This window comes from Rutidosis leptorrhynchoides, unplaced genomic scaffold (genome assembly GCF_046630445.1).
Source record: "Rutidosis leptorrhynchoides isolate AG116_Rl617_1_P2 unplaced genomic scaffold, CSIRO_AGI_Rlap_v1 contig581, whole genome shotgun sequence".
Classification (NCBI taxonomy): domain Eukaryota; kingdom Viridiplantae; phylum Streptophyta; class Magnoliopsida; order Asterales; family Asteraceae; genus Rutidosis; species Rutidosis leptorrhynchoides.
In genome coordinates, this window is record NW_027266802.1 from 1 (window position 1) to 55,055 (window position 55,055).

Below are 55,055 nucleotides of genomic sequence, written 5' to 3' on the forward strand. Positions count from 1 at the left end.
TAATATAAAAAAGTATAAGTAGGTTGTGGATAATTGATGTGTGGTTAAATATATGTAAAAATATTATTAAAAATTATAATAATAGTTAATATTAAAAAATATAATTTATTTAAATATAATTAATTAATATGAGTTAAAGTATATTTTAAATCAAAATGAATCAAAATAAGCTGAATCGAGATAAAACGAAAAAAAGTGAGATCTAAATAGTTAGATATCTCCCACTTATACCTATATGTATATTAATAAATATCATAATTATATTTTAATATATTAAATTTATTCGTTTTTTTAGTAAGTACTAGTAGCTTTTTAGAGACTTTACTTTTTTTTTTTATTTATTTAAGAGATTTGTACATTAAAGCAATGGAAACTAACTTTAACTTTATGCTATACTCCGTATTATTGATATATTTAATCTTTTTTAATATATAAACTTAAAAAAATATATTAATATTTGAGTGACCTTCACATCATATTATTTCTATAAATAGCACAACGGATTTTAATTTTTTATTCTAATATAAATTTAGTCCTAAATTATATGATATATAATTCACTTTAAGCTTATATCGAAGCTACTCTTAAATGACTTATTTACGGATTTAATATAATGTCTTTTTCCTGCACTGCCAAAATTTGTGTCGGGGGCGGCTTGTCTTTTCCCTAAGCAGACTTTTTTTCTTTTCGTCAGCTGCCAAAATAACTCATTCCTTCCTTAATTCCTTAATTTATGTTGTTTAAGCTCTCTCCAGATTCTCCTACCCAAACACCAAAAACATACTATTAGCTCCTCTTTTGTCCTCTTCTCGATTCTCTTTATTCCATCTCTTCCCAGATAATATGTATCTACATATATACAGTATATTTATAATCATTTCAAATATATATTTATAAAGTAAAAAATTTATTTGTGCAACAACCGACGGTCATACAATAACTGACATGTATTAATTTTTAATCATTAAATTTTTATATTTAAAAACATATTTGATTTATTTATTTTTTTTATATTTTACATCAAATATTTATCAATTCATTTTAAAGTAGAAAATAATATAAAACAAAAATATATTATATTATATTTTTTATCTCACAATACTATATTAAAATTATTATTAAATATATTTTAGAATAAAATTTTACACAAAATACATCCTTAATCAAATAATTTAAAAAAAAAATTAAAAATTATCACATATCAAATTTTACATCAATGTTTATTGTTGCACAATCTGCTAACGCGGAAGGAAAATTTTTCCCACTTATAATACTTTAAGTAAAAGCGATCGTTAGTAAATTAAATATGAATTTTTACCTAACAACTTGTAGTTTAAATGACGTGATTGGTAATCCATTCCCAATTGCTTAAGGTAAATGGATATTCGTTCAAATCGACTACATTTCATTTTTAATTGAAATATATTTGGCTGCATCCATTAATAAAAAATTAACATGTATTTTCTGCAGAAAATTAATTTATAAAAATATAAGAGTTCGTTTGTTTGTAAATAATTTTTGATTTTGATATTTCCTTGATTCAATAATTCCATATAATTATAATTATATGACACATACAATTTATGTATAAAATAATATAATACATTCTCGAATAATAATACTATAAAAAAATACAAACAAAAATAAACTAAAGAGAAAGTTGCAGATTTTTTTTTTCCTTTGTATATTAATAGTCAACTTCTGATCGGTCGGTACAATAAATTGGTCCTAAGGAGCAGCAAAATATTATTCTTTTTTAATTTTATTTCCTGCATCCAGTTCTTTTCGGTATAGGCTTTACCAGCATACACACAAAATTCACACAAAATTAAGAGGAAAAAAAAACATATGTATTAAAAACGAAAAACTTTTATGTCATTTGTTTCTCTTTAGTCAAAATAAAATCTTGCTACCACTAATCTTTTTAGACATTAGAAATAACTTTTTGATTCGTTCTTACGGTATATTTTATTGTCAAATCAAAATCGAACATGTGAATTTTTATTGATGAATTGAAATTTGATACATGAAATTTTTTTTATTTATTATTTAAAAAATTATTTTTAATCAAATTATAATACATAATAATTTTTTTTTCTAACTTGTTAATTAAATCCTTATTCCTAATCAAAATCTTCTACATTCTATTTTTTATATTCTTATTCTTACTAATTAAAACGGAAATATATATATTTCATATCATATGTTATAATTCTATGGTTAAAGCTATTCAATTTTTATTAATGTGAATTATATTTTGTTTAATGTGATTTTTTAAAAAACAATTAATTATAATCTTCTTAAATATAAAATATAATAAGATAATTTATATAATATCTATTTTTTTAAAATCTATTTAAATAATTTATAGAAAATTATACATTTGTATTGGCCTCTGGCTAAATAAATAAATTTATGTTTCAAGTCCTTATAAATATTAATTGAGTTGTTTCCATTATAGATTTTACTATCAAATCGAAATTCGCTATATTGATTTTTATGGACAAATTAAAATTTTAAAAATTAATTCTTTTTTTATTTATTATTTAAATTTTAATCAAATTATAATGCACTATTTTTTCCAAACTTTCTAATTGAACACTTTATTCAAAAACACATCATACCATTAAACTAAGTTTTAGATTTTAAGTTGAATTACTCCCTCCACCACTTCAAGTGTCGCGTAATGAAATTTGTTTTAGTCAATTTCAAGTGTCGTTTTATGAAATTCATGCATATTTGAACTATTTTTTCCAGTCTTACCTTTGCATTTATTTCAATATATACTCCATTTTGAATAAATATTTATGACTTTTGAATAATAAATAATAGACTTACATGTAATTTTTCTTATGATTAATTATTTCTTAAAATTCTGAACTTTCATTACGCGATACTTCAAGTGGACCGGAGAGAGTATAAATCTACTATAAATTAAATAAAATGTAGCAGCCCTCTGTATTCATCACGTTCCAAAGGAACAGCTGTCAGATCGGTAGATGTATCGTACTCATCCTATATATAGTGAACCGCCATCTCTTTTCTAATAAAATTATGGAGTAAACAACATGCCAATATAATCCAATTAAAGACTTTTGGGCTGTACTATCATGCACTTCTTAGAAATGCCCATCTCATCTTCAATACCGAAACAATGCTCGATAACATTCCTAACTGATGCGTGACGAAGGTTGAATAACTCTTCCTTGTTATTAGGTATTAAGTCATTCTTCCATTCACTTAAATGGTAATGAGTACCTCTATACGGCGCTAGAAAACCAGGAGCGTTGCAATAGCCGACATCCACCAAATAGTACTTTTCTAAGATCAAATACAAGAATTGAAAAGAAACCTTTTCGCTAATCTGAAAACAAATATAAACTAATAGCAAACTAAAATTAAAAGATAGCTTTCAATTACCTAATGGCACACGCAATCCTCCCTCCCTTTGTACTGCATCACACAAAACCCTCGAATCAGACGTCGATCCTTCCCAACCAGAATAGAGTAGGATGACACTCAAATTCTACGCACACCCCCTAATACATTAGTAGCAATGTGATCTTTGCGTGTCCTATAACGAGATCTTTCTTCAGCTCTAACCCTTATCTCTAGGTAAGTACCATCTAAAGCCTCTAGACAACTTTTGAACCACTTTCATCTATTATCTAAGCAATTCTCCTCTACTGGATGAGACTTTTCAAGTAGGTTCATATGCAAACGGCATACAGCTTTTACAAACGGTGAAAGGATCTGCTCACCATTTTCGAAGACCTCATTAAATGAGTGCCAACAACCTGAACTTTGTAGTGGTGTGCTAATATAAAAATGAACATGGACACTTGTTCTCCTACGGGGAATATGTCCGTTCTCTTTTAAACCCACATCTTTTAGCATACGACAAAACTTCTCAAAAGTAGGCATATTCATCATAATATTTTTTACTAACAATGAATAACCTGTCAAGCATAGAATTCCTAGGTAATTTTTTAGCCTCCATCCTATCCTTAAGCAAACATGACTGATTTCTTGCTCTTGTAGTTTCAAGAATTACCTGAAAAGCACTTGAAGCTACACTCTAATTATACATGCATCATTTCATCACGAGATAATTCAAAAAGACAATAAAAAAAACCTTTTTAACTCCATGATTTGACCTGTTCAATCAACAATAAAGCATTCATCCTGAACATTTATCACTATTCAACGAAAGCAAGTAAGAACAAGACAAATTCAAAGAGATCAATTAAATAAACACTTGATTCGAAAAAATCATTCAATCGAAAAATTGAAATTGACAGGCTTCCTCACCGTTAAAGCATAATAAATAAATTTGGTCGATGAAAGGGTTGAAGCAGTTGAATTAATATGAAGAAAATGTAAAATACAGAAAAGTTAAGGTTTTGTATTAACATAATATAACAACAACAGCCAACCTCAATTCCACTGAATGAAGTCGACTATATGAATCATCATATTTAAATCCAAGAACATTACGTAGCTCACATGTCATGTCATGAATCATATTATATAATATCATGTATGTAGATAATATAAAATTCGATGCATAAAATGAATAAAATAAAATCATGCTATCTAATATAAAATTATATATATCTGTATAAAGAAATAATATGTCCTATAATAGTTTTTCTATCCCTAATAAAGAAATAATATATCATAAAAATAGTTTTTCTAATCCAATGATACTATCTATAGAAAGTCATCTACGTGTAGATACTACGTCATCACTCTCCTATCTCGACTATTAAATATTCTGAGATACCTAAAATTTTTATATCTTTTCTAACTACCCTCTACCACGTAAGTCTAGTCTCCTTCTTCCTGTCCTCTTTATTCTTATATCAATGTCCTCACATTTTCTAATAGGGGATTCTACAGGTTTACGCTTTATATGTCTAAACCACCTAAGTTTACCATGTCTTATCCTCTTATCTATAGGGGCAACTCTTAGATTGCTCCTTATAGTTTCATTTCTGACTTTATTTTTTAGAATGAGTCCACTCATCCACCTCAACATTCGCATCTCTACCACTTTAATTTTGTGTTCCTGTTGTTTATTTATCGGCCAACATTCGTTTCCACAGAAGAGTTGATCTCACTGCTATTTTATAGAAATTTTTTCTTAGCTGACTCGACATATGTTTATCACAAATGATATAAATTGCACTTCTCCTATTTGGAGTGGAATTTCGCAATTTCTCTTACTTTTCAAGTCTCTCTGGATATTTCACAACAGACAACCATTTAAATAATTTCTCGTTTCAACCGTCAGTACACGAAGCGTCACGAAGCGATAGAAAATTGGTGGGGGAAAATTTTCCATTCGCGTGGATTATTTTCTTCTTTGAAAAAGATATTTGTAACAAAGTTATATGAGATTATTATCCTTCATGTCCGAGCTACGTCAAGTAGCCCTAATAAAGCTTTTGGTTCCATAATCAATCAGTAAGTAGCTAGACTTTGCGTGCAAGCATTTAAAAGCAGCACTAGAATTTCTTCTTCTTCCTTTTTTATTTTATTTCTTTTATATATATATCATATCGATTTATACTGCTTTTTTTATTATCGATCGCTATTCGTCTAATGTAAATCCATGCAATAATTCTCTCTCAACTTTGAATCTTTAATTAGTGGTGTTTTTCTCCATCTAATGAAAATTCTTCCTTTATATGATTAAAGAGAATCGCCTTTACTTGGTGTTTAGTTTTGTAAAAACATTTAATTTTCCCTCTAATTTTACATAAATAAACTAATATTGTATTGAAATTTAGTCGTCGTGGAAAATAAAGCTTTCAACCTACTTAAATAATACTCATATTTTTCTTCTTCTTTGTCCGTACGTGTTATATATATACTTTTTTTGAAATATTATATATATACTTGATACGTTAAAATGTCTTTATTTTCTTCTTTGTATTATTGACTTCATTGACTTTACAAAATGAAAATTTGCCGAAAGATATGTACATAGTTAAATAATCTTCAAAAAATAGTTAATCAATCTTCCACCAACCTTAGACAATATGTGACAGTTGTAAATTTTTTTTTTTGATTCATACAGTTGTAATTTATTACAGAACCTTTTTAAAACCAAAATCAAAGTTGATCAAGACAAGGTCAATCATGTTGCCATTTAACAATAATATAGTTGCTTTAATCTAAGTCGCAATTCATAATGATTTCTTAAAGAGAAAATTAATCACATGGCTATGTGCCCGATTTAGAGGACTTTGTATAATTTGAAGACATGTCGACCCTAGTTTAGAGCATTTTGCTGACGTTTGCTCCACCACTACCCCCACGGACGGGTTTGTAGCTAGCTAGCCGATGGCGTCTCGATAGATATTTTTTTCATATCAAAATATATAATATTTTAAATTTTTAGATTTATCTATATAATATATATAGAAAGATGAAGGTAGGAAAATTATTTTGGGTGTTCATTTCAATATATAGTTGTGGAGAGTAATTAGTGAAAAAAATTTATTTATTAAGAATAATTATAGAATAATCTTTTTTTCCCTTGATAAATGAACACCCATCGTTATACATAGTTCGCCAATGCATCTATTTAATAAAGATTACTCATTTTGTCTCTCAATAGATATTTTTTAAGGTATTGGCACATTAGAGTAACAATATATATGATATTTGGGATCTAAATTAGACATAAAATTTTTTATTTTTGATATAAAATAAAAAGTCCAAAAAAATATATATTGAGAGATGGGGAGAATATTGATTAAATACATATTCATTAGAATAAATCTAAAAATACAAATCAATATATCTTTTCAAATCATGAAGACAGTCTTTTTACGATTACAGACGATTGAGTACTATGACATCATCTCTACCGTACCCCAAAAATAAGAAGTCTTAGGCCCATTTTTGTTTTATGATGAATACTTAATGTTGATTTTTAACAACTAAACTTACTTTCCCCAATATTTCAGTTAATTACGGAGGCATATGCATGACAAATCCATGGACTTTGCTCCATCTAGTAGTTGGCTCCTCGAACTTTCATTCTGTTAACACGGGCTTCAATCCGTTAATTAAATATTAAACGTCAGTACGCCGTTAATTGTGCTGACTATACAAAAAGGACGTCCTTTTGTACCCAACGTCCAAACCCTACAAAACCGGTCGAGCCAAAAAATCGCTTCGATCATTAAACGGCCTAGCATAACGACGCCGTTTGTCCCTTCTTCTTCTTCTTCTTCTCCAAAATCTTCTTCGTCGTGTACCTGAACGAATCCCTAGCTCAGCTCGGCTTAAGCTACGAAAAACCTCCCCAAAACCTTTGTGTGTTTTAGAAAATGGCCTTAATCAAAGCAAGAATACTGTTAACTAGATGTTTTTCAACAGTCTCGTCGCATCCTTTACGCGTCTGCGTCGTCGGAAGCGGACCAGCCGGATTCTACACTGCCGAGAAGGTCAGTAAGCAGCTCAAAAATATATTATCATAAACCGTTAAATTATACGTTTGGAATGATACTGATTATGGATTGAAAATGGGGAAATTTAAGATGCTTAAGGCGCACGAAGGTGCAGAAGTTGATATAATTGATCGATTACCAACGCCTTTTGGATTAGTACGCTCTGGCGTGGCGCCTGATCATCCTGAAACAAAGGTGGCATATGAGTTACTTATGCATCTAAGTTTGACAATGGGTTAGTTAATCAGTGGAGTGTCTCTGTTATAGTTTGTTTCCTCTTAATTGAGCTTAGTTTTATCAGAAATTTTGCAACAGATTGTCATCAATCAGTTTACTCGAGCTGCACAACGTGAACGCTGCTCATTCCTTGGAAATGTTGCTGTTGGATCATCCGTTCCACTTTCGGAACTTCGTGAGCTGTATCGCGTGGTAAATTGTGTACTCTACATTTGTTACTTTATAGGATATTCTGATCACATTTTTTTTTCTTGTGCCCTGTAATGTGCAAATAGAGCAGGTTGTTCTTGCATATGGTGCTGAAACTGACAGATCGTTTGGCATCCCAGGAAAGTATGTCTGCCAAAAATTGAGTGCATTTGGGTTTCCTTTTTCGATTAAATTTAGTTGGACTTGTCAATTCAAAACTTTTCAGGCTGCCATGGCAGACCATGCTTTGATGGACTTGTCATCTCTTTTACTGTGCTATAGGACTTGAAAGGGATATACTCAGCAAGAGAATTTGTTTGGTGGTATAATGGTCACCCTGATGGCAGAAACCTGAATCCTGATTTGAGGAGCACCGATACAGCTGTCATTCTTTGCCAGGTAGTTTCGTCATGACAAATTGATATGTGGCAAAGAGTTTCCTTTTTATGACATAGTTTGAAAATGATGAAACTTTAGGAGATTTTAAAATTAACCTGATTTTAATTTTTCAGGGAAATGTAGCTCTTGATGTTGCTCATATACTCTGCGGCCAACTGTGGAACTGGTAACGACTGATATTTCTAGCCATGCCTTAGCTGCACTGGAGGAGAGCTCCATAAGGTTTCTTTGTTGGCTTTCAACTAGCATGAGACAGACTGTTTATATAATTGTCAGAAATTAGTGCCTAACGGTATATATCTAATCACAGGAAAGTGTTTTTAGTTGGACGGCGCGGACCAGTCCAGGCAGCTTGCACGGCAAAAGAATTGCGCGAAGTTCTTGGTAATTTTTAATCTTCATCTGCACCTGCTTTCACTGCAGATTCCAGTACTTGGAATCTCTAACTGCATCTTTGAAAACCTTTTGCAAATGCTGATATGTGTTTCTGATAGTTTTTCTTTGTTTGGCTGTATATTGTTATAACTTGCTCCAGTTTGCGTTATTGCTTTGTAGTATGTCATTTAAACCTTCTTACTGAAATTAGAATCTGAATAAGTGTTCACATGTTATTGCAGGTATTAAAAACTTATGTATTCGCATACAGGAAGCTGACTTATGCACAACTCCAGCAGATGAGGTAAATTTAATGGATTATTTTGCTTGTTACCAATTTGCTACCTTCACAATGCAAAAGGCTCAAACTTGTGATGGTCGCTGATATTGTCTCTATCTCGATCCTCTCTTTTGGCAAAGGAAGAGATGAAAAGTAGTCGAATTCAGAAGCGGGTTTTCGAGTTGCTTTCGAAGGCTGCTACTAAAGCTGCTACACCTGCCAGTTCAGGCATGCGTGAACTCCATTTCGTTTTCTTTCGGAAACCTGATAGTTTTTTGGAGTCTGAAGGAAGAAGGGGACATGTTGATGGAATACACTTTGAGAAGACTGTCCTTGAAGGTAGTTTTCTTAAAAAGAAATTGTGGTTCATTAGTTTCCCAGGTTATTTATTTTGGAGCATTTGGTGTTTCCTGTCCTACAAAGGTTATCATGGAACTTAGCCGTTTAACTGCTTTATGCCCGTTATCCTAATTGATGATTTTAATGTCTAGGTAAGCCTGGGAAACAGAGAGCTGTTGGTGCTGGAGAGTTCGAAGACATTGACTGCAGGTAATGTTTATTTTACTGCGTTTGGCCATTTATAGTTCTTTATTGAAGGTTGTGAGAGAGATTAAAAAGACTGAACTTTTATAAGTGTTTTTTTTTTTTTCCTTTCTAGCATGGTGTTGAAGAGCATTGGTTACAGATTGGTGCCAATTGATGGGTTACCTTTCGATCATCAGAAAGGTATATTCAACTACTTGTATAATTATCTGTTTAGGCTCATATAATTCTCTGATGTATATGAAAGAATGTAAATCCTAGATGTTCTTGTCTCATTCCTTTTTTTTTTTTGTTTTTTTTGTAGGTGTTGTTCCGAATATTTATGGTCGAGTTCTTGGTAATACTTCAGAGGAACCTTCACAGTTGGAAAATGGCCTTTATGTATGTGGCTGGCTGAAGAGAGGTCCAACTGGGATAGTAGCCACAAACCTGTACTGTGCCGAAGAAACTGTAAGTATTTAGTCCTTTTTATTTAACAAATCATTTGAAATTGATACTTTTCTCTTAAAAGTCCTGAAATCGGATCATTGTCATACATGGCAGGTGGGAAGTATACTACAAGACCTTGAACAAGGAGCACTTACATCAAGCTCCAGTTTGCCAAAGCCTGGGAGGAAGGGACTTGTTCAGTTATTGGACTACCGGAATGTAAAAGTAATAACATTCAATGATTGGGAAAAGATAGACACGGAAGAGAAGAGGCTTGGTAGTCTGAGAAACAAACCCAGGGAAAAATTTACATCAAAGGAAGAGATGTTGAAAGTTGCGTCAACTCATTGATTGATGTAGTACTTGTTTTGCAGTCAGAAAGAAGCAAATAAAAAAGAGCAATGATAATTTCTCGCACTGCGCATTGTTTTTTTTTTTTCCTTCGTCATGTAAGGGAAAAAAACAAAAATAGTATCTTCATTATTGATTTATTCCCACACATTGAAAGAATAAAATCCTAGAATTAAACAGCTTGGTTAAGCGACGGTAGTAATCTCTAGCCGTTGAGGAATCCATCAACCTTGGCATTGGCGGAGCTAGAGAGGAACTTCATGCAGATGGGAGGATTGATGCCGACGATGGAGAGTATAGCAGAAGGGATTCCCCACAACGACTCGCCACAGATCAGTCCAGAAGCAACAGCCGGAGCATTCTCTTTGGCATACTGCTTGTTCTTCTTTTCCTAGATGAATCGGATCAAATTTCCCAAACGCATATCAATGGCAAAGTAAGCACCAAGGTAGAATGGAATCGCCATACTCATTGGGCTCGGAACGAATCTGTAGATCTTATGCTTTTTAGGTTTTACTCATATCTCTGCAACACTTCTCGAATTAGATTCATTGCTAAGGCAGCGACGAAAAACACGATAGCTAAGGTGAGACAATGTTTAAGAAGTGAAGGGATTCCCTCTGTGCCTAGAAGCGCAATTCCGCGATACATTAGTCCATAAGGTGCTGGGTAGCTACTTCCAGGTTCGCCGACCGGGTACGCCTTGTAGAAGAACCAGAATATTACAGGAGAGATCACGTCTCCCAATGCTGTCCCGAAAACTTGGCCGAAGAACATTGATCGTGGAGACGATAGCATAAGGTACCCTGTCTTGAAATCCTGCATGAGGTCGGATGCTGCATAGACGATGTTCATCATGATCCACACAAGCGGCAAGCCCTGTGATGACTCCACCATGCTCCATCCCGACCCACGAACTGAATATTAGGATTGCAAATTTGCCGTAATTCGAGGCGAGGGACCAGTCGGTCAATCCAGATCCGTAGGCGTTACAGAAGGCCAAGACGGGAGCAACCAGGTAGGCAACGAGGATATGGTACCGTTTAATCTGATGGAAGATAAAAGGAACCGCAATTATCGATATGGCAGCCAGTTGGATACATCCTAGGATAGCCACCCAGTCAGGAATCTGATCCTTGAGAAACACTCTAGCATGACCCTCGTCTTCTGGAGTCTCCGGTGAAGTGACTGAATCGTCCTCCGTTTGTTTTTTGAGACTATATAATGTTTTGACCAGCATGTAGAGGATGTGGAAGAGGCCGTCGCCGACCATCATGGCGATGGCGAGAAAGACTCTGTAACCTTGATTTGTGAAGGATACTTCCGGAGAGATTAGCATCATACGAAACGCCTTTCTTCTTCTCGATTAACGGCCACATGATTCCCCATGACAAGATTGCTCCAATGAGCATGGAAATGTTGACCACGTAAGAGGTGATCATACCGACGCCGACGTAAGTAGACGAGAAATTTAAGTAGAACCTCTGCTTGAATGCTTTTAAACCAAATGTGGGAAAGCTGCTAAAGCCACATCCATCGGCTGCTGAGAAGAACCATTGGAAGAATGCAAAGACAAAACTGAAACTGAAGCTTTTGAAAAGTGCAGAAACTTGTTTCCTTGCAAGTCTGGCTCCTTTAGGTGTGTGAAAGCTTTTGATGAGATATGCTGTCGCCGTTCCGCTCGGGTAAGTTAACTTGTACTTGAGGGTCATCATCTTTCTTAGGGGCATGATAGAGAAGAGACCAACAAAGCTAACGGAGAAGAGAAAAACAATCATCCAACCAATCGACAATTTCTTGACATTAAACGGTGTATTCCCTTCATCTGCTTGTGCTGCTATCTTCGCGCTCATTCCTAATATGTAACTCGCAGTTCCACCTGTAAGAAACTTTATGTAAATAATTGTTTGTTTGTAATAAGGATCAGGATGACATAATAAAGAGTAGTAATTAATTAGAGGAATTGAAGAAACTTACTGCTTAAGACAATTCCTGAGCAAGCAACAACACAAGTCTGGATGACAGTATTCTCTTGTTCGGTGAAAGCATACCTAGGTTTTGTAACAAAGCAGTGTAGGATTTCAAGATGGCGAAACCCAATAATCCGGCAGCCACGTTCAGGGAAGGGATTTCTCCGGTCGTCAAGTTTAATTTGCAGACGATAAAGCTAAACACAATGCTCATATAACACTCATCACCAATGCTCTCACCGTAATCTGCTCGTTCCACGAAGGCACTACCTCTTCTACCGAAATATCTTTTCTTTCATCTTGACCTTCTTCTTCGATTTCGCGCCTTTTCTCCATCGCTAATTCACACCCTTTAGTTGAGCAATCTGTCGACATTGATTGATTCTGTGTGATCGATCTTCTTAACTTTGGACTTTCAGAATGTATTTATAATGTAATGTAGTACTGTAATAAATAAAAACCTGTTAGGAAAAGGTAAAAAACATATATATAGTCATATTCCTATCAGAGTTTTGTTTTATCTTAACTTTCATAATTCCCAAACGAGTTAGGAATGACAACGCGGCAATTACGTCAAGCCCCTATAGAATAAAGTGTTTCAGAATGGGCCCAAGTCGGTTCAAGCCATTTTCAGGCTTGACCCAATCTAGATCCATGTTGGTTTATGGTCCAAACTCCAAATTGCTCAATGAACTGCAATAATTATGATGTATTGAATTGAACGTACGTATTTATTTTGTGATTAAAGATTTTTTTTTTTTTATTATTATTATAGGGAATCATTATAATTAATAATTTAATACGGCCGAGTTGAGTTATGTCATAACCGATGATTTTCGATAAAATCTTATTCCTATAAAATCGTAAATATTGGAGATTTATTTTTGGCTTATCAAATAAAAATACGTACTTGTGGAGTGATTTTAGGAAGAACGGGCAAGGTAACTTAAAATCCTCTTAGACTGGCATTTGATCAGCTCTCATTTAAAGGCTTGGTTGTCTTCTATAATTCGATTTATTGGGAAGCCCACATATTTTGGACTCGACATTTTAATCATTCTTAATCTACCCACGCCTCTCTAATGAGATAATGTCAACCTTAACCTTCTTTTTCTTCTTTCCATGAATCCTGTAGATGGTGTTTTATTGATATATATACAATTTTATCTTATGGCAAATGGTCGAAGTGGGATAATCGTGCTTTTAACTGGGTGGATTATTGATTTCCATGCTCGAAGATCATGTTTTTTCCTCATGTTCCCCTCCCTTGATGGCATTGACACAAATGACAACGGTTGTTCGACTTCGGAGCAAAGGAAAAAAGGTTCAATTAAGTTGGTATAGTGGAGATGTTCTCATAGTTTGTACGATAATTGCCTTTGGCATGTGTGTTGATAAACCAAATGCATGGTTTTTTTATTCATAATAACCGCTATATCATCTTTATAGTGAACAATCAATATGGGATATTCCCAATATACAAAAATCTATAAATACTATTTGAAATTTTACATACATCTGCACACCACAATGTGATCTAATTGGTGAACATCTCCTTCTCCATTCGAGAGATATGAGGTTCGATTCGTGCAATCTGCATAATTGTAATGTAATAAAAATAAATAAATTGCATACATCTAAAAAGTTTAAATTTAAGAGTTTTACCTTACGGTAAATTGTTAATATTATGGATATAAAGAGGCCATATTACAATAGCGACGGAAAAACGGGTCAGCGTCCATGGGTTGATCCGGATGATCCACAAAATTAATAGGTCCAGTTCTTTAAAATGTATTTAAATTTCTAAAATCCAATCCAATTTATTAAATTATAAGATTGAATTAAATCAAATTGACCATCCACTGGACTTGACCTTGACCCATTAGAACCAAAGAAAATTTTAAATGGAAAAAATCAAGAAAATTATTGAATATGAACATCAAAAGATTTATTGCGATACATTATTTTATATATTAAAATGGAATGTGAATATTAAATCAGTATAAATTTTTTATAACAAAAGATTTGCTCGACGTATGCTTAATGTGTAAAACCATTTCTAATACTAAATTTCACTTATATAAAATATCGTCTACTTAAAATAATTCTCATTAATCAACTCTCACCGTAATTTAAAAATAAAAAAAATATATATAAAAAATGTTGATAGAAATATATATAAGTAAAATATAAAATTTGACAATAAAAGTATATACACAAATATTGAAAGATTTTTAGAAAAAAATAAATATAATTAAAAATTCATCGAGTGGCCCATTAACCTATTAATTATTAAGATTGGATTTAGATTTTAATTTGACGACCCTTTAAAATTTGACCCAATCCAAACCAAAATCATTAATACACGGATCCATCACGATTGGGTAAGATTGACCCAAATCCATCTAATTGCCATCTCTACTCATTCGTCTGATGTGATTATAATCGTTTTAGATTCATTGATTTATTTGGCGATCCACGTAAAATGTTTTAAATAGTGTTGTCTCCGTTGTTTATCTAGTTGATCTACATCAAACATGATCTCCATCATTCATTGAGATTTTATCAAATCATGTCATATGTCTCAATAATGCATTGTTCTATATAAAGAAACAAGTGTATCGATAGAATATTCTTAGTAGTATTTCATTTTATACAAAGTATATCATATGTTTATACAATATCAAGAATAAATTATTCCATGATTCAATAAAATTTAACTCAAATATTTTACTAACCATTTTGAACTGATTCAATTGATTTAAATATCTATGAAACCAATATTTATTTTGAATTACCCTTTGAACCAACCATTCTTAATTTAATTAGTTAAATAAGTATAGTTCAACTATCATAATATTATATTTCATGTATCAATTACGATTTAAAGTAACCTATACTTCACTTTGATTTAGTCACCAACCTTTATTAATTATTGCTTTTGTTTTTAATGTTTTATTGAAGAGTGTCAATCACAATCTAAACTAGTGTGTCGAAAATTTTATCTATTTTGCATTAAGAGTGTGTCAACAGTAATATATATGTCCTCATAATCTCCCCTTTTGGTGCTTCTTTGATAAAACATTAAAAAAAAATCAAAGTAGATATTATTCAATAGCAAACAAAATCATGCAAAGACCAAACATAGAAAAATCTACAGAAAACAAATAAAAAGGAGAAAACGAAGTCTAAACTACAAAATTTCCCGTCTCCATGTCCTCGGATCACGATGGATGAACCATTAAGGCATAAAAACTCGCCAAACTGCCAATGAGAAGTCACACGAGAAGAAAAAGTGATTCATTGCATCATAACACCCCCCCCCCTCCAAAACAGCCACAAAATAAAGCGTTGGCGCGGGGGCGTGCCTTTCATAATCAGAGTTGATGGAATAACTTTTAGAGGGATATGCTTCCAAATAATCTAGTCATCAGCATCATAGAATGCAATCATATGCACCATCTTCCATGCCATGTCTACATCATTCGTGATAGTGTTAAGGAGGCACCACTTACCATATCTCCATATATCCCTGACTTTGACATCTATTGGTATCTCACCTTCAGAAAAATCAATATTAAGGAAAAACACTATCACTCTCTACACTCACCCAAGGGTCAAACCAGAATGAGTAGGGATGGACGTCGGTTCGATCGGTTTTTGGCCAGATTCTTAGCTGAACCGACCAACCTTCGTTTTCACAAAAATCTGACCGGACCGGAAAATCTTTTTCACTATTTGATAATAGTGAGCCAATAGCCAATTTTCGGTCCGTTCTCTGTTCGGTTGGTCAGTTTATTATTTTTTAAAAAAATTATTTTGTCTAAAGCAAAGAATGAAATACGACATCATTTCTATTACCATCTTTCAACTGCACCCTTCGATCCCTAAAAGGGGCATTTATTTGTACCGCTAACGAAAAAAGAAACTTTCTCAACAATCGACTCATAGCTCCAAACCAATAAATCACATAATTAAATGATGGAATTATGAGATCGATTATGACAAGATCTAGATGTGCAGAGATGGCGGCGAGATTAAGATAGTGGTTACGAAAGAGATGTTTTACGAAATATATGCCTTCGTGGTGGTGTAAGGCGGAAGGTGGTGGGTTTAGTGGTAGTGAAGCCGTGAAGGGCTACAATCGGCATCTATTTAGTGGTGGATATGAATTTTAGGAGAGAAAGATGATTTATAAGTAGAGAAGTGGAATTTGATTAGGAGGAAGAATCGAGTAGTGGACAAGTTTTCGGATTGAGTTTATTCGGTTAGAGTTTGAAATGGGCTTTTAATATTGTTAGGCTTAGATATACATATGAGTGTAAATTATTGGGCTTAAATAGATATGGCTGTATATATTATATAGCTTAAATAGATGGATCAGTTATAGCCGAATTTTCGGTCAGTTTAACCGTCGGTTAACCAGTCCAAAACTGACCGACGTACCTCAAATTTTTCAGACCAAATCGAAAACCAAAAAGCCGATTGAACACTAGAAAAACTGACCGTTTCATTCGATTTTTCGATTTCGGTTTGGTCGGATAGTATGTGCCCATCCCTTAAGAATGAGGCATCCTTTTAGTGACCAAGCATATAACTATAATGCAGCTTGAGCTTGTTTCTTAGTTTGAGCAGGTTGTTCCACATTGAGCTCGAGTTGGGAGGCTTCCTTAATGCCCGAAAACTCAAGCGAGACAGTTTGGTACGATTGCTTTAAGTAGCTCAAAGTGAATTTTTGATTGTAAGGAATTAGTAAAATATATAGATTTTGATAAATTATTCAAAAATAAATACATAAGGAAAATAAAACCTGAAACCATGTCGTACATGAGAATAAAATATGTAGAAATGTTACATAGAAGAGCTAAATTCTTAATATTATTTTTTTTTCATTAAAGAAAAGCTTCAATGTATTTTGCTCTTGATGCAAAGAAATTTCTATGAATCAAATTTCCTTGTAGTTCACCTTGTTCAAAATACTAAAGAGCTTATCACTTGTCAATAGTTTTTTTTGATAGTCATCAAGTCCAGCTCTCATAAATTTTTGTTTTTCTTGTTCGATTGATCTTGATGAAACTCCAGCAATCAAGCTATGAACTCCCATTTCGCGTAATTTTTTTGTCGCTTTAATACCATTCATGACCGGCATGTCCATGTCCATCATGATCAAATCAAATTTCTTTCCCGCGCTATGCACATCTAGGGCCTCCTTTCTATTCACCACCATTTGATTTTCAATGCCAAAATTATTTAGGAGTTTGGAGTGAATCATTCGAATAACCAAATCATCATCCACAATAAGGGCCCTCATCTGCAGAATTTGCCAAAAAAAAAAAAGACTGCAATGTATCATGTATTTGTGTCAGATTAAACATTGGTTACTTTCGAGCATAAAAATACATTTACCCTAAAAGATTAAGAAGTAATTATATGTACAACCTTTTATGAAGAAACTACGAACTTGCGAAATGGAGAAGCGATGATTTAACTTTATTAGAAAGAATATGAGATACAGTTAAAGGTTCACTTATTTTCTATTTATACATAACTTTATTAACAATATTACATGTCAGGAATTGAAAGCGTATCAATACAATTTTGTTTTTGATATGAATTTTTTTATAAAATCTGATTTCTTCCCTAGTTGGGGACTAAATATCAAATTGATGATGTTGATTAAGATTGTAGGTAACCAAGTTTCGAGAATATTTTCCAAATCATTACTAATATAATACAAAATTTTTAGATTGATTTTGTCTATCTTTTCTTTTTGATACGTGAGAATCTAAATAGAATAGTAGAGAGGATTTAAATCTAAGACAAGCATATCAATCTGATGATGGATTGTACTAAGACGCAATATTGGATATGCTCATATTTTTGGTGCTATCACTAGTAAAAAATCTCGATTTTGCCATGGCCTGATAAGCATGGCCTAATGTCAAAAAATCGTGGAGGAAAGAATAGGCCATGATTTTTTGACTTTACGCCACGGTTTTAAACGAAGAAATTTGATGCCGTGGCCTTAGGTATACGGCACGGTTTTCACCCTTTTCCATCACGGTTATAGAAAACCATGGTCTATAAAAACCGTCCAGTATTTCCTTTTATGTCACGGTTCGGTGGCCGTAGCCGTTGTTTGTCACGGTTATATAGTCGTAGCTTTTTTGTTGTCACGATTTTGAAACTGTGGAGATATCAGAATGTTTATTGGCCACGGTTTTTCAAAGATATGTTTTCTTTTCATCATTCCACGGTTTTGTAACTGTGGCGTTTCTATATCTCCACTAAGGGTGTGCAAAAATCAAACCGTACCGACCAAACCGACTACACCGAACAACAAGACCTAACCGAATAGCATATATAAATATTAAAATAAAAAAATATTAATAAAATATATATACAGATCTCAGGTCTCTATGTCGTTTCCTTAACCCTACAAACACGTCTCTACTTCTCACCGAATTCAACTCGATCTGCTGCCGCCTCAACAGATCTCAGCCTCGTCACCACCAAACTCCCTCCGCTGCTCATCCCCACCACCACAGATCGCCGACTCCTCTCCTCCATCGTCAAACCATCACCACCATCCATCTAATTAGTCGATACAATTTTCTTCGTTTTTATTAATTTCCGGATCTAGAAAAGACAAGACATATATGCAAGTTGAATTGATTGACAAAGAACTCGTTCTCATGAGCCTCTGCTTCGAAACTGATCCCAATAGTTCATGTTTTCTTCACTTCTCGAACGAGAGCTCTTCGATGTCACCATCCTATCGAGATTTCAAGAGAAAAATAGGTAAATAGATTTATTAAGGAGCAAAGTGAAAGAGTAAGAAGACAAGAGGAAAAGTTAAAGAAAATAGGAGCCGTGAAAGCATCATACAAGCAAACGTAGAGAGATTCAAAGGTTAACATCAAATAAAGGAGATTCAAAGGAGTTGGGTGTTAACTTTGTTTGGTGGAGGAGGTGGATGTGGAGAAGCTTTACGGGAAGGATAGTTCCCATTTTTTTTAATTTTCATGTCATAATCATTATACCCATGACCGGAACCGTACCATGCCGAAATACTTGGTTCAGTTCGGTGAGGTAAAAAATTATTTTTTGTACAGATTGTACCGAACCGATTGAAATCGAATATAGTCGGTTCGGTACGTTTTCTACCTCAAAACCGAACCGAACCAAAAATCACACCCCTAATCTCCACGGTTTTTTAACCGTGCGTATTTATATACTCGAGCCACAGAATATTGAACCCGATTCCGAAGTCACCTGCATTACAAATGTTTTCGTAGATCGATTCAATCAAAAATAAATCTATATCTATTAAAACCAAAATACAATTTAATACGATCTAAAAGCAGAAATAAAAATAAATAATTTACATATTCTATCATTAATTCCGTTAATAGAGAAAATAAACTACATATTATAATTTGAATACATATATAAACTAGCTATAAAGAAACATGAAGCTGATACACATGTACAATTTTAAATGAAGCTTCCATGATACAAAAAAATAAACTATCAAGATTACATAGAGACTTAGGTGACACATGAAGCTTGATCACACCTGAAGCTTGATCACACACATTGCCTATTGTACCTCTAATAAATAAATGATTTATTATAGTATGGTGTCATCAAGTAGAGGTAAAACTTATCACAATATTAAAATCCAGTCACACATAATGAAAGTACAATTATAAAGCATATTTTATATAAAATAACATACCTAGATTGATTAAGCAGGCTCTATTTTTAATCTAAATAGTTATATAATGTGCCATCAAGATCTTCATACTCATCCATGTTTCCAGCCGGCTGTTTTGCTGGGATTTCATCTACAGAATCCTCAATATCAGTTATAGCCCATTGAATATGACATTCTTCATCACAATCTTTTTGAGGATGTGCATTTGACTTATTCGAAGCATTCGCTGGAGGGGCATTTGATTTATTTGCACGAGGGGTATTTAATTTAATTGGTGGCGGTAGTGGCTCTTGTTGATACAGACTTTGAGCAACTCTATCTAATTGATCACTCATGTCTCAAATGTCCCTAGAGGAAAAGTTCATAGCATAATGCCTGTTAGGATTACGAGGATCTTGAACATATAAATATTGCTTCACTTGAGTGGCCAACACAAATGGGTCATCCTCTGAATGCTTTCTTCTTTTGTTAACCGTATACAAACCATATTTGTCTTGCTCAACATGATATCATTGACACTTAAACAGTAGAAACTTGAAATTTTCATAATAATCTAACTCGATTATTTCTTCAATTTTCCCAAAGAACTTGATTTGTGCCATAACAAGATTAGCATCTTTTGTGCTAGCATAACTTTCTATCACTGCAAGGAGCGTCACTCCAGAATTTTGATATTTGTGTGTCTCGTCTCTTGTAAATGTGTGGTACTTGAAACCATTAATTGCATAACTAGAATATCTTTTAGCAATTTTATTAGAACCCTTTGTCAAATGTCTTAAATATTTTGGGAAAATATTATTACCATGATCAACTCGGTTATTGAACCATTACGTGAATTCTTATTTCTAAAACCTTGATTGCTCAAGCAGTTGCTTCCTCTTTCTTTGCGAGATCAAAAGTGATTCATGTTCCCCTATAGAGAGGCAGATGAATTTAAACATAAATGCAATAGTTCAATTGATCATGAAGATTAAAATGTCTTTTAGGGAATTTTTACCTCGAATAAGGCTGCACTTCATCATAATTTGCAAGTATGTAGCGATGAGCTATTGCTATTTGTTTTTCATTAATCACACATATTGTACTACCGTTTTTAGCTCCAATAGGATGACCGTTTAGAAAAAAATAGCTTGGAAGATTAAGATTGTAAAAATTCTCTTGTATAGTGGGGTTAGATTCATCCCTCCTATTCAGCCTGCTATCAACGTTTGAGTTCAAGTAATTTGAACAGAATGTCAGGCATATCTCAACCAAATAACCCTCAGCTATAGAACCTTATAGACGAGCCTTGTTCTTCACGAAACACTTAAACTTTCCCAACTGCCTTTCATACTATACATATGCCTGAAGTATACAGGCCAACCTGACTTGATTTCTCTTGTAAAAGCAAACTAACTTCTTCCACGGGCCTTCAAGCTGCTTTTGTCTCTTGCCAAATGAGTTTTTGAATTTCAATACATCAATCAGGATTTTAACGACATTCCCACTTAAAATCGGTGGAGGTTCGACATTCTCAATTTCCCCATTGAAATCCTTTTCTTTTTCTAAATTCATGATCGGGAGTAAGAACTTTCTATGACCCATGTAGCATATCTTCCCACTACGCGGTAGTGAGGTGTGAACGGTGAAAAAATTACATACTGGACACGCTAGCTTACCCTTTGTTGACCAACCACTCAACATGACAAACGCCGAAAAGTCACTTATTGTCCAAAAAAGGCAGCTTTTAGAGGGAAATACTAGTCTTTTAAAGCATCATAAGTATCGACCCTAGTCTGCCAGAATTCCACCAATTCATCAATCAGTGGCTCCGTGAACACGTCGATGTCGTTTTCAAGGGATTTAGGATCGGGTATTATTAACGACATCATGAAATACTTCGATTTCATACATAACCATTGTGGAAGGTTATATGGAACCAACATGACCGGCCAAACGGAGTAGGATGTCATCATTGTTCCAAACGGGTTAAAACCATTACTTGACAATCCTAACCTGATGTATCTTGGATCAGAAGTAAAATTAGGATACTTAACATCAAATTTCTTCCATTCCTCTCCATCAGCAGGGTGTCTTAATTTCCCATCGTCCTTTATCCGCTCTTCCGCATGCCACCTTATCAACTTAGCAGTTCGTTCACACATAAATAGCTTTTTAGTCTTGGAATTAATGGAAATATCTCAATACTTTCTCAAAAATCTTTTTACTTGGTTTACTACCATCATGTTGTACTACAGGTTCAAGCCATCTAGAAGTCCCACAAGTATGACACCTCGTTAAATCAACAATTTCTTTCCAGTATATCATGTAGTCATTAGGACATGCATAAATTTTTGGTAGTCCAAGCCTAAGCCGTTGATCATATATTTCCATTCAACAATCAAATTGTATACCTTGTCAGATATAAGCCATCGAGGTAATTTCCACCAGTTTAAGGTATCAGACAGTGAGCTGTGACCAATTAAAAAGAAGAGTTACAATGCGTTCTACTTCAAACCCTAATTTTGAAATAAAATGAATCCAGCTCTTAACTTAACTATCAGCACTATACAGGAAATGCGTTCACCAGAATAGATGCTGAGAATGATGGAGAAGAAGATGCGACGTAATGGTGAAGAATAGATGTCGGAATTGATCATAATTGAGCTTTGAGAGATGATGGGATTGAGAAGAATTGAGCTTAGATAGATAGATTTTAGGTACACTAATTAATTTATAAGTAAGGGGATGAGAAGGAGTTTTAAAATTTACTGTTCCAAAATTTTTAAAAAACCCGCCAACCATAGCCACGTTTGTTAAACCGTGCCCATGATAGAATGCCACGGTTATTTAGCTTATAAGACACTGTTTGAAATCATAATCTCCACGCTTTACAGACCGTTGCCAATGACTACACTTCATCCCCAAGAACAACTGTCCCATATGGTGGCCACCTACATTGTAATCTTTCAACAGATCCATTCCAGTTAAAATCAATCGAAAACATTATATCGAAAATATAAATTTTAGATAAATAATAAGAACAAAATAAAAAATAATAATATGATTAATTCAAAATTAACATCCAAGAAATAAGAAATTACTCTTCCATTATGTTTGTTCAAAAAGAAACATTAATTACAACTGAGCATTTCAAGCTGTATATGTATACCAGGTTCCTACTCGGAATTTTTCTAGAGTCTGGCCAATAGAGAAGCTGCACCATCATCTATCTCTCTAGCCCATTGTAGTATTATGCTATCTCCGACGGTTGTTTCCCGATGTGCACAGAAGAGGCTAAACTCAAAGCCTGAAATTCTCGATTTTTTCCCTTCATCTCGACTGTCAGCATACTAGTGTAAACCACATAAGAGGAAACTAGTAGAACTTTCCTGACATGATTATAGCCAAGAGCCAACTCGTTGAGCTGATCATTATCCAGAGACTACACATGTAAAAAAATAAATCAATTAAACAAACAAACCAAATATATATATTAAGATAGCATATATATATGTCAAGCATAAAAATCATAAAACAAAGATGAAATCATACCAGTGGAGTCATCTGAAGATGTTGTAGATGCACTTCTCGCACTCGGATATGGATACACAGTCGTCTCCAGTGGCGTAGCCACATTAGTGTGAGAGTGTTCAAATGAACACCTTCAACTTTAGAAAATTTTACAAAATAGTTCTAAAACTTTGTATGAATGAATTCCCTCAATTTGTATATATGTATGAATATGTATGTATGAAATATTCATGAAAATATATGTATGAATCCCCTCAATTTGTATATAAATATATTGAACCCCCTGAATATTTTGGCTGGCTATGCCACTGGTCATCTCCGAACCTCAACCATAACATTCGACGGATAACCAAAAGGACTCTTGGTGACTGTCTGAGTGTCAAGAAGAAAAATAGATCTAATGATCCACTCACCAATAAGTCTATAGTTAATTTTATCAGGAGGAGCACACGAGAAAACATTAACTACGAGGTCGGTATCGTCAACCTGTTCATCAGCTTCGAAGTAGAGAATTGTTCCCGCCTTAATGTTATGAGCGTGGCAGAAATTACCAATTTCCCATATGGCTACTATGGTAGTTATCCCTTCAGTGGTTGGATAACTATATACATGGCAAGAAGGAGGGAAGTATTGCTAACCCCACAAAGTACTGTTATCCTGCCATTTGATCACAATGTGAGTGGCAACCTCACTCATTCTAATAGATCCTAGCCATTCTTTTAGGAGCGTCTGAAATTACAAAGAGATAATAAAAACAACTTAAAGTAACGAACCAATCATTTAACCAATCCTTCATGTAAGTAACAATTGAAATGACAATGATATTACATAATGATAATGTACACTTACTATTGCATAAACCCCATAAATATGGTACTCTAAAATTAACATCGTAACCAACCTCCTCCTTGGAAGAATCATCATCACCGACATTTTGGCTTGAAAAGAGATTAACATGGTGGACAGTGTTATTCACCAATTCACATAACATGTTATACAAATATGTAAGACCGATAGAATACATCAACAGTAAATTACAAAAAAACAAACTTAGGGGGACCATATGGCCCGAGCCAAAATAGAGTAAATCACAAATACCAATTTCAAAACAGAGTAAATCACAAAACTTTCAAATCTATTAATTAAACCGACGGCTAGAGATATTTTCCACTCCAAATCCGTTAACTAAACTCTATTCCTTAAATAGCAACTTCAACTAAACAAATTGCATGTACATTATTGCATAAAAAACAACTACGTACAACTACAAGTCTACAACTATAACTACAACTATCAAAGTCAATAAGAGTGCATTCACCCACAACAAACCATAAACTCAAAATAATAGAAAGTAAGACGAAAATTATACCTTAAAACCTAGAAATTAGCGCATGCTGGCGAGGAAAATTAGACCCGATTACCTGACATCAGGTTTTAGATTATTTGGATTTTAAATTGGGTTGGGTTCTTGTAATTTTTAAATAAGAAAAAGAAAATTTCAGATTTAGTTCTAACTCTCTTCTCTCTCTTGTAGCCCATTTTTCTGTTAACCACCTCCACCATCTATATCACAAAAAAATCCTATCCTTATCCGGCTATCCCTTGATTTTAGGTCCAAAATGGATGCTTCCTCTGATTCCTCCACCGCAAGTAAGTGGCCGCTGTTTCATTCAATGGGGAATTTAACTTAGGCACCTCCACACGTCATCTGGGAGTGGTTTATATATTCTGCAATCCTTATTTTTTTAAAACCCAACACCTAATTTATTAGTAATTTTAGAGTCTTTGCAAACCTAATTTTATCACATACTCCATGCCCCCAAACATATCATTACTAGAGCAGTGATTGAAAGGGTTGAAAACCAGAATTTACTCTAGTAGCAAGATAGTAGAGAACCCAAGTTCTGAAAATTTAGGATTTGGGAACTAGATGTTGAAATTGAGTTTTGAATCATTCTAAGGCTGCTTTTGGTAAAATTAATGGCATAATTGAATTCATTAGCATGTTTACTAGTGATTTGATTATAATTTATTGAAATTGGTCGAAAATCGAGTGAGAAAATCCAATTTGAAGGTTGGGTGAGTTCTTGAGTTTTCTGGTGGGAACAGTGAGGAAGACGATGTTGACATCAAATGGTGGTTTACAGCATGCCATGTGGGCATCCACATCATCATAATTTCACCCAAACTCTATTCCTTAATATATATATTTGGCTTCGACTGTGAACTTTTTTAACATAGAGACTTCCGACCCACTTTTTGGATATAAGGACCGCATAACCTATTTTCGGCAACGCATATATATATATATATATATGTAACTTAAATATCTCCGATAAACAATATTGGATTTTATCATTGAAATAAATATTTTTCTCAAAACAAACTTCAAATTAATTTTCTCTGAGAAAATTGAGGGCTTTGTAACCGAGTTTCATTTTCTTAACATTATAGTCATCATAGGTTGATGTCACCAGATATCATTTGGTGTCCGTTTTGATACCTGTTATTGTTGTAGGAGGCCCAACTTATTCGTTAATATTATATTTATTTATTTATTGGATCAACTGTCTTGACGCCTTAAATGTGCTAAGTTGCTTACGGACTTATTCTTTTATGGAAGCAAATTTCTTTTATTTTGTAATAAGTAAATACTTATTACTTTCTTCTTGTTTATTCTAATGGAAGATTGTTCATTGATTAATTACTTTGATTATATACTATCAACAAACGATACTTAGAAGTTTGACTCTTTTATTTAAGACTTATTTTGTGACTGACTCTTACGACTCTATGATATATAGTTGACTCTTTTAATTTGTTTTGAACTTCTTATGTGACTTACTGTCACGATTCTATTATAGTTGACCTTTTTTTTTACTTCTTATGTGACTGACTATCACGATACTATTAAAATGACTCTTTTGTTTTGGAATTATTATGTAATCATTTGTCACAACACTATTAAAGTTGACTTTTGTTCTAAAATTAATGTGTGACTAACTGTCATGACATAACTTCTATGGTGAGAGTTTAACTTTGAAAGCTTCTTTAAAGTAAGTGAATGTTTAAAAAATAGTGGGAGTTCAATCTTACATCAACTAGATAACGGACAAGCAGTGATAGCAAGGAAAAATTTTGATTTCGTTAATCCACCTTCCCAGTTCTTTCAGTGAGGCTTTGCAACCTAAAAAATCATGTTCAGTCGTCAACGCAACCCGTGATACTCCTTGTGTGGGTGGATCGTAATCCTACACAATGAGCTCACCTCATGAAATGGCGATACTTTGCGAAGAGCGGATACATCGCCCCTCTAGAGGTCTGTCGCAATAAATCACTCCGAGCCTAATTATCCTCTTAGTGTAAGTCTCCCCCTCCACCCTAGTAATTCCGTCTCTAGTATCTCACTCCGACTACAATCGCTATAGCTCTACGCCCTCTGATATCTCAACATCTCAATCATGGTTTATTTACTTATACGATCGAACTCGTATAAGAATTTATGCAGATCGAGAAACACTGTGGAGTGTTTTCTTCTCTCTCCAACTCTCTCTCGTTTGTATGCAGGAAGAAAATGAGACTCTTTCTCTATTTATAGGCAATCCCGTGAGCTAGAAGACTTGATCATGATCGTACGTGTTTGCTTGAAGGATACTCGATGGATAATTGAGATATGATAAAATCAACAACTGATCTTATTCACTTTAAGTCTAGTGATTTTTCCTAATTGAACACTCATCCCATCATACAGGGACGATCGTTTGGTGTGGCCATGGCAACCCCAAGCCCAACGTTTTTAAAAACTATACATGTGCAAAGTATAGATGTTGATCTTTGAATTTTATTTGGGTAAATTTTAAGTTTTAAGTACGTGTGCTTCACTTTATATATATATATATAAATATAAAGGATAACTAGATATTATATATGATTTAAAGTTTGGCTACTAAATATATTCAAAACGTTCACGATATGACAATATTTAATTCAAACGTGTTCCTAGCCATCCTAATGTTTGAATCCTAAATTCGTCTTTGGATACGTATTAGACATGCCTTTTGAAACTCTTATTTACTTCTTGTGATTGACAAAAATAGCGAAGCTCATAAAATATGCTCCATGACACTTCGATGTCAATTTGTTTAATTTAGGGTTTCGGTGAATTTCATTTGAAAACCTCGATTTTATAGTCTTCTTACCTTGAATGTGCACCATAAAAAGATTTTTACATGACATTCTGTGAAGTGTGAACATTTATATAATTAGTTCCGATACCGAAACACAATGTATAGATTCTTCCGGTTTCAAAGCAGCTCCGTCTTACTTAGATTGACCGGCAACATTTGTAAGGCAGATTTTGAATTTCTCCAGGACCTGCGGTCGCACTTCAAATCAGATATTCATAGGTTCAATGTATTAGCTTCAGTGTCTTTAATATTGCTGCGTTGTTAAATATCCTCTCATACTTGGCAATCAATTTTTCGATTGAGTTCCATTTCGAGAGCTGTAAATGACATGAAATTTATTGAACTGCGTTTGCTTTTCATATGCTGAATACCATACGTCTGGTATTTAATTTATTCTTCAAATTGTAATTTTTTTCCCATATTTAACTAGTTGGAGGGTAAGGATCCATCTAGACGAACTTATTATACATAAAAAATATCCGTTTAGCAATTAAAAAATGATGATAATAATAAATACAAATCAGCCACTGATCAATAATATATATAAATAAATAAACTTGAAATATTATTTTATTGTTTGAAATTATAATTTAATTAAAAGTAAAATATTATTAAATTTTTAAAATAAATTTAATTTAAAATTTAATATCGAAGTAAAGTTTGACAATAAAAATTATAATTTGATCAGTTTAATTTTATTTTTTTTATTGTGTATACTATTCATTGAGTCCGTCGATTTGACAAATTTATTATGGATAAGAAATATATAATTATACATTAAAAAATACTTGATAATAGTATATATAACAAATAAAAATTAATATGCTATTTTATTGCTTAGAGTTACCATCCAACCTAAAGTCTAAAGCTTTATTAAATATTTAAAATAAATAACAATGAAAAAAAAAAATTGCCAAAGACCACCATTCCATGTCGGATCATCACTGCTCTAGTTGGCATGATTTAAATATTATTGGTTAGGTTCTTAATAATGTCCTGATGGACTTGCTGTGATGTGTGAAATCGACAGCAGATGGTTAGTTGCTTAGATGTACAATATTTTCTACTTAACTGGTACTCCTGTTATCGATAATTAGTCGTAACTAATGTACTTTCACACGGGTGTCTTGTCGTTATAACAATGGATTTTTGCAACTCCACGCGTTATATTGTTTATTATTCCAACACAGGCTGTATTATTTATTCATCGTTATTTCATAAAATATATTTACGTTGAATTGTCCTTTCACTCGTAACCATCTTCGTTTTTCAGTTCATGAACTTTTAGCAGCCGTATGCATGATCTGTATTCAACTTGGCAGTCTTATCTTCAAATATTTGGAGGTTAAATCAAATAATCATATTTGTTTGTTGGGAAGTATATATAATATTCAACTAAATTACGCATCACTAGCTAGTAGTATACATTCCCTCTTCAAAAAAATTAGTATACATTCTTTGATTCAATTACAATATAGACTTTGCCTGCCCTCTCTCTCTCTATATATATATATAAATATATTAAGTTAATAGGGATTTCTTATTATTTAGCCATAATCAGCAACTTGATATAAAGAGGATGTCAATCGTCTTTGTTCATTTATCCTTAAACTAGCCATCAAATGAGCAAAATGATTGTTTCCTCTATTAGTGTACACAAAAGAGCAAGAATTGAAATTAAGTATAAGAGTTAATAGCTTTGACGACCATGAGGGCAGCCGATTCGACTATGATATTTGTGGCGCCGATAGAGTGAACAAGAGCCATCCCCATTAGAATAACGTTTGATTCAGCTATAATTATGTCCGGGTACCCATCTTCGAAACTGGATCTGCAGGAAATGATTTGGCCTTGGCTGTCGCGAATGGGTGCACTGAGGCCTTGTTTCCCAATGTGCTCGAAGATCACTGCATCACAATTGAGTTTTAGGATACCTGGTGGAGGAGGAACTTGTTGAAATTCTGGGTTTGATCGATGGAAGCACAGAGGAATGCATTAAAGATGGATGGAATCGAAGACGAAGAAGATGAATGTTTTGAATTTGGGAACTTCAACGGACCGTTAGAAAGAGTGGACAAAAAGGCATCGTCTTGTGCGTTTTCAATTGCTTCTTCTGCCTACATTAAAAAGTGGCCGTTTGGCTTCTCTCGGTGATGGGCTTCGCTCTCGCCTCAGCCCTACTCTTTTGGTCCATTGGTTTCTTCCGGCCCACTCCTTTCTCCTCATCACTGATTTGTGCTTCAAGAAAAAGTCTTCCACACAAAGCATGGGCTTTGGGCCTCGTTTTGTCTCCTCGGCCCAAACACAGACAAAGCCCGGCGTGCCTGTTCTGTCACTTCGATCACCATGCTTCCTCAAGTTGCTTCTTGCTCACGTCAGCCGGAGGACAAGCCATTCCGACAAGTCTACTAGTCTTGTCTATAGCTTGTCTTCAACTTGCAAGCACTTGATTGATCAACTCGTGATCTCTGTTTCAATCACAAGCAAGGTCACAACTCATAAGCTGGGCCGAGTGAACGAGGCCCATTCCACTCCCATAAGCTCCAATTGCTTCTTCTGCAAGCAACACTGAACTTCTTCTCCCTCCATCATATGGGTGACATGACTAAACCAATTCACAACTACTTGCAGCCACTCTTCCATTACAAGTATGGTTGAGTATGGCTGAGATTACTTTCACAAGATTAGATTAGATTGCTTTGTACTTAATGTAAATTAAATGGTTCATTAGTAATATAACTTGTAATATAAATAGGAAACACAAGACAATGTAAAAATTAATTGAGTTGAAATCAATGACAAGAAAGTAGTTTCTCTCAAAACTGTTTTGTCTCCTTGGCCCAAACACAGACAAAGCCCAGCATGCCTGTTCTGTCACTTCGATCACCATGCTTCCTCATGTTGCTTCTTGCTCACGCCAGCCGGAGGACAAGCCATTCCGTCCAGTCTACCAGTCTTGTCCAAGCTTGTCTTCAACTTGGAAGCACTTGATTGATCAACTCGTGATCTCTGTGTTAATCACAAGCAAGGTCACAACTCATAAGCTGGGCCTCGTACAATTCACTCGGCCCGTTCCACTCCCATTAGCTCCAATTGCTTCTTCTGCAAGCAACACTGAACTTCTTCTTCCTCCATCACATGGGTGACATGACTACACCAATTCATTACTACTTGCAGCCACTCCTCCATTACAAGTATGGTTGAGTATGGCTGAGATTACTTCACAAGATTAGATTAGATTGCTTTGTACTTAATGTAATTTAAATGGTTCATTAGTGATACAACTTGTAATATAAATAGGAAACACAAGATAATGTAAAAATTAATAGAGTTGAAATCAATGACAAGAAAGTAGTTTCTCTCAAAAGTTTTCTTTACTATCCAAATTTCAACAGAACCCATGAGTTGTTTGATATGTTGCTTTGACAAATGTCGCTGCACTGGTTCGAGGTAGCCATGAAATCTACTAAAAACCTCTTAGCTTGAATCAGAACCAAGGAGGGAATGGCACATGAAGCTTCTGCCCAGGTTTTGTTACGGTTCTTCTAGATGAACCATAGGAAAACAATGAACAAACAACAATCACTGGGATCTAGAGTGTCATGCATATGATAAAACCAGCTAAATTAAAAGATTTTGGCCTACCCATTTGTTGACATTCAAGTGAGGAGAGAATAAGGACCAGATTTTCAGAGACCATGGACATGAGATCATCAAATGTGCAAAATTCTCAGAGACTGAATCACATAAGCTATACATGAAATTTTTTATGGGCAACAATCCCTCTTTTGGCTAAAGCATCACGAGTCGCTAGACTATGATGGCCAATCTCCATAAAAATAATTTAATTTTTGAAAGAGTGTTAAATTTCATGACTTGCCAATATAAGAGTTGAGTGTTGAACATGTGTGCTTCTAAATGGTAAGAGATTTAAAGCAACATAATTAACACTCCTAATAGAAAATGATACGTCTTTTATACCTGTCCATGATAGAAAATCAGAAATCTTGGTAGAAATAGGAATTGAAAGAATCTTCCTTGCCGCGGGAGGTGAAAAAGAGGCATGCAACAAAGAATAATTCCATCTTCCAATGTTGTCTATTAGTTGGCCAACTGAAGAGAAACTTTGAGCCGATGGCACAGAATAAATTAACGAGTCAAGGTCAGTTTTAGGATTCCAAATGTCTCTCCCAATAACAGTTGATTCGCCATTTCCTACATTCCATAAGCTTCCCTTAAGCAGAGTATTTCGCCCTTCAAGAATTGTATTCCAAATGTCGAATAGTAGTTAGCTCTAAGAGATTGAGCTAGTAGAGAACCCGAATCATGAATTAATCTCCTTGTTTTGCAAGGAATGCAAGATTCAAGGCTTTCAAGTTTCTCCAACTAATACCTCCCTCTATTGTTGCAACGGACATGGTTGGCCAGCTCACCCATCTAATTCTCCTCTTACTATCCCACCAAAAGCACCGGAAAGCAGATACGATTTCCTTGATGATGACCATGGGTTTGCTGTAGCAACCCATAGCGTAGGTGGGTAAAGCTTGTATAACAGCCTTAATCAACACATTTTTCCCTGCTTTCTAGAGAAACCTAGAGGTCCACATATTGAGCTTGTTTCAAACTCTTTCCACAAGGTATTTAAAGCTAAAGGATTTGGAGCTACTGACCAACAAGGCAATCCCAAATATTTTTCATGCTTTAAGACCTCGTCAATTTTAAAATGGATATTAATTCTCTCCTACTATGTCTTGAGGTATTAGGGCTAACGGAAATAGTCGATTTTGCATTATTGATGAGTTTCCCCGATGCTTTCTCGTAGCTTCAAAAGATATTCTTAAACGTTGCTACTTCAACTGCATCTATCGTCCGCAAAAAGGAGATGGATCATGCTTGGACCATACCTAGAAATTCTGCAACCCGTAAGGAGTTCAGTGGTTTCTGCTTGGGCGATACTAAACGATAATTCTTCTGAGCAAAGAAGGAAAAGAAAAGGGGAGAGTGGGTCTCCCTCTTGTCTTAAGCCCCCTCTCCAGAGTAAATGAGCTGGTCGGAGAACCGTTAATCATGACAACGAACTTAGCACACGAGATACACCTCATAATATAAGAGACCCAAAGATCAAAACTATTTGGCATCTGGCCTCCATCAAGAAAATCTTCCAGACATGATGTAACCTCATCTTTGATCATCTCCCAATGGATTATGAAGAAAGCCACTGAGATTCCATCTGGACAGAGGGCGATTTGTTCAAACCCATAAACGCTAGAGCTACAAAGACTTCTTCAACAAGTAAAAGTGTTGTAAGGATTATCTATTTGAGACATTTTTTGATCAACTGATCCTGGATTGGTCCGAGCTCTACCCAACTTTTTTTAAGAAAATCAAATTATTATTATATAAATATACTTTGTCCCGCCTCGTATGTTGAAAACAAGCAGCCAAGTGATTAGTACTACTTGCCTCGAACTTGTAGTCCCGAGATCAACTCCTATCACCCGTAAATATATTTTCATCCTTACATGTTAAATCTAGAACTTAAACATACTTAAAAAAATAAAAAATCTTAAACATACTATTAGTTAAAATAAGAAAAAAAATTAAAATAATGTTATTAAACAAAATTCACATGACTAAATGAATAAATAAATATCTTTAGATTATATATATTAACAAAATTATATAGCTACCGTTTAATTAAAAGAGGTAAAATATAGTTGATAGATTTCTAATGATTGTTTACATAAAAAAAGATTTAAGATTATGACTTGTTAATATTTCTGAGAAAAAAAATTAAATAATTCTTTAAAGAGTGTGATCAAAGCCCTTCCCAAATACACATGTACACTTAATTAAAGAATATTTATTGAAATTTTTCTTATGGAGTGTAGGAATAATTTTTTGATTTATTTTAATTGCGGATTTTATTGTGGAATCAAAGTTTGACACGTATTTTTCTATTGACGAATTAAATTTTGACATATGAAGTTTTTTCTATTTATTGTTTAAAAAATCATTCCTAATCAAATCAAATTAGGATATACTATTTTTTTTTTCAACCTCCTAATTAAACTTTTATTCTTAATCAAAATCTCATTATATTTTATTTTTCTATCATTATTCTTTCTAATTAAAACAGACATATAAAAATAACAAAATTAAGTTATTCCAATGACAATTTTTTGTCAAATTAAATTTCAATATGAACCGATCTTCTTAAATAATTTATTTTAAATATTTACAAATAAACTTTGAAACTTTAAATTGAATTATAATTTCTACCAATAAAATAATACCTTGAATTAAATACACTATATATATATTAATATTTATTTTTCACGCGATTTATATATATATTATCATAAATTTTTTAAAATCTAATCGCGTATTTTATGCATAATAAATCCGTCCAACAAATAAGATCAATGACTATATAGTATTTAAATAATAATTTTATCTTCAAATGTTAATGGATTTTAGAACCGATTCAAAAAATTCTCGATGCAATATTTATAATTTAGATTAATTATTATATTTCGGTATTAATGTTTGGTTCGTCACTGGTCTTCCATTAGGTTGAGAATTCCCACTGTTTGTAATCTTTAATGCAGGAGAATCATTATTAATATGAAATTTACTTTTTTTTTTAATAAATAATATGAATTTTCCTAGTTCATTAAACTTTGTTTAACTGTAAATTATTTTTGAAAATTTTCACACTTTTTATGCATAATAAATCCGTCCAACAAATAAGACCAATGACTATATAGTATTTAAATAATAATTTTATCTTCAAATGTTAATGGATTTTAGAACCGATTCAAAAAATTCTCGATGCAATATTTATAATTTAGATTAATTATTATATTTCGGTATTAATGTTTGGTTCGTCACTGGTCTTCCATTAGGTTGAGAATTCCCACTGTTTGTAATCTTTAATGCAGGAGAATCATTATTAATATGAAATTTACTTTTTTTTTGAATAAATAATATGAATTTTCCTAGTTCATTAAACTTTGTTTAACTGTAAATTATTTTTGAGAATTTTCACACTTTTTTTGAGTAAATTTTGCTCATTAAATTTCTCTCTCTAGCTTTAGTTATAGTATTTTTATACTTTGCCTGCTCTCTAGCTAGCTTGAAACTCTCATTAACACTGGAAAATGCATATATTTATTTGCAATTTTTCATTCTCTCTTTTTGAAAATATATATTCTGGAACACAAGAATCCCCTACATGTTAAGCAACGTTGAACTAAATGTATATTTGTTTTAAAAAAATCACTTGAAACTAAATTTATAAAATCATCTTGTGTCTTTTCAACAAAACTACATTATATATAGTTGGATTTGAACTAGTGAGCTCCAAGTGCAACCAAAACTGGATAATATATAATTATTCTGTGTTGTGTGAGGTTAGATTCAGGCCCCTCCTTTCTCAATAATTTAAAGAGAATAATTTCCGGACCCATTCGAATTAAGTATATATATAGAGTACGATAAATCGATCCTGCGAGTTTTTAATGTCTCATATGGATTTTTTTTTTTTTTTTTTTTTTTTTTCTCATTTGCTCATCACTTATCATCATACAGCTTGAGAATTTCATGGTTCGATACAAACATTCCCTCCTGTTATGCCAGATTTATTGATTAATCTCACTCGTCCAGACATGCTTGATTTGATTTGAAGTTTTTTCGTGAGAATATTGTATATAAGATATTCCCCTAATAATTCAGTTCAACAACAGATCTTTTTATAAATTCTCCTCAGATTTTTAATCTATCTATCTATATTATATACTCTAGATTTTTAATGACTTCGTTAATAAGTTTTATGTACAAAGTATTTCCTGGTTATTGTTATATAAGTCCTATAGTAAATATGTTGTGCTGAAAAAAAACGAGTTGTATTAAATCACTATATTTGAAGGTATTCCATGTAACCAATCTATTTAAACATTGGAGAAATTAAGTAGTTGTTGTGAGGGAATTTCGTATATACCATAGGATCGACTAGTCTTATTGCAAATTAAACGTCGTGATAATATTTCCACACGTACACTCTGCAATATATATGATAGAGTAAGTTACTAAACTACTGTTGAACCCTAAAAGATAAACACGAAATAATGTTTTTGGAAAATCAAAGTCCGAAATGATTAATTTGTGAATAAAATTTCGAAATTTTAAAAACCGAATTCAGACTGTAAAATATCGAATTCAATTAGAAAAATAAATAATAATTTAATGTCACCTGGACTTCATGTATTAAATACGGGTAGATGGGGAGATTGATCAACAATCCAATTCGGATTTTCAAAAACCGAAGTAAGTTTTTCAAAAGCCGAACTCGGTTTTTCAAAACCCAAATTCGCCTCTGTATACAATATAGTGCTCTCTCGATCGAGGAATTCAATCTCCCCTCTCCGTCTCCCTTGATCAAAAAATTTCTACTCCATTTCAAAAAATTTCTATGTTTCTAGTGAATAATGAAATTGAATCTATACTGGAGGAACGCTTTAGAATTAGTGAATGACAAGTTCGTGGTCAGTAGTATTGCTGACTCAACTTATACGCTCGATCGTTATATGAGTTACGATGAATTTTCAGAAATAATGTGCCAATATCCCAAAATTCGTAGGCCAGAGGTGCAGTTACAGCACCAATTTGTTTACATGAATTGCTTGGGCGATAGGCAATATTACTGGCTGGGGTCAACCTCTGTGTAGTTTTGGCTCTGCCTGCACTCGGGTCATGCTGTAGAGGTATTCCAGTCGTATGACACATCGCCTTTACCTGGTTCGCTTTGAGAAGAAATTCATCTCCGGCGGATGTCCCTGCGAAACTTTCCGACAGGCGCATACAATCGTTGAACATAAATGTAAGTTGAGGCGTCTGCATAACAATGAATGAGAGTTATTAATAAATATAAATATAAATATATATACATAACACAACGAACCGCCAAAATTAATAGATAATTATCAAGGCGAGGACGACCTCGGCGTTGCCCCGGTATCCCACCGCACCTGAGCGACGACTAGGATCCTGGACAAATAGGACAGTCTTACTAGCAAACCAATGGGGATAATCATCCATAGTCATCGCACCCGTAGGTGGGAACTCACTACAGGCGATGCTCAATCGTCGAGAGTTCCAATAGGCAACGTAATTTAAAAATTTATGACCCCAATCACAATGAGTGCCACGCTTTTTGTCTTTGTGTAGTCTGTCCTGAGTACCCTGATCGATCGCCCTTTCAAGAATCGCCTGCACCCCACCAAACTGCCGCAACACCATGTCAGGTCAGTGTGGTTGTACTTTCAAGAAGAAGTGAAGGTAATTCATCGACATCCATATATCAAACCCCGCTCTGCAACCTTAGCGCAGAGTGTGATAGTATGGTGTGTATGGGAGCCAGATGAACTGAAATAGATAATGAAAATAAGAGTCGTTAACGTCATTACAGTGCAGCCAACAAATAAATAGTAAGACGGTGGAAGTGAACTTACATCGTGCTCACTCATCAGCGCCAGCTGGTCCCAGTAGGCTGTCAGGCAATTACTTGAGACGTTTGTGAATGTCTTAGGTCCCAACCACCTACATTCAAAACCATGTCAATGAGACTTATGAAGTAAAAAATTAAACAAATATATTTATATGGATTAGTATTTAAATGATATATAGACATAAACTAACCTCGCAGCTACCAGAAGATTTGGCTGTATTCCGTGGCCATCACCAAATGATGGAGTGATCCTAGGAATCCTCTCCCATGCCCATGTTTGCACAAGGAGTGAACGTCCAATAAAATCATTTGCATTTTCCATGGCCGTATCGCACATTGAACGGTATGTATGGGCCATAATGGTGCTGCCCCAGCTCAAACCAGAACAAGTGTCTTCATTGTCGAGGTATCGCAATAGAAACACATTCACTAAGTTTTGTTTCCTATCACAGAACAAGCTTCCCACAAGCAATAAGGTGACAAAACAACTCGCCCTCTGCATTGCATCGTCATATGTAGTCGGGGGAGAATTGAAAAAAGTGTTGACATGATTCTGCAACTGTTTTACTTTAAATGTCGACCCAGATTGTATGTCCGGAGCGAATCGTAACACTCTATGGCAAAAAGGCAGAGCCGGATCAGGTGGGGAATCCGAGCCCGTAAGACGCTCCTCGTCAACTCGTAGGCCCAATAAGACTTCCACGTCCTGCAACCTGATGGTGGCCTCTCCCATAGAGAAGTGAAATGTATGTGTCTCCGGCCTCCATCGATCTACTAGTGTCGTAATCAGATGATGGTCATAGTCGATAGACCCGATCTTAGACACCAAACATAAACCAAGTTTCTCTATACAAGACATAATAGTAAGAGGACAATAACGCTCGTCCTTCACACGCGCCCAAAAAAATCTGTCAGACCTCCGAACTTTCAACTGGCCGTCGGAACTCGGGTCGGAATAGAAGATATCACCAGACCTATGTCTCAACTGCATCCATAGTACATCATTTTCAATAGGTCCTTGTAGAAGCCAGAACGATATATTCAGAGCCTTCCGAAGTGGATGCCTCCATATCCTATACGGTAAGAAATAAATCAGTCCATTTAATTCTATATATAAAAAAATCAATCCACATACATAAAAAAATAAATCAATCCTCATAGTTTTGTAAAATAACATTCAGGTTCTTCTATTTGCGGTATAATTATGAAAAATGTCCCTTGACTATTAAGAATCAACATTTTGGGCCATTCCATTTGCAAGAAGTATATAAACAAGTACTCATAGTTACATAAACTCATAATTAGTTCATCATTATCTCACAACAGTTAAAAAGTCCTCCTTAAACTACTTCAAATTTTACATTACATCCTTAATTCACGCAACCCCTACAAACCGAACTACTCTTAAACCATCCGAACCTAAATAACAAAACACACACACCGATCAAACCTATAAATAGCCACGAGATGAAATTCTGCAACATGCATAACCGGATCTTGTTTCTGCATATTTTGGAAACAATATCAAAGAAAAAAATTCAGAAAAATACCTTATTTATCTTGGGACGGTAGGAGAATCGAATTGTTGTTGATGGAGAACGGGTTTGAAGGATTAAAAAAACACCGAATTGTCGGCGAACTGGATTTAAGCGACGGAGAGTAGATTGTAATTTTCTTAGAAAGAGACGGAGAAGACTGAATTTTTTTGAGAAAGAGACGTCTCTGGGGTAATTTTTTTAATAACCCAGATCGATTTTCGTAAGACCAAATTCGGTCTTTGTATTACTGAACTCGGCATTGTAAATACTGAATTGGACACGTGTACACGTGTTCTGGTCCCGTCATTGTTTAATGATTCGGATATGATTTTTCATATATTATTAAGATAAGTTGTTATGGATTTGAATTTTAATCTCGTTAATTAAGATAATTATAGTTAGGGAGAGTAATTAAAATGCCGAATTTGGCAATTGAAATTCCAAAAACACTATATATGTTAACACCATGAGTTTTTCCCATCTTTTTGTTTAGGTTTTAGGCTTAACCGTATTTTTGTTAAAAAACCCATATATGATATATAGGTTTTGTGTGCAATATATATATGAATAATGATCGATCACTAATTAACTAATAATCATACATATATCGCTATATATGAATTTGGTGGTAGGGGTCCAAGGCTCCAAACTACAGCTCTTTTTTGTTCTTTTATATCTGTGTGTGATATGCAAACTGTAATGGTACATGTAAATTATTCATGCATGTGCCCGAGGCCTTTTTTCTTTTTTTTTGATGAATGTGTGCGAGGTCTATATGATCATAATTATTATTGTCCATATCATATAAGACCTGAAAAAGTTTATATCGTGATTGATTCATGACTCCTCCTAGTTAAATCAAAGCATTCATGGGGTCACAAAGAGAGAGATGCTGTTTTGTAAGATTCTTGCTGTCTCCTATTCCTATTCCTACCAGAAAGTCTAATTTCCTTTAAGATTACGACAACCACTCCACTTGTTGGTTGTTGGACACATTTTGTTTCTCTCTTAGGATTTCTTATGAGTTCGTCTTGTTAAATTGTTGAGATTTGAGAATAATTTAAGGCAATTTCCTATTGCGTCGCCTGAGGCCCCTAGATGACCATAAGCTAACAGGTGATCAACTCTAGCCAAAGATACTACGATTCGGATCTATTTCTGGTCGAGTACGTCTTTCAACATGTTTTACTCCTCTAAAAGCGAGATTTATACATAATTTCCCTAATTAAATTGGATCCTTAATTATGCATAATTTAAAAGTATCATATATATAAGTAACATATTGATACGGCAGGAGTTTTAGGTAATTTGATATGTGAGACTAAAAGTAACTTCGTCTCCTAGCAAGGTCATGAGAGTTCGGGACATTAAAATTGTTGGTCTTGTCCTCCTGAAGAGACCAAGAGTGTTCAAAGTCGAGGAGACTTTATAGTCCCACTCCCACACGCATTTTCATAGGGCTTATGTGTCCAAATAAACCCTAATTCCCACTATATAAGATCCGTCAAAAATGTGCACACAATTCAGTGTAATACAGACACATTAGGACAACAATCACACTCTAGAAGATAGACACTTCTCTCTCTAGATGAGTGATTCCACGACCCCCTCAACATCGTGGTGAGCCTTGCAAGGCCGTCCTAAGCGTAGACACTCAAATACTACTTAACATCTATTATGTTCTAAAATCTTATAGACAATAGACACTCAAATACTACTTAACATCTATTATATTCTAAAATCTTATAGACAATAGCAAGACTTTTAACTTTAAAATCTGTTCTAATTGCAAATTTTATTGTCAAATCAACATCCGACACATGGCGTTTTATTAACGAATAGTAATTTGACACATGTATTTTAGAATTTTAATTTTAATTAGGTTTTAAGTTATAATTTTAAGTCAATGATATTATTTTTTTTTCTATTTTAATTAGAAAATCAAAGCACAATAATATAACCCTTCCTAATAAAAATTCTACCAATTACTTTTTTTTAATATAATAATTTTATTCCTAATCAATTTTCTATCTATTATTTTAAAAAATATCCTAATAAAATTAGGATACATTATATATATTTTTCACTTTCTTATTAAATAATTTTTTCTAATTAAAATTCATTATATTTTTCCTATTCCTAATCAAAAACATACATGTTTTCTTTTTTCCTATTCAAACATGCATATTATTAAAAAAATATTCCTAGTCAAATTATAACTTTTACTTTTTGCTATATTTATTATTTTGAAAAACAAAATAAATTTTTAATTTTAAGATTGTAGTTTTTGAAATAAAATCAAAATCAAAATAATTATAATTGATATAAATTTAAAATAATTATCTTTTATAATATTTGACATAAATTTAATAATTTTTAATACGAATAATTATTATATAATTCTCATATGATATATTTAAATTTTTCATTTTTAATTTTTAAAAGCACGAACTTTTCGATCCACTGACTTGTATATTCAAACAACATCAGGATTAACGGAAAAAAATGCGTACTCTCCACTATTAGATCGCTTCACATCCCGTCAAAAACATACACATATAATATATATATATATATATGTATATACACTACGATATTATTAAATACACTATTGCCGTACGCACATATATATATATATATATATAAGTAATTCCTAGACGACAGACGCAAAACCATTTATGGAATGAACATTGTTCTACAATATTATTCATGTTAGTTCAACTGAAAGCTCGCAATTTATAGATAATAATGAGATTTTTTTAATTTTAAATTATTTGTAATTGTAAATTCAATTACAAATTTAATTGTAAATTTTATGTCAAATCAACATCCGACACGTGGCGTGTTATTGATGAATAATAATTTGACACATGTAATTTAGAACTTTGAGTTTAATTAGGTTTCAAGTTACGATTTTAAGTCAACGATATTATTTTTTTCTATTAAATTAAAAAATCAAAACACAATAAAATATAATAATTCCTAATAAAATCTACCAATTACTTTGTCATAGTATAATATTTTTATTCCTAATCAATTTCCTATCTATTATTTAAAAAATTATTGCTAATAAAATTATAATACATTATATATATTTAATTTTCTTTTTAAAATAATTTTTCTTAATTAAAATTCATTATATTTTTTTTTCTTATTCCTAATTAAAATGGACATGTCTTATTTTTTTCCTATTCAAACGAGCATATTATTAAAGAATTTATTCCTAATAAAATTATAATATATGTTTTTTTATTTCTTATTAAACTATTATTCCTAATAAAAATCCGCTATATTCTTTTTCCATTCTTAATTAAAATTGGCAATATTTTATTTTTCAAATAATCAACTAAATTGATTAGATGCAATTATAAATTTTATTATGAAATAAATCTTGATGTGTAAGTTTTACTTTTTGCTATATTTATTATTTTTGAAAACAAATTAAATTTTTAATTTTTAGGATTGTAGATTTTGAAATAAAATCAAAATAATTATAATTGATATAGAGTTAAAATAATTCCCTTTATATATAATATATTTGACATAGATTTAATAATATTTAATACAAATAATTATTCTATAATTTATTATATAATATATTTAAATTATTAATTTTTAAAGACATTGACTTCTCGTCTAACGGACGGAATCCACGGACTTGTAATAATAAACAAATAGTTCTAATCTAACAACAAAGGACGGAAAAAGACAAGCACTATACAAAAATTTGCTTTCATCTTTGATTAAGACTGGCATTATCTATGAAATGGGATGCCTAGCTTTGAATATTGAAGCAAAAGATCAATTAGAATCCCATCTCTTTCAATTGTGGTGGTGGGGATACATACATATATATATATATATATAAAAAAGTACTTCACTATTTGTTTATCACGTTCCGTTGTGAGATGCACGATAAGCATAAGGGCGTGGTTGGTGGGAACCCATAAAATGCCAGCGTGGCGACCACCAGCCGTTAGGATTCAAGCTAGGATATATATATAGTTGAGCTTGGCCAAACTTATCGAGAGGCCATGAAATGAGGAACATGAAAAAGGGACTAGCTAGCTATAGCGACCGGTCACTATATATGAACAAAACAATATTATGCTTTGCATAATTTGCTCAAATTGCCTCCTCCGAAAGTACAGGTTCAATTCGGATCCGAATTGATGTTAGGAATTTAAAATTAGGATTCTTAATTTGTCATAAATTGATATATAAAATTAGGATTTTTAGTTTGTCTCAAATTAGTATATTAAATAAATTATTAAAGATATTTTTTTATCAATTAAAAAATAGATTAGATATTTTTTTCGTCAATTAGGAATAGATTAAATATTCCTAACTCAAAAAGAAAATAGGTTTATGTATGTCTTAGGTCAATTGAGAATAGATTTAGTTTATGTTAGTATAAATAGATGAGTTCATATAGAGAATCATCGAAGTCTAAATTGAGTATGAATTAGTATAGAGAAAAATGTCTTTGTATAGGGAAGTACTTGATATGTTGGATCTTCTCGTTAATAAAAGCTCTTGAGTCTTGTTGTGGATGTAGATCTGTTTTGATCGAACCCATGTAAATTTTTTGTGTTTTACTTTAGTATCTTTTTATCACTTTGTCGATATTATTCACGTATTTTGCCTATCGAATCCTAACAGTTGGTATCAGAGGTTGTGGCGGCAAAGATTGAAATCGATAAGTTTGATGGTTCCAACGATTTTAATCTTTGGAAGGTGAAGGTGGAAGCTCTCTTGTGTCAGCTCGGTTGTCGAGAACTCATAACCAAAGAAAGCGCGCAAGATGCGTGGAATACTGAGAAGAATGTCTCCATGGAAGGTAAAGCACATAGTACTATAATATTATCTCTTTCAGATAATGTGTTACGAGAGGTGATAGATAAAAAGATTGTGATAGAGTTTTGGGATGCGCTGGACAAAAAACACTCAATGCAGAATCTAACTAGAAAGATATTTCAGAAGAGGAGAATGTTCCAATTTAAACTCCGAGAGGGAGATTCAATGATGAATCATCTGGATGTGTTTAACAAGATGATTCTTGATGCTGGGGCGGCTGGAATAAAATTTAGTGATGAAGATAAGGCTCTAATCTTGATATTATCGCTACCATCATCTTGGAAGCACTTCACGGATACCGTACTTTATGGTAGAGATACGGTTATACTGATAACTATCAAGAATGCTCTTTTGCAGAAGGACTTGGACAACGACAGCGTAAGATCAAGTGCTGGATATCAAGGTGTGGTTTGATAGCGAGGTACAAGGCAAATCAAAGACGAAAGGTAGTGAAACTGATCAAGTTTTCAAGCGTTATCATTGTCACCAACCAGGTCATATTCGAAAGAATTGTCCTGAGAGAAAGTCTTTGGCAGACGTGACTATGGAACATTCAAAGGATGTTGACGACATATCTGAATTTGAAGGTGAGGTCACTATTGTGAGTTCTAGAAATCTCTAGAGACGATTGGATTTTAGATACCGGAGCCTCTTCCATATGACTCCACATCGAAATTTTTCTCAACTTATGAGAGTAAGGAGGGAAAAGTTGAAGTTGGAGATGATCGGGAAATTAAAGTTCTAGGTGAAGGGATGGTAAAATTCAAAAGTGAAGGGATTGTGACAAAAATCAAAGCGTGGCATGTTCCAACTCTAGGTAAGAATTTGATATCTCTTGTGTACTCTTCAAAAACAAGGATATAAATTCTTTAGCAAAGAATGATCACGTGTTTGTCAACAGAGAAAAGGAGGTGATTATGAAGGTAAGAGTTCTTCGAGGTATTGCTAGGGTGTCGAGTAGTATTATCTATGGCACTATATTCTTTCGTGAAGGCCATGCAGATTTATTGACTAAACCTCTGTTTACTGAAAATTTCAGCTTGTGTGCGGACAAGTTGGATTTTGATAAACCCTGAATTTTCAGAGATAATTGTTGAAGGAGGGAAGCGCTTAAAGACTATGGAATTTGTGCCAAGGGGAAGAATTGTTAGGAATCTAAGATAATAATTCCTAGTTTGTCACAAATTGATATAATAATTAAATTGTTATAGGTATTTTCTATGTCAACTAGGAAATAGATTAGATATTCTTTTGTCAATTAGGAATAGATTAAGTATTCTTTAACTCGAGTAGGAAATAGGTTTATGTATTTCCTAGGTCAATTGAGAATAGATTTAGTTTATATTAGTATAAAATAGATGAGTTCGTATAGAGAATTATCGGAGTCTAAATTGAGTATGAATTAGTGTAGAGAAAGTGTCTTTGTATAGGGAAGCACTTGGTAGACTAGATCTCCTCGTTAATAAAATCTCTTGACTCTTGCTCCACGTAAATCTTTTCTGTTTTTACTTTCATATTCTTTTTATCACTCTGTCGATATTATTCCGCCTATTTACCTGATCAAATCCTAAAAATTGAAACGGATTCATATAATTGATCATCGACTTAAAAAAAACAATCTTTTAGAGTAGTAGCGCCGTGGTATATCAACAATGTCCTCACCCCTACTTTGATCTAATTACGACATTCAAGCTTCAAAATCTATGTAAGTAATATAAAATGAATTAGAATTAGACATAAGCGGAGGTCGGTTCTAGCTTATAATTGAACCAAAATCGAACATGGGCAAACGAAGGGTCTGGAAAACGAGCTATCCGGCTCTGCTAGGTAAAGGTTCGGCCAAACTCGTCAAGAAAACGAGCCGAGCCTCAAAAATTTTCGATCTTCAAAACCTAGGCCCCGAACTCGGTTCGGCTCCGATCTCGAGCTGTCCGTTAAAAATTTACAAAAAAGGTAAAAAAATCTTACAAAATTCAACAAATAAAATACCAAACGGTCCAAACCATGATAAATAGTTAAATACTGTCTCACAACAAGTCTAACAAGCAAACACCAGATATTAAATATAAGCAAACTAACAAAGTGCAAAGTAATGATCTCCCAACACTTCAAAATACGATCATACAGGGTCATAGCAACAAAATAAATTTCGTAAAATATTGATTAAGTCTTCCGAAAGTGTAAAAATGAACCTACGAACTGAGTGAGAGAGAAAGTTGAAATTGAAATCGAAATCGAAATCAAAATCGGTTTAGGTTTTGTGATGAACTGATCATTTTGTTTATAGAGTGGTGGAATTTGGAAAGAACATAAATGAAGATTGACTTTGATCTCTATGAGTTTTTTGACAAGTGAAGTGAAACTGTAAAAGTAGGATTTTCAAAGGTATGAAAATTACATACTCACCCTTACATGTGTATCTCTAGTTCTCTACATCTATACTCTAGTCAATTTTTTTTAATATTATATACAAAAGCCCGTGAGGAGCTCGGGACCGGCTCGGCTCGAACTCGCCAAAAGCTCGGGTTCGTCGATCTCGAGCCCAGAAAAGCCCGCCTTCTAAACGATCCTTATTTTTTTGTTCGAGATTGCTCATTTTTCGATCTAATCCGAGGCCGATCCCGAGCTTTAACCCCATTTTCCTAGCCCTAGTCAAACGTTAGCCGAATTAAGATGAGATTGATCAAGAATATTCATCTCATATCCAACATGTATCATGCAGGTAGACTTATGTGTGGAGTTTTTGGAACTAAACCCACCGGTTGTCCAATCTGATAAATACATTAGTATATGATTAAGAAAATTGGTGGAAGTTGCTAATGAAAATATGTATGGCAAATACTAATATCTTGCTGTAAGTAGTTGGTTGGAATACAACCAACGACCAATAAAAAATTAATCCATGATATTTTAATTTATTTTTAAGGATGTATTTGGTGTATGATAAACTTTATAATATTTCCTCTAATGGTTCACCAATCCATCTTAAAGTATAGAATAATACAAATAAAATATATTTTATTTTATTTTCATTATTTTATAATATATATTAAAATTATTATCAAACAGAGCATTTGAGATTGCTCAGATTGGGACCGTTGGTCCGTGGAGGGGGTATATGAATCTCTGTTCACTTCGAGTGCTGGTGGAATGAGTATAAGCGATGATTACCTTTTAGGTTGTTCAAATTAGGGTTCATCATAAAATTTTGGGTATATGTAATTTGTTACATAAAAGTCAAATTAAAGTCTATAGATGTGATTATAGATTGAAATTAATGAAAACCCATATACTAATCGTCGAAATCGGAGTAGAAATCGACGCGATTGTTGAAGAAATCAGTCGGGTCGATGTGGGTTAGAAACGGGTCGGGTAAATCCGTCTAAAGGTTGAAGATGACTGATTGGTCTATCCGAAATTGGATAATTAACACTTGTGGTCCGAAATTTTATTCGTGTTACAGTTTTGTGTGCTGGAGTTTTGGCCCAAGTTTTGTGTGCTGGCTTCTTTAGTCCTTTCGTTTCACTTTAGTACAATAGTTTAACCCGCCTTTGTAGTTTGGTCACTGTTTCGTTTTCTATCCAAATCAGTCACTACAGTGATGAATTTCACTCCAATTTCTGATTTCTGATAGTTTGGTCCCTGATTTTATAGAATAATCAATTAAATTTCTATCAGAAGGTATTTTTTTTTATTATTTAATTGATTGACGAGAAGGAATAATAATTAATATAATTAATTATATAATATTAATGATAATTTGTGAAGACAAATTGATGGATTGATATTGTTTATCGATTGATTTAGCCGACGTAATGTTTTTTGATAGAGTTTTTTGGTTAATAATTAAATCATTTAACTTTGAAAATATTAAGATTGCAAGTTAATGTTGAGATTGTAAATTAATATTGAATGATGAGATGATTTGAAAATATGCTATAGAAATTATGAGATATAATCTATGGTGATTATTATGATGAATTGATATTTTTAAAAGTTGAACCCTCGCATATGTTTATATGAAATTTGTCATTATTGATTATAAAATAATGATGACTTGATGTTTGCTAATGGTAAATTCTTTTGAGTTTTGATGTGACAAGGGTTTCAGAGTTCTTGCTCTATTTTTCAAAGTTAAATCGACTGGCGTAATTGAAGGAGGAATCGTTGAATTCGATAGTTTTTTGGATTAAGGTTAGGTGAACCAGATAAGATGTGCAAGACATTGGTTCGGTAAGACTGGGGTGAAGGGATAAAGATAATGCTTTCTATTATTTTTATGTGTGAAGTTTAGTTTTGTGAAAAATTTAGTTTTGGTAATACTTCACTCTTAATGGATTGTGTTGCCATTTTTTATGGATTATCATAATTGTTATGTTGTTTTGGAGACATGGATAGGATGGTCCATAATTTCATATTCTTGCCATTTTAGTACTCTATTTACTGTCAATTTTATAGTTTAGTTGTGTTAATAGTTTGGTTCTCCAAACTTGTGCTACGAAAGGAAAAGGAATGAGATTGTCTCTTCTTTGATTCTTCTATGGTAAGGTTGAATGTAAGTGACAAGTAGGTGCGTGTCGGCTTTGTAGTCATGAGATTTTGGTGTTATTTTTCAGTATAAGAGTTTTTTCTCTGTCTCTTTTTTTTTTTTTTTGTATAACTTGTTATAAGTTTCCGCTGCGTTGAGAATTTATTTCGAGATTAATAGGATTAGTGATCTGATAAGGTATTTTTTGAAGATAAATTATTGATTAAAGTTTACAGAAAAATATGAATTGGCTTGCTGGGCACATGATAATTTTCTATCTATCTCTTCTGTTATTTGTTTTTTTTTTTTTTTTTTTGGTTTAATACTCTCTTGGATATTGTGGAAATTGTACAAAGACATGATCAATGGATTTTGTTACTAAGAGCTAAGAGTTGTGTGTTCATGTTGGGGTTATTTATTATTTTTTTTTTATTAATAATTCTTGTTGTTAGATTGAACTTGAACACCGATAATTGGGTTCTTGTTTTTTCTAACGGACTAAGGAATTATTGGACGGATAAGGGAGTTAAGGATGTGATTTGTATTTGTCTACCTTTTGTGATTCTTGTTGTTAGGAAGAATGTTACCACCACAGTGGGACGTTCTATTCTAATGGACAGATAAGAATCGATAGATAAGGACAAATATTGGATGTATATAGATGACTATGTTTGTTAGCTGTATTAGCTCTATCCACAAGGAAGCGTATAGTTGTGTGACATAGTTTCTTTATATACACCCTTTTTTTCCCATGAACTTGTTTTAGCGTTCCATTGTGTTTTGTACAGTGTCTTTCTAAAAGTTTGAATTGGATGAATTGATCAAATGAGAGTATGACAATGTGGAGATATTACTAGAAGAGTGGGAGGCATCTAACAAGAGGAGCGTCATTGCTGATGATCCTGGTTCCATGGAGATGAGTCATTATATTTGATGTTTTCCCAAGTAGGAGAAAATGTAGTTTGTGTGGGCTTTCATCAAATATGGTTGAATGGATGGAAAATGTTAGATGGATGAAGAGAAAGTTGTGCCAAAGTTGATGAATTTTCGGGACAGTGGGAGTGAACACTTAGTGAATGGAAAGCAGATTCCATAACTTGAAGTTAGCAGATTTCAAAACTTGAAGTTGATCAGGTTTGTGATATCTTGTTAATAATTTTACGGTTAATTTGAATTATATTACCGACGCAATATTTCAGGTTAATTGTGAAAGTATTAAAGATGCGTATATTTCAAGGTCAGTGGGAGTTTATCATATATGTTGTTTATGTTGATGACATGTTGTTTGCTTAATGATGACTTTGAGATTGTTTATGAGCATGATCAATTATTTAATGGATATATGAAAAATGGATATATGTTTTCATCTTGCTGGAATTGCTATACGTTGTTAGAAATTTTATGACATGCTATAGGTTGTTAGAAATCTTGTGACATGATTATTGTGACATCGCTATATGTTAAAGTTTTCATATGTTGATGTTGTTTGCTCAAATGACATCTTATTGTGCATTCTTGTTTAAGAACATTAAGAGTTTTAGATGTTTGAGAATATGGAATTGGAATAGTTAATGTCATAGATTTTGTGTAGAAAGTTGGCATAACAGTTAAACACATGGACATAAATATCTTGCTAGGTGATTTTGGTTTATGATATGTTGAATCAGTGGGTTAGATATTTATTTGGTGGTTGGATGGTTCTGTTATGACTTTCTTGTTTGGATGGATTGAGTTTCTTAGATGCACTTGTTTAGTTGAGCTTGATATATACTTGGTAGTTGTATATATGTGCTGCATATTCTGCTGAATGTTATTGTAAAAATAATGTGATTGTTGGAAACTGGACTCAATGAGAGTCATTGTTATGTGTCCGTCTAAAGTTGACCTTGAAGGTATTTTGGGACGGTCGTAATAATTACAATGTCTGTTTTCTCTGGAGAGCACCACGATGTTATAGTCCAACGACGTAGCATTAACACTTGCATTGCACCTCTAAAGTTATACACCGACGCGGTAACTTTTGAGCATGTAGCGTTTTGTGTACGGTTGTCGAGCTGGATAGAGAAAGACGGTAAGGACATGTGTAATTGAGTTGGATTTTGGGACAATTTTGGAACTGATTACTTTGTTTGTTTTCGTTGGTAAGTTGCAATGTTATAGCTCGATGGCGTATCATTGTGTGCTTGGCCGGATAGAAAGAACGGAAAAGAGATTGACATCTCTTACTTTTAGGCGGATAAGAGATGGCCGATTTTGCATATTATTGTAACATCGATCCCTATAGGGAAGGTGGCACAGTAAGTATGGTTGTTTTTATTTTGCATATTATTGTATTATCGATCCCACATGAAGGTATACAGTAAGTATGATTTTCTCTTGCTTTAGGCGGATAAGAGAAACGAGACTGATAATGAAAGATAGTTGCGGTTGTGGATCGCCGGGATGACTATTTTCATTGCTACACTTTTCACACTATACTTAATGGAACTTGTATGGTATTTGTGATTATAGTGGGTCTTGAACTGCATAATGGTTTAATGATTGCTATTTTTCGATATTCATTGTTTCATTGGACTGGTTTGCTTGAGGAGTTTGTTCTATTGGATCATGTTTTTCAAAACGCCGGCGTATTCTAAAATATGTCATCAGTCTGAGAGTCGTTTTATAAAGTTTTAAAATAAAATGTTTTAGAAAATTTAAGACGCATTTATTTTTGCGCAAGTGAGAGATTTTGGAACTATTTGTGGGTTACAATCAAATGTGGGTTTTTGTGTTTGCAAACGGTCTGAATGAGATCCAATAATATAACACGGACCTACGCAGGGATTCTTAACTGGTGGGCCGTGTATACCTAAGCCATTGAATAGTGGTGGGCTTGTCAGTAAATATAAGTGTAAGCTTTTAACCTAACATGACCTGTGATGGGTGAGACATGACTAGAATTGCAGGATTAGTTAGGTCTCTTCCCCAAACACATATTTAACTATGACTTTAGGTCATGAGCTGGAATAGACTCATCACTGCCGTAGTATCATTAGAAAAAAAGATTTTAATAGCTCTTAACGGAACAATCATGCCGTTTATCGTGGACTATATAAAATTGAAATTATGATCATTTATAAAAATAAATACTCCTAATTTATATATTGATTTGATATTCTATTTATATTATTATAGATTATTAATCCTAATAATCCCTATATATATATATATGATAATTAAACCATGGCGGGTCGATTAAATCCGATTTTAGTTTAACGTAGAATGAATAATTAATTGACTTGTATAGCCATATATGTCCATATACCAAGGAGATTCGCCTTTTTCTTTTTTCTCTCTTTTATGACTCTCTAGTCTCTACCATACTGATGAAGCTTCACTACTTGTGATGAAAGTAGGTGAAGATTGTTGAAGAATGACACATGTGTCATTCGTGTTTCTTCGTAAGATCAGTTGTGCATGCCACCAATGATATTTTCGTACAGCTAGCTTTTTTTATATAGCTTTTTCTTTCTTTTATTCATTTCCATAAGCATGAATGAATATCGTCCTTGTTGATCTCGGTGTAAAAGTAATAAAACCGGTAAATATTATTTCTTCTGTTAGTACATAACTTTTTAATTTTTATTATATATTAAAAAAATTTATATTTAATCAATATTAATAAATATATATATTTTTTTAAATATATTTAAAAAAACTAAAAATTTATATATTAATAACGGATGGAGTATAAGATTTAGGGGTCCGTTGGATGTACGCACGAGATCATTTAACATGTCTATTTTAACATGTCTATTTTGCATCAGTGGCACTTCTAAATTTTTTATCATGCGTTTTGTTATTTGTTAGTCATTTAATGACCATTAATAAATAATTACCTGACAGTTCAAACATTCGATGATTCATAAAAAAGAAACAGTTCATGCATTCTATCATTATCTTTCGATCTCGTTTAACCTAACGTTATCATTTTTAATATCATATAAGATTATATCGTTAATTTTTTTGTCATAATTAAGAATAACTTGCCACTTTGACGATTTTCAACTCTAAAAACTAGCTCATAATGGAGGGTTATCCAAATCTTTATAAAGGAGGGCTGCTTGATCATGTATCCGGCCGATTTGGGAATTTAACATTTCATACGAAAAGAGTATTTGTTTGGGAGTACATTAAGACTAATATTCCTCAATTGCATAGCGGGTTTCTTGTAATATGGCCTTCACCCAACAACCATCATTTATTACAAAATACTCCTTTTTTTTTCATTTATTACAAAATACTCCGTAAGTACATTTTATAACAAAAAAGAAAATAATTGGAGATAGCATGTTTTTAGACTAAACTAGTATCCTCCCATACAGAATCTCAAGGCTATTAACTATTAAGAATAGTCTAGTATTTTATTTATTTATTTGTTTGTTTATTTTGATAATGGTAGTATTTTTCTATTTCAATTAATTTTTTTTTGAAGTAATAATTTTTAAAATAAACACTTAATTAGGAATTTTTCAAAAATAAAATTTGAACACTTATGGAATGGAAGGAGTATATAATATTGCGTCTCAAAATTAATATACTTAATTATTCTCTGGAGTTTAACTGGATTCTGATCATGATGAACGTTCAAAGATGTTGAGAGCATGACTTGGCAAATTGGAATTCTAACATACGCCGTTATCGTGTCCCCTAACAAACGATCAGGAAGCTAAAATATCGCGATATTAGTAGTGGACTTTGATTTAATTTCTGCCAACTTTTACAATATTGCCCGTGCTCATGCTATTATTATTAGTATCATTTTATTTCTATTGTTCTTACTGGGGGCTACTGAAAAGTAACAAGTAATTTACAGCATAATTTGTTTACTGTGTAGCTTTCATAATCAGAAAGCTAGTATAAAACTTTCTTCATAATTGCAACTGTCGAAAAATAATTAAAATGCTGCACATTAAACAGCAATAATAAACCGACAAAAGTTTGTGAAACTCTGCAGTTTCGAACTCAATTATAAGTATATACAGTCTGAGCTGCCGACACACATGTTGGAACAAAACTTTGTTAGTCTTTAATTAAAACAGTGCAAACCAGTCTATTTTTTTTTTTTTTTTTTTACATTTAATTAATTTGTTTACTGGATGCAGATTATTTGATTATAGATTGGTTTTGAAATTGAAATTATCCTAAAAGATGTATATATTAACCTGATTGTCATGATCAAATAAATTCTTATGGAAACACTTACATATCAATTTTACCATTTCCTCAAACTTCCCTTATAGAATAAAGTAATATAATTAAATATCTTACGGGTCCTGAATATTACAAATATTAGATTTTAATATGTTTATTTAAATACTGACGCATGAGTCATGGCACATTGTGCGTTTATATTCTCATCGAGTCATTCACGTTTAAATTTGATTTATATAGTATAATGATGATCTCTAATATTTATTTTAAAAGAAATTTTCTATCGTATTTTGCGGATGTTCGAGCTTGCTCCAATTTATTTCAAAAAACGCGTTTTTTTTCATTTTTAATAAAAAATACATTTTTTAAGACAGATTGAATCAAGCTCGAGCATCCGTAAATCACCAAACAAACGTATCCTTAAATACCACATTATATGTGCATATCAGAATTCTACATATATATAATTTTCAGACCTATAAGATATTTGTTACATAATACTATATCGATTCCATAAGAGAATTATAAACTTTTGAAGTAAAATTTATATCTCGAATATTACATGTGTTGAATTTTGATGTGCATTTGCAAAAGTGGTGACTTGTATTGTACGTAAAAATTTCTCCTAGTTGATTGTTTTATTTCTTTTGGAGAATACATTTACTAAAGCAGAGGATATGCATTAACTTATTATTAGCAAGAAAACACCATGACCTTAATTACATTCGAAAATAGATAATCGACAAAACAAGAGCATTTAACTCAATTCCAAAAACAAGAATAAATTAACCCTTCATCGTTCTCTTCTTTTATTCTATTCCAAAATTTGAAAATCGGAAAAGATTGAGGATTAATATTGAGAATCACGAATAAATAAAATTTGAGCAAACCCTAAAACCCAAAGAAAGGTAGTATCATACATACTCTAAACCCTTAAAGAAGAGAAGAATCAAGGATTATGAGTTTGTGGCGGGGGGTGACTAAGTAGGTGGGTGGCCGACGATTTAGGCGGAGGCGGTGGGCGGTGGGGGCCGTGCGGCGAGCGGCGGATGAATACTGAGTTTGTTTTTCACTCTTTAACTCGGACCAATTTTTTCAACTCGTCCAAACTAAAAAGAGTAATTATGTATTTACAAGTCGTGTGAAACTGATGTAGTTAAGCTTTAGCGGGCACTTTGTATAATATATATATGCAATACGGTAGGGGGTTAACAAAATTTTAAAATATCATAGGGGGTTACTGTATGTTAGATATCAACTAATTATGTATAAATTTTGGTGTCAAGAAGAATAACCATCATCGTAAACATATCCCAGTGACATAGTAGGCTAGTTGAGTTCATTCTCAACCATGCAATTAATTAATTAGGTGTCAAATTGAACTTAATTTCATTCATTAAGTACTAATCACAGAAAGAAGCCCAAATGAAATCACACGCACACCTGCAGATTAAAACTCAGAAAACAAAAACTGTACCTTCAGAAAATTTATTTTAATTTTTCTTTCTTCAGATTCAGAGTGTGAGAGTTCACTTTCACAATTCCAACCCCACCAAACACCATTTTCTCTGCTTCTCTCTCTATATATTGTAATGTCAGCCTTTTCTCTACATATATACCTTCATCAACTTTTCCCCCAGGACTTCTCATTTTCATCTCCCTTCTAACTTTTTCTCACAATCCAAACACCGTATCTGCCAACAAATCTATCATCATTCCCTTTTTTTTATTATTATTATTTAAAGCATATTAATTAATCAAATGAATCT

The 55,055-nt window shown here is 33.1% G+C and overlaps 2 protein-coding genes and 1 pseudogene across 2 annotated transcripts; 1 reads left to right on the forward strand and 2 right to left on the reverse strand.

Annotated features, from left to right (window-relative positions):
• The first annotated feature begins 7,346 nt into the window (after window positions 1-7,346).
• Window positions 7,347-10,269, forward strand: LOC139884640 (NADPH:adrenodoxin oxidoreductase, mitochondrial-like). The gene is given in 14 exon segments (XM_071868649.1): window positions 7,347-7,463; window positions 7,557-7,661; window positions 7,782-7,895; window positions 7,984-8,040; window positions 8,175-8,291; window positions 8,405-8,432; window positions 8,435-8,513; window positions 8,602-8,675; window positions 8,909-8,970; window positions 9,087-9,285; window positions 9,438-9,495; window positions 9,605-9,672; window positions 9,794-9,939; window positions 10,033-10,269. Coding segments are annotated over 14 exon segments (1,461 nt in total).
• A 205-nt stretch (window positions 10,270-10,474) lies between these two features.
• On the reverse strand, window positions 10,475-12,575 carry LOC139884641 (probable metal-nicotianamine transporter YSL7; annotated as a pseudogene).
• Window positions 12,576-17,184: 4,609 nt separating this feature from the next.
• On the reverse strand, window positions 17,185-18,833 carry LOC139884642 (two-component response regulator 24-like). The gene is made up of 2 exons (XM_071868650.1): window positions 18,711-18,833; window positions 17,185-17,550 (listed from the first exon to the last, which is right to left on the reverse strand). The coding sequence occupies exons 1-2, from the start codon at window positions 18,831-18,833 to the stop codon at window positions 17,185-17,187; spliced, it is 489 nt and encodes a 162-aa protein (XP_071724751.1).
• Between the last annotated feature and the right edge of the window lie 36,222 nt (window positions 18,834-55,055).

Bases quoted from the DNA above. Each gene is read 5' to 3' on its own strand.
- LOC139884642 (XM_071868650.1), bottom strand. From the start codon at position 18,833: ATGGATGGTGGTGATGGTTTGACGATGGAGGAGAGGAGTCGGCGATCT. The intron at 17,551-18,710 runs GTTGAATTCGGT...CAAATTCTGCAG, and splicing joins TTGAGGCGGCAGCAGATCGA to ATGAGGGCCCTTATTGTGGA.